The sequence below is a fragment of the Coregonus clupeaformis genome, chromosome 6 (genome assembly GCF_020615455.1).
Source record: "Coregonus clupeaformis isolate EN_2021a chromosome 6, ASM2061545v1, whole genome shotgun sequence".
In the NCBI taxonomy this organism is placed as follows: Eukaryota; Metazoa; Chordata; class Actinopteri; order Salmoniformes; family Salmonidae; genus Coregonus; species Coregonus clupeaformis.
The window spans coordinates 19,498,667-19,570,755 of NC_059197.1; the positions used below are offsets into that span (position 1 = coordinate 19,498,667).

The window sequence follows — 72,089 nt, forward strand, 5'->3', positions numbered from 1 at the left end:
TACAGGGAAGTTTTGTTAAGAGCCCTGACTCTTGGTCTGAACATTAACAAGCATCACGGTTTTGGAAGCATAAGGACCTTATCTTTTATATCAGCATGAAATTATTTTCTAAAAACAAAAGGTTAAATTGATAAACACCTTTATAGGGTTAGTGTTCCCACACTGCCATAGCTCCATGTTACAGCGCGTGTTTACCGAAGACAGATGTGACCACCTGTGCTAATTAGCTATCACGCATGCTCCAGACACATGAGTGTAATGAAAGAAGGCCGGTTAAAACAGTGTACAGTAAGTGTGTATTTTGCATGTAACATTATTTTTATATTATATGAAAGAAAAAGGGCTTTCTGTTTCTAGAATCGTATGCTAATTTCGAATCGATTCACGTTTAGGTGGCTGTTTTGGCTGCCAGAGCCAGTCTACTACCTCTGAAAATAACATACCTTGAACCTTAAGGGGTAACGGTAACAGACTCTTTACAAGCACATCTTGGGCTAGTCCTCATAGCTCGCTACAATGTCACACCGACACAGTGTGGGCATCATGACTATGTATTTACCATTACAACTTCGGCCTGCACAGTTTCCCCATCGGCTGCGGCAGTTCAGGTAATTTATAGCTGGCCATGGTATGACCTTGGAGGGCATTTGTTTTGGTTCTGACGCCGCATCTTGACCAGATGCCACTGGCGGCCTTTGAGAGAAACCCCTTATACCTCAGTGAGAGAAACCGGATAGTTTACGGCTTACCATGATGTTCGACGTCGTTCTTTTGAGCGTTAATGGTGCATTAGTTGCATGATTAGCTCAATTGTTTGATAGTAAGGGATGACAGGCAACATTAACATTAGATAATGTTAGAATATGTGAAATAAGGTCAAAACAATGGCATCCGAGCGCACGTGCTAAAACGAGTGCATCAGCGTGGGTCATGGCTAATAGTCGGACAATATATACGTTTGTATTTAGAGAATAGTAATAGCAAAACTCGTATACAATGGAACAGCTGGCAATTTTGCGCCGCAAAATAGATTTTCCTACCAAAAGCAGACAGCGTCAGTTGTCATTTAATTTAGCTAGCTAATGTTAGCTAGCAAAACAGCTGCTGCAGGCACATCATCATGAATAAGTATAGTCATGAATAAGTCTAGACATATTTGCATTTTATATAGCTTGCTTTAGCTAGCTTCATCTTCCATTCCATGATGGTAACTAACGTTGCCGTGGACTGTAGCTAGCTAGCGATTAGCAATGATACTCACCCTCCAGCAAACAGATGAACGAGGGTATCTCTCTGACTCATTCTGTCTCATATTCCCAGGACCCGTACGCAGGGCACCACTTTGGGTTGGGAGGCAAGGGGGCCTGACGACAAAGAATGGGTAACTTATTGATCACTAGTCCAATGCGCCTTGTTGTGTTGGAGGTCAGTTGCTAGCAAAAACGAGTATATGTAACGCGTTAGTTAGCTAGCTTCCCAGACTAACCGTTGCCTTCCCGGGATTGAAAACTTCGCGGTCTCGACAGTGACTATGCGTCTCTTCCGTGTTAACAGGGATACTATTTTGCCATAGTGGATGACTTTTTCTAGTGAATAAATCAAATTCGTTGTGATATACTTATACCCCGGCACACCTTCTGCCTGACTCTTACATTGCTCGCCTTCACGCCTTGCCTCACTGAATGCTACAGCGACAGGTCAGAATGTTTATCGTCGAATGGAAGCCGCAAAACAAAGGCTGTGATTGGCGGATGTGTAGCAGTACGTTATTAAATCCCGCCCCATCACTACTTTTTCACGTGATCAGGCTTTGAATGGATGCGTGATAGTGCTTGTGCTTTGCTACAGCAAGCTTCAAATCAATCAAATAACATTTGTATTGGTCGCGTGCACATACACTATATCAACAAAAGTATGTGGACACCCCTTCAAATTAGTGGATTCGGCTATTTCAGCCACACCCGTTGCTGACAGGTGTAAAAAATCGAGCTCACAGCCATGCAATTTCCATAGACAAACATAGGCATTAGAATGGCCTAATGGAAAAGCTCAGTGACTTTCAATGTGGCACTGTTCCAACAAGTCAGTTCTTCAAATTTCTGACCTGCTAGAGCTGCCCAAAAGTGCTGTTATTGTGAAGTGGAAACATCTTCGAGCAACAATGTCTATGAGCAACAACAGCTTAGTCGTGAAGTGGTAGGCCACACAAGCTCACAGAACTGGACCGACAAGTGCTGAAATGCGTAGCGCGTAAAAATCGTCTGTCCTCGGATGCAACACTCACTACCAAGTTCCAAACTGCCTCTAGAAGCAACATCAGCACTAGAACTGTTAGTCAGGAGCTTCATGAAATGGGTTTCCATAGCCAAGCAGCCGCACACAAGCCTAAGATCACCATAAGCACTGCCAAGCGTTGGCTGGAGTGGTGTAAAACTCTCTGCCATTGGACTCAGGAGCAGTGGAAACGCGTTCTCTGGAGTGAAAAATCACACTTCACCATCTGGGACACGTACGGACAAATCTGAGTTTGGCGGATGCCAAGAAAACGCTACCTGCCCGAATGCATAGTGCCAACTGTAAAGTTTGGTGGAGGAGGAATAATGGTCTGGGGCTGTTTTTTTATGGTTCAGGTTAGGCCCCTTAGTTCCAGTGAAGGGAACTTAATGCTACAACATACAATGAAATTCTAGACAATTCTGTGCTTCCAACTTTGTGGCAACAGTTTGGGGAAGGCCCTTTCCTGTTTCAGCATGACAATGCCCCCGTGCACAAAGCGAGGTCCATACAGAAATGGTTTGTCAAGATTGGTGTGGAAGAACTTGACTGGCCTGCACAGAGCCCTGACCTCAACCCCATCAAACACCTTTGGGATGAGCTTGGCCTAATCACCCAACATCAGTGCCTGACCTCACTAATGCTCTTGTGGCTGAATGGAAGCAAATCCCCGCAGCAATGTTCCATGTGGAAAGTCTTCCCAGAAGAGTGGACACTGTTCTAACAGCAAAGGGTGGACAAACTCAATATTAATGCCCATGATTTTCGAATGAGATGTTCAACGACCTAGTGACCACATACTTTTGGTCATTTAGTGTATTTTGCAGATGTTATCGCAGGTGCAGCGAAATGCTTATGTTTAGCTCCAACAGTGCAGCATACCTAACAATACCTAACTGTGATGAGTGTGATAGAAGGAGTCAGGCGCAGGAGAGTAATACGCATCCAAAGAGTTTATTCAGTCGATAAACAGTTGCGCAAGCATGCGACAACAAAACTCAGGCACAGGGGAAATATCTACCCTGGCAACAACAAGGTAAGGGTAGCTCAACCGAGCTACACACAGTTCACTACAAACAATCACCCACACAGACAAGGAAGCAGAGGGAACACTTATACAATGACTAATTGGGGATAAGGACCAGGTGTGTGATTAATTAGACAAGTGGAGTGATGATAAATGGATCGGCAGCAGCTAGTAAGCCAGTGACAACGAACGCCGAAACAAGGAGGGGAGGCAGCCTCGGCTGAAGTCGTGACAGTACCCCCCCCCCTTGACGTGCGGCTCCAGCAGCGCGCTGACCCCGGCCTCATGGACGGCCAGGAGGACGCGGAGCAGGGCGAGCCGGATGGCGACGGTGGAAATCCCGTAACATGGAGGGATCGAGGATATCCCTCACCGGGACCCAGCACCGTTCCTCCAGACCGTACCCCTCCCACTCCACGAGGTACTGAAGGCCCCCCACCCAACGCCTCGAATCCAGGATGGAACGGACTGAGTACGCCGGGGCCCCCTCGATGTCCAGGGGAGGTGGAGGGACCTCCCGCACCTCAGACTCCTGGAGCGGACCAGCTACCACCGGCCTGAGGAGAGACACATGAAACGAGGGGTTAATACGGTAATCAGGGGAAAGTAATAACCTATATGTGACCTTGTTGACTCTCCTCAGGACTTTGAACGGCCCCACAAACCGCGGGCTCAGCTTCCGGCAGGGCAGGCGGAGGGGCAGATTCCGGGTCGAGAGCCAGACCCGATCCCCCGATACAAAGACGGGGGCCTCACTGCGGTGGCGGTCAGTGTTGGCCTTCTGACGACGCACAGCGCGTTGGAGGTGAATGTGGGCAGCATCCCACGTCTCCTCTGCGCGCCGAAACCAGTCATCCACCGCAGGAGCCTCGGACTGGCTCTGGTGCCACAACCGGTTGGTAACCTAGAACACACTGGAAAGGCGTTAGGTTAGTGGAGGAGTGGCGGAGAGAGTTCTGGGCATATTCTGCCCATGGCAAGAACACCGACCACTCCCCCACTCCTGGCAGTAGGACCGCAGGAACCTACCCACGTCCTGATTTACCCGTTCCACCTGCCCATTACTCTCGGGGTGGAACACAGAGGTCAGGCTGATCGAGACCCCCAGAAGTTCCATGGACGTGAACTGGGGACCTCGATCAGACACTATATCCTCTGGTACCCCGTAGTGCCGGAAGACGTGAGTAAACAGGGCCTCCGCAGTCTGCAGGGCCGTGGGGAGACCGGGCAGAGGAAGGAGGCGGCAGGACTTTGAGAAGCGGTCCACAACGACCAGGATGGTGGTGTTACCTTGGGAGAGGGGAAGATCAGTCAGAAAATCAATGCTAAGGTGAGACCATGGTCGTTGTGGAACTCTTATCGTTTTTTCACTTACCTGGTGAGGCGGGGAGGCGAGCCCCGAGCTTCTGGCGTCAAGCACCCGGCACGAGCCGGGTGCGACCCGCTCCAGGGACAGTGGCAGGTGGGTGATTCTGTGATGCGTGTGATTGAAGGAGTCAGGCACAGGAGAGTAATATGCATCCAAAGAGTTTATTCCATCGATAAACAGTTGCGCAAGCATGCGACAACAAAACTCAGGCACAGGGGAAATATCTACCCTGGCAACAACAAGGTAAGGGTAGCTCAACCGAGCTACACACAGCTCACTACAAACAATCACCCACACAGACAAGGAAGCAGAGGGAACACTTATACAATGACTAATTGGGGATAAGGACCAGGTGTGTGTGATTAATTAGACAAGACAAGTGGAGTGATGATAAATGGATCGACAGCAGCTAGTAAGCCGGTGACGACGAACGCCGAAACCTGCCCGAACAAGGAGGGGAGGCAGCCTCGGAGGAAGTCGTGACACTAACAATATACACAAATCCCAAAAATTTAAATTAAGAAATATCCAAACAAACAATGTCAGTCTGGAATATAAATAAATATATACAGTGGGGGGAAAAAGTATTTAGTCAGCCACCAATTGTGCAAGTTCTCCCACTTAAAAAGATGAGAGAGGCCTGTAATTTTCATCATAGGTACACGTCAACTATGACAGACAAAAGGAGGAAAAAAAATCCAGAAAATCACATTGTAGGATTTTTAATGAATTTATTTGCAAATTATGGTGGAAAATAAGTATTTGGTCACCTACAAACAAGCAAGATTTCTGGCTCTCACAGACCTGTAACTTCTTCTTTAAGAGGCTCCTCTGTCCTCCACACGTTACCTGTATTAATGGCACCTGTTTGAACTTGTTTTCAGTATAAAAGACACCTGTCCACAACCTCAAACAGTCACACTCCAAACTCCACTATGGCCAAGACCAAAGAGCTGTCAAAGGACACCAGAAACAAAATTGTAGACCTGCACCAGGCTGGGAAGACTGAATCTGCAATAGGTAAGCAGCTTGGTTTGAAGAAATCAACTGTGGGAGCAATTATTAGGAAATGGAAGACATACAAGACCACTGATAATCTCCCTCGATCTGGGGCTCCACGCAAGATCTCACCCCGTGGGGTCAAAATGATCACAAGAACGGTGAGCAAAAATCCTAGAACCACACGGGGGGACCTAGTGAATGACCTGCAGAGAGCTGGGACCAAAGTAACAAAGCCTACCATCAGTAAACACACTACGCCGCCAGGGACTCATATCCTGCAGTGCCAGACGTGTCCCCCTGCTTAAGCCAGTACATGTCCAGGCCCATCTGAAGTTTGCTAGAGTGCATTTGGATGATCCAGAAGAGGATTGGGAGAATGTCATATGGTCAGATGAAACCAAAATATAACTTTTTGGTAAAAACTCAACTCGTCGTGTTTGGAGGACAAAGAATGCTGAGTTGCATCCAAAGAACACCATACCTACTGTGAAGCATGGGGGTGGAAACCTCATGCTTTGTGGCTGTTTTTCTCCAAAGGGACCAGGACGACTTATCCGTGTAAAGGAAAGAATGAATGGGGCCATGTATCGTGAGATTTTGAGTGAAAACCTCCTTCCATCAGCAAGGGCATTGAAGATGAAACGTGGCTGGGTCTTTCAGCATGACAATGATCCCAAACACACCACCCGGGCAACGAAGGAGTGGCTTCGTAAGAAGCATTTCAAGGTCCTGGAGTGGCCTAGCCAGTCTCCAGATCTCAACCCCATAGAAAATCTTTGGAGGGAGTTGAAAGTCCGTGTTGCCCAGCGACAGCCCCAAAACATCACTGCTCTAAAGGAGATCTGCATGGAGGAATGGGCCAAAATACCAGCAACAGTGTGTGAAAACCTTGTGAAGACTTAAAGAAAACGTTTGACCTGTGTCATTGCCAACAAATGGTATATAACAAAGTATTGAGAAACTTTTGTTATTGACCAAATACTTATTTTCAATTCATTAAAAATCCTACAATGTGATTTTCTGGATTTTTTTTTCTCATTTTGTCTGTCATAGTTGACGTGTACCTATGATGAAAATTACAGGCCTCTCTCATCTTTTTAAGTGGGAGAACTTGCACAATTGGTGGCTGACTAAATATTTTTTTCCCCCACTGTATATGATGGTGTGTATAGTGTGTTACTTTTTATTATTTTTTACTTTAGTTTATCTGGTAAATCATTTCTTAACTCTTTCTTGAACTGTATTGTTACTTAAGGGCTTGTAAGGTCTACACCTGTTGTATTCGGCGCATGTTACAAATAAAGTTGAATTTGATTTATAGACAGTAGGCTATGAATAAGAAAGGTGTGTACAGCAGTAGTTATTTAGGATGAGCCTTGACTAGAATGAAGTTTATTTATTTACTTGAAACTTTGAAGAAATCTCTTGAGATGCACCTCATTTTCAAGTGTCCAAATGAAAAAAATGAAATACTTAATAACAATAATGACATGGCAACTACTGTTTAATAATTATAATAACAATGTAATAATAATAAGAAAAGAAACATACATTAGTAGGATAAAAAAGTTGTGTATAACTACTAATAGGCCTACAACTAATAAAACTACTGCTACAACTACTAATACAACTACTAAAGCGAAGTACCTATAATATACACAGAGTATACAAAACATTACCATGACATAGACTGACCAGGTGAATCCAGGTGAAAGCTATGTGTGCCATTCAGAGGGTGACCTTGCAAGACAAAAGATGTACAGTGGGGAAAAAAAGTATTTAGTCAGCCACCAATTGTGCAAGTTCTCCCACTTAAAAAGATGAGAGAGGCCTGTAATTTTCATCATAGGTACACGTCAACTATGACAGACAAATTGAGAAAAAAAATCCAGAAAATCACATTGTAGGATTTTTTATGAATTTATTTGCAAATTATGGTGGAAAATAAGTATTTGGTCAATAACAAAAGTTTCTCAATACTTTGTTATATACCCTTTGTTGGCAATGACACAGGTCAAACGTTTTCTGTAAGTCTTCACAAGGTTTTCACACACTGTTGCTGGTATTTTGGCCCATTCCTCCATGCAGATCTCCTCTAGAGCAGTGATGTTTTGGGGCTGTCGCTGGGCAACATGGACTTTCAACTCCCCTCCAAAGATTTTCTATGGGGTTGAGATCTGGAGACTGGCTAGGCCACTCCAGGACCTTGAAATGCTTCTTACGAAGCCACTCCTTCGTTGCCCAGGCGGTGTGTTTGGGATCATTGTCATGCTGAATGACCCAGCCACGTTTCATCTTCAATGCCCTTGCTGATGGAAGGAGGTTTTCACTCAAAATCTCACGATACATGGCCCCATTCATTCTTTCCTTTACACGGATCAGTCGTCCTGGTCCCTTTGCAGAAAAACAGCCACAAAGCATGATGTTTCCACCCCCATGCTTCACAGTAGGTATGGTGTTCTTTGGATGCAACTCAGCATTCTTTGTCCTCCAAACACGACGAGTTGAGTTTTTACCAAAAAGTTATATTTTGGTTTCATCTGACCATATGACATTCTCCCAATCCTCTTCTGGATCATCCAAATGCACTCTTGCAAACTTCAGACGGGCCTGGACATGTACTGGCTTAAGCAGGGGACACTGCAGGATTTGAGTCCCTGGCGGCGTAGTGTGTTACTGATGGTAGGCTTTGTTACTTTGGTCCCAGCTCTCTGCAGGTCATTCACTAGGTCCCCCCGTGTGGTTCTGGGATTTTTGCTCACCGTTCTTTTGATCATTTTGACCCCACGGGGTGAGATCTTGTGTGGAGCCCCAGATCGAGGGAGATTATCAGTGGTCTTGTATGTCTTCCATTTCCTAATAATTGCTCCCACAGTTGATTTCTTCAAACCAAGCTGCTTACCTATTGCAGATTCAGTCTTCCCAGCCTGGTGCAGGTCTACAATTTTGTTTCTGGTGTCCTTTGACAGCTCTTTGGTCTTGGCCATAGTGGAGTTTGGAGTGTGACTGTTTGAGGTTGTGGACAGGTGTCTTTTATACTGATAACAAGTTCAAACAGGTGCCATTAATACAGGTAACGAGGGGAGGACAGAGGAGCCTCTTAAAGAAGAAGTTACAGGTCTGTGAGAGCCAGAAATCTTGCTTGTTTGTAGGTGACCAAATACTTATTTTCCACCATAATTTGCAAATAAATTCATTAAAAATCCAGCAATGTGATTTTCTGAATTTTTTTTTCTCAATTTGTCTGTCATAGTTGACGTGTACCTATGATGAAAATTACAGGCCTCTCTCATCTTTTTAAGTGGGAGAACTTGCACAATTGGTGGCTGACTAAATACTTTTTTTCCCCACTGTAAGTGCCTTTGAACGGGTCATGGTAGTAGGTGCCAGGCGCACCGGTTTGTGTCAAGAACTGCAACACTGTTGGGTTTTTCATGCTGAACAGTTTCCTGTGTGTATCAAGATTGGTCCACCACCCAAAGGACATCCAGCCAACTTGACACAAATGTGGGAAGCATTGGAGTCAACATGGGCCAACGTCCCTGTGGAACGCTTTCGACACCTTGTAGAGTCCATGCACCGACGACTTGAGGCTATTCTGAGGGCAATACATACATATTTACAAATATCTTTACATGGGGATGTTTCTATTAGTTTAAACAGTTTGATCTTAACATTTGAAAAAGGGCTTTCTTAAATTCACTATGTGTGATTTTAATGCCCTGATTTCAATAGGTAAATTATCCCAGTCAGTTGGGCCTTTGTATGTTAAAGGTCTTACTCCAACCTCATGATGTACCCTTGGAATTTGTAATTTCTGCTGTTGTTGAAAGGAGTAGTGTGAGTCTTGTAAAGGTAGGTGGTCCTTGATCCAGTATATACAGGGACATTTCAGTTGATACATTTACAAATAAATTGGTACCAATGCAGTTGTCTTCTGTTTGGGAGTGACAACCAATTTAGTGATTCATACATTGTGCAATGATGTGTCTTATAATGGTATCCAAAGTATATACATATGAAGTGGGTAAAACAGTATGTTAACATTATTAAAGTGACCAGTGTTCAATGACTATCTACATAGGGCAGCAGTCTCTAAGGTGCAGGGTTGAGTACCGGGTGGTAGCCAGCTAGTAACTGTGACTAAGTTCAGGCTAGGGTACTGGGCAGAGGCCGGCTAGTGGTGACTATTTACCAGTCTGATGGCCTGGAGTCTCTCTGTCCCAGCTTTGATGCACCTGTACTGTCTCCTCCTTCTAGATGGTAGCGGGGTGAACAGGCAGTGGTACGGGTGGCTGAGGTCCTTGATGATCTTCTTGGCCTTTCTGTGAGACCGGGTGCTATAGGTGTCCTGAAGGGCAGGCAGTGTGTCCCCAGTGATGCGTTGGGCTGTCCGCACCACCCTCTGGAGAGCCCTGTGGCTGCGGATAGTGCAATTGTTGTACCAGGCAGTGGTACAGCCCGACAGGATGCTCTCAGTGGTGCATCTGTAGAAATTTGTGAGGGTCTTAGGGGCCAAGCCAAATTTCTTCAGCCTTCTGTGGATGGACCATTTCAAGGAACTTGAATCTTTTCACCCTCTCCACTGGGGCACCGTCGATGTGGATGGGGGCATGCTCTCTATGCTGTTTCCTGAAGTCCACAATCAGCTCCTTTGTTTTGTTGACATTGAGGGAGTGGTTATTTTCCTGGCACCACTCCGCCAGGACCCTTACCTCCTCCATGTAGGCTGTCTCGTCGTTGTTGGTAATTAGGCCTACCACTGTTGTCTCGTCAGCAAACTTGATGATTGAGTTGGAGACGATGTTGGGCCACGCATTCATGGGTGAACAGGGAGTACAGGAGGGTGCTGAGCACGCACCCTTTTGGGGCCTCCGTGTTGAGGATCAGCGTGGAGGAGGTGTTGTTGCCTACCTTCACCACCTGGGGTCGGCCAGTCAGGAAGTCTAGGGCCCAGTTGCACAGGGTGGGGTTCAGAACCCTGAGCTGTAGTCGATGAACAGCATTCTTACATAAGTATTCCTCATGTCCAGATGGGATAGGGAAGTGCGATGGTGATTGTGTCATCCATGGATCTGTTGGAGTGGTATGCAAATTGTAGTCATTTAGTTCAGTTACCTTCACTTTCTTGGGTACAGGAACAATGGTGGACATCTTGAAGCAAGTGGGGACAACAGACTGGGATAGGGAGAGATTGAATATGTCTGTAAACACTCCAGCCAGCTGGTCTGCGCATGCTCTGAGGACGTGGCTTGGGATGCCGTCTGGGCCTGCAGCCTTGCGAGGGTTAAATGTCTTACTCACATTGGCCACAGAGAACAAGAGCACACAGTCCTCGTGAGCGGTGGTGTCCTGCATCGTCAGCTCAGTGTTTTCCTTGAAGCGGGCGAAGAAGGTGTCCACAACATGGCTGGTTTTCCCTTTATAATCCATGATTGTCTGGAGTCCCTGCCACATACGTCTCGTGTCTGAGCCGTTGAATTGCGACTCCACTTTGTCGTTTTGCCTCTGATTGCCTTACAGAAGGCATAGCTTGTCTGTTTATACACGTCCATGTTCCCTGAACTACTGCAACTGCTGTTCTTTGTAAGTGCGTAACTGACACGAACATTGAATTTGAAATGCAGGGTAGTTCTTATTTAGAATGCGTAAGTAACAGGCTTGTGAAGCCTGTGATTTAGAGGGAGGTGAAAGTTAAGATAACTTCTTGAGTAAGGACAAAGATCACTAAAGTGAAATGTTATGCATGTCAGTGTTTTGCAATGCAATATCCTTCTGACCGCATTCTTGAACTGAATGGTTGGAAAGTAAGTCTGACTGTGTGGTCCTATGTAAACATTTCAGTTGGACTACTACCAACCAAAACAACATGGCCGCCTTGAAAAGGTCCTTGTTATAGTGGCCAGTGTGAACAGGCACACCCTTGGCATCCTATACCAAGAGTTGGAGATTTGTTCAGCTCAGAGGGAGTGTCAATCACACATACATACAATAATATTGACCTCCCTCATGGAAAGCTGTTATGTAACCAACTAGGATCTTTTGCACATAAAACAAACCAAACACACAGTGGGGTTTGAAAATAAGGATATGCTGGTAGCTTGCATCTTATGCATGACGTGTGTAGGAGGATTTGGGACATTGGTGACCACAACCTTGGTATAACATGCTACTTATCATTGATTTAGCCCAGCGTTTCCCAAACTCGTTTTGGTTTTTGCCCTAACACTACACAGCTGATTCAAATTATTAACGCTTGATGATTAGTTGATTATTAGAATCAGCTGTGGAGTGCTAGGGCAAAAACCAAAATGTGCGCTGCTTGGGGTCAGAGTTTGGGAAACCCTTATTTAGCCTCTATACATTTGTTTTCATAACAGTGGGGGTACATGGCCTGAATACTTTGGATGAGAGAGGTATACATAGATTGTGTGTGTGTGCAAGTGAACTGCATCTGGGAGGTGACTTGAGCCATCGGAGTTAAGGACAAAATGCAGTTTACTCATTTGAGCTAGAGAATAAAATCCGTACGCCACTTGGTTTTATGATTAAAGCTGCAATTTGACAAGGCCAGATCATGTGCCACATGGTGCTCTACACTAATCACATTACTGACTGACCGCTTTCTGTATGGACGACCGAGAGAGAGAGAGAGTGAGCCATGAGTGGTCACTGACCTGAAGTATTGACCTTTGTCATGCAAGTCCGCAGAAGAAGATCTGACCCATTGTCCATTTACAACCTATAGCCAGGTTCAATTAGCATAACTGTAGTTGCTAGTATTGTTTGGCCCTTACACATTCATTCTATGATGAATTCAGCCATTAGATCAGCTAGTGGATGACATAAATCACATTTAGTGCAACAATTCCTGGTCCTCCTGAAGTTGCTGGTTCTCCAGAAGTTGTATGTCTGTGGTGGTATCCAGAAGACCCTGAATGACTGGTTGTACCCGGCCGGCCCGGTAGCGTGTAGAGGAGTTATGAACAAAATTCACCGGATGTTTCTCACTACAGATGTAGTTTGATCACTCTTTTGTTGCTGAGAATTTTCCTGCACAGCAGGAAATGCAAACTTGTAGTGTTTTCAAGGTTTAAAAAGGCATTTAACGTTTGTAATGCCCTAACGAAGAATGTAATAACCCTTTCAAAAAATGTCCATTAATTATAATCCACATAATAATTCACATTTCCTGTTGCTGCAGGATTATTTTCCTGCTTTAGCAAACTGGCTCAAATTAAGATCCTACATCTGTAGATGCTCTAATAACACTGAGTCCTTATGGAATTACTCTGCAGTGATTTTGACCATGTGGAAGTCCATTACCACTTTTTATGTAATAGTCCTTTCCCTGTCGGCTTAGCGTGATAGGGAAGTATATCCTGACTTTCTTATGCTGTGTGTGAGCATCATACATCCTCTGGACTTGTAATACAGTTACAAAAACTGGCATAGAGCCAGAGGGAGAGCTTGAGAACTTGTTTCCCTTATCAGATAAGATTACAGCTTTGTAGTCTTTTTGCCAAGACTCACTACGATATCCCATGATCTTCCCCAGTATTTTGGGAACACACAGTAGCCAGTGTGTGGATGTGGGTACAGTTTAGTAGTTCTTCTAGGGCTCTTGGACGAAAAAGGAATCTAGGAGTCTCAATTGAAATAACTTTTTAGTCTGGGAAACTGACCAATATAATACACAGGTTCATGTGTGATTGAGTATTACTTTGAGTCAATGTACAATATAGGCTCATTAGGATGCACCACTTGTAGAATCAGGGCAGGTTATCAAACATCAACTACACTGATGAACATTACCTTATTTCTTAGCTGATCTCTGCACTCTTGTATATAAGTAGTTGGCTTTGGTTTGTTTGAAATCAGTATTCTAAATAATAATTGAGAAATAACTAATTACAATTTTGATATTTTGCCCATACCCAGGCCTTCTTTAAGAAACTACAACGATGAGTCTGTAGATACTACAAAGCCAGTGTTGGTGTCATTTGAAACCTTACCGTGTGTTCTGAAATATGAGTAGTGTTTAGATGAACACTTTCGGACTTTGAAACCAAATACTACCTTGTGTTTTTTTTTGGCTGGAAACACATGGATATGTGTTGTGTCAGCAGGTGAATGGTATCATTTGGTTTTCTAGTTATTTTAGAATAGCATATGCAAAACAAATAAAATTGTATTCGTCACATGCGCCGAATACAACAGGTGTAGACATAACCGTGAAATGCTTGCTTATGAGCCCTTACCCAACAATGCAGTTTAAAAAAACAAGACAAATTATAGTAATAACACAAAGAATAGAAATACACAATAATTAAGCTAGATAGAGGGAGTACCAGTACCATATCAATGTGCAGGTAGAGACAGTACATATAGACAGAGTATGGAGAATAATAAGAGGAAAAAAGGAACAGAGCAGCAGCAGCGTATATGATGAGTGTGAAAGTATGTGTGTGTGTCTCTGTGTGTGTGTGTGTCTGTGTGTGTGTGTGTGTGTCTGTGTGTGTGTCTGTGTGTTTATGTGTGGCGTCAGTATGTGTGTGTGTTATGTAGTGTGTGTGTGTGTGTGTATGTAGTATATGTGTGTGTGGGTTTGTGTGAGAGTGTCAGTGTGTGTGTAGATATGTCACGACTTCGGCCGAGGCTGCCTCCTCTCCTTGTTCGGGCAGGCTTCGGTGTTCGTCGTCAGCGGCTTACTAACCACTGCCGCCCCAATCATCATCACATTTGTCTTGTCTTGTCAATCCCCTCATTAGTCTGTGTATAAGTGTTCCCTCTGCCCCCTTGTCCTTGTGGGTGATTGTTAGTTGTGAGAGTAGTATAGCTCGGTGGAGCTACTCGTACATTTTGTTGCCAGGGTAGAGTTTCCCCTGTGCCTATGTATTATTGGATTCTACCGTTACCGTGTATTTGCCAGGAATTAGAGTTTCCCCTGTGCCTGTTTCGTTGATCGCTATTTGAGCACATTTGTGTGTCATCGAAGGAATAAACTCTGTATTCGGTGATTACCCTCCTGCACCTGACTCCTTTCATCACACTCATCACAAGATAGTATTGTGAGTGTGTATACAGTACTGTCAGTGCAAAAATAGGGTCAAGGCTGATAGTCCAGATAGTCCGAGACCCGATGTTCCAGTACTGCTTGCTGGACGGTAGCAGGGAGAACAGCCCATGGCTTGGGTGGCTGAAGTCTTTGGCCATTTTTGGGCCTTCCTCTGACACCGCCTGATATAAAGGTCCTGGATGACAGGGAGCTCAGCCCCAGTGATGTACTGGACTGTCCTCACCACCCTCTGTAGCGCTTTGCAGTCGAGGGCAGTACAGTTGCCATACCAAGCGGTGATGCAGCCAGTCAAGATTATCTCAATAGTGCAGCTGTATAACCTTTTGAGGATCTGAGGGGCCCATTCCAAATCTTTTCAGCCTCCTGAGGGGAAAGAGGCGCTGTCATGCCCTCTTCACAACTGTGTGGGTGTGTGTGGATACCAAGTAACTTAAAGCTCTCGACCCGCTCCACTACAGCCTTGTTGATGTGGATGGGGGCGTGCTCGCCCCCCTTTTTCCTGTAGTCCACGATCAGCTCCTTGGTCTTAGTGACGTTGAGGGACGGGTTGTTAAAAGGAAGCCATTCACTGTTAAATACCATTACAGTACTAGATGGATTAAGTATACGCTTAACTCCTCACTCAATTATAAAACAGATGCATCTGGATGTAAAATAGCAATCTACAGTATTGTCACCAACAGTCAGTCTAATAGCCTTTGTGACATAAAGTCATGTCATGTGTTTGTATTGATCTAGTGTCAGACACAACTTGGCAAGGACAAGCGTTTTTTTTCTTCATGAGAACCCACAGCTCTTCTGTGAACCGGGGTCAATGGTCTACTCTAGAACACGTTACTCATTAATATCTGTTTAAATCGGATCTTCCTCCCTCTGCCCCATTCCTATGCCTCTCTGTCCTCTGTCTCTGTCCTCTGTCTCTCTGTCCTCTGTCTCTGTCCTCTGTCCTCTGTCTATGCCTCTCTGTCCTCTGTCTCTGTCCTCTGTCTCTGTCCTCTGTCTCTGTCCTCTGTCTCTCTCTCGCCCCCCTTTCTTCTAGCACCTTCTGGTGTTTATATTTAATATAGTTAATAATAACGGAATAACAAAGTATAAACATTGCCATCAGAGGATTATATGAGTGTCAAAATATATTATTATTTTGTCAATCTGGACTGGCAGTAGCCTGGGGCTTGAAATGGTAATGTAATTTAGAGTCTAGTGAACAATAACACAAATCACCATCAGACATATAATACAATGTCTTAAACTTAAATAAAACGACAATTGAATGATAAACAATTGACTTGTAAAATGCTCTAAAATTGGATAACAACATAAGTTTGCCAGAAGTTAGTTTCAGTTCACTATGGATGACGTTTCTCCAGCTGACTGAAGAGAAGGGAACATGTCGGTTCCTTTTCCCGCTATATTTGGGAGTGGTGAGTCATGTGTCAGTGTGTCAAACATATCAGGGTGCTCTGCCATGTTAGGGTGCTCCCTTACCAAGATCATTGATTTGGGGAATACCTGGGAATGTGTGTAAAGTAGCTGATGTGTGTTTGTGTCACATCCACCATATTAGGAGACTGTCATGGCATGGAGGGATATCCTTACAGCCAGTGGTGGGATCCTCATATCTTATGAATGTGTCTTTGTTCATGTAAATATGTGGGTATGCTTAGGCCACTAATAACCTGCATTTATGTTGAAAATGTCCGCTAGGCCTACTTCTGAGCTGAGTCATCCTTATACTGTCAATTATATCTTGAACTCCTTACCAGTTCCCAAACGTTGTACCTTAACCTTTCACCCAATTCTCGATGTTACCACCTCAGCTTGCGTACTAGCCTGTACCTTCAAGTACATGCTGATTTGGAAAACTTTCCTGATCACTTAGCTACTCTTTTGAAAATGTGTTTTTCTTGAACCAGAGATGTGTACGCAGAGAATCAATGATCAACTAATGTCTCTAGCCAGTTGGCTCCTGAACCTCTCTTTGTTGATAAAATGAACTGACCTTTATACCGAGCAGCTGCTATTTATACATCTGTGTGTATTTTACTGTGTGTGTGTGTGTGTGTGTGTGTGTGTGTGTGTGGGTGTGTGTGTGTGTGGGTGTGTGTATGCCAGTGGCAACGTTAAACTTAAACCCTTCGCCAGTTGCTGTGTTTTTCCTCATGACACGTATGGTATTGGTTGACCTGGAAGAGAGGGTTCATTTTCCAGCACTCCCTACTGCTCACGTGTATCTGGGCACCCAGATACAGACTGAACCACAGTGACATGAGGGTTCAAAGTTCACACTGTAGTTTGAACAACTTGTGGAGGCCTCCAGATGTAAAAAAAAAAAAAAAATGGGTCATGGCAATTCCATGGTAAAGGAATTGCGCTGAGACTCTGGAATCAATGTTTTTTGTTTGGTATACATTTTAAAGTGAAATATCTAAGTTTAATAAACTTGGGCCATCTGAGAGCCACGGGACTGCAGGGATGATCCTTAGTTAGGGGTCCTACCAGGTTAAACCATACAACTTTATGCACAAGGACTACTTTCCACAGAAAATGTTACCGGAAGAACTGTGCAGATAAAGTTTGTTAACAGAATAAAATTGAGGGAGTTTTTACTGTAATTCTGTTTCCAAACTTTGCATCTGCAGTTTTTCCAGTAACTCTTTTTTTTTTTTTTTACTGTGTAAATTGTTCGAAGTTGTCATTATGCATAGAATTGTATGGTTTGTTAAACTCTAAATTAATGTTTTTTGTTTGGCATACATTTTAAAGTGAAGAATCTGTGTCTCAGCATAACTTTACCTTGGAATTGCCCATCACAAAGTAAACTATGGCTTGAATAAACAATTTCTGTCTAAACTCTGGCGTTCATGCATCTTTAATAAACTTGATACTGCATTATATAATTGTATGTATTGAAGACGACCAGTGACTGGTCAAGTTAATGCATTCTAATGGTAAGAGATATCTAGATAAGATCAACATTTTTTGCAGTGCATAATACAAAAAGTGTGACACCAGTCATAAAACAAATCATCTGTGTCATGATGCAGACATTTTCTCAATTTAAAACATGATTAGATACTGACTAGGCCTATATAAGAAACACACACACACACACACTACTTCCAATCACACCCAGCCCATCCCATGACTCTCATTGCCTGTGGAAGAGGCCTCTCTAAGTGGAGGCACGTTTAGCAGGCAGCCTGGCTCATATTACAGCCATACCTTCAGATATTACTGCAGGAATAGACCCAGGAATGTGAGACAGACAGACCGGACAGCCAGACAGACCGGACAGCCAGACAGCCCAGGACAGCCTGGGAGCCTCCACTGAACCAACGCCTGATTTAATCATCAATAATCAGAGACCTGCTTACTGCACTCTGTACCCTGGCCCCAGGACACAGGAAGGGGCCCACTATGGGCCATCTGAGAGCCACGGGACTGCAGGCATGATCCTTAGTTAGGGGTCCTACCAGGTTAAATGGATGGGCTGTTCACCAAGATCATGTGATAAAAACACAATAAAAAAACAGCAAGAAATAAATAAACAATATGCATACTATCCACTGGCTATAGGGTGAACGCACCAATTTGTGAGTCGCTCTGGATAAGAGCGTCTGCTAAATGACGTAAATGTGCCCTTGAGCAAGGCACTTAACCCTAATTGCTCCTGTAAGTCGCTCTGGATAAGAGCGTCTGCTAAATGACTAAAATGTAATGTAAATACTATAACCAGCAATGCAATCGTCAACATGATATGCATGAAGTGGTTCAGTGAAACAGGCCTAGTGTTATCAGACATTGTTGTTGTCATTTTCAAGAAGCTTCCATGTGAAGCTATGTCATCGCAATATGGTACGATCAATAGACACTCAGTGACCTCAGTACAAGAGATAAGGTATTTAAGTATGAAGTAAATGTTACTGTGATGGATAAAGGTCCCGTTAAGAGCTACTGTACATGTTGTGTGTGTGTGTGTGAGAGAGTGTAGTCTGTGGCCATAGCAACAATTCAACAAGGAGAAGATAATCAGTGCTGTTAAAGTTCAATATGTGTCCACAAGGATGCGCTCTATCAAAGCAGTTCTCATTCAAAGGACTTCAGAAGGAATCTTATCTTAAATCCCTTTGTTTCATTGTCTCCCATCATTCACCTACCCTGACGTGAAAGAACAGAACAAATAAACTAACATTTATTTCACCTGCCCTTTTTTGTCAGATCAGTGCTGTCACAGACTAGCCTCATACGAACCATTCTGATCTCGCGAACAGAATGTAAGCTTGCGAGATCAGGATGGTTCATACGAGGCTAGTCACGGACAATATACCACTTTAGAATATTGATGTGCACTACAGGTAGCCGACATCATCTATCCACTCCTTATCTTTTTTCAGAAAAGTTGATTTGACAATGATGTGCTTCTAACCAACTGCTTAATTCTAATGGTCAGCTCTACTGTTACAATAAAACTATAGTAGAATGTAGTAGAAAACAGTAGAATTCTATATCCAACCTGCTGTTGCCTTGGTTGGACCAGATCTCTCTTGAAAAATTGGTTTTATCTCAATGAGACTAACCTGGATAAATAAATAAAAATATCCGCAAACAGATAGTCTGTGAAAACACACCGAAAGACATATAGGGGGCTGCAGCAGTGGAGGCTGCTGAGGGGAGGATGGAGTCAAACATGTGGTTTCCATATGTTTGATGTGTTTGACACCATTCCATTAGTTCCATTCCAGCCATTACAATGAGCCCATCCTCCTATAGCTCCTCTCACCAGCCTCCTCTGTTATAAAGATACAAAAAATTGCCTACAAATGATAATTCTGTCTGACGGTGATATGTTATGTCTACTGGTATGTGATTAATCATCTATATGGTCAAGGTTGCAGGATAGTAAAATGTCCCTGCATTCCCCAAGGCAAGGTCCAATCAGTATCCACTATGACCCCTATTGGGAGGAACATTGCATTAACGTGTCACACCCATAGAGAATGATAGAGTACTCTTCTTTGTAGCTGTCCCATTATGGAGTCTGTGAGCGTATAGGCAGCGCCATTGAGGCCATCTCCATTTTGAAGTAGTCAATTTTATTATTCTACTACTTCTATGAGTTGTTAAACAAACTGAAAGGGTGCATACTGCCACCTGGAGTGTGTTGTTGGAACAGGTATAAAGCCAAGGTTGCCGATTTACTGCCACCTGCAGTTATGGAATGTTTGCTCATGAGTTTAATTCATTGGCTGATCCCTCCTGATGAGTTGGATGGAATTATGTGATCCTTCCTTAACCAATAGGAAGTCCCTCCCAGTTTTGGAAATGGCGTAAGTCTTCAATGGCGCTGCTCAGTCTAAAACTGTATTTTAGGCACTAGAGTCATCTATCCTTCTCTATGGTCACAGCTTATCTCACTAACATGTTGTTGTCAACTTTGTCCACACAGTGTCAGTATTGTCAGGAGGATATTCCAAATCAAATCATATTTGTCACATGCGGCGAATACAACGGGTGTAGACTTAACAGTGAAACGCTTGCTTATGAGCCCTTCCCAATCATGCAGCGTAAAAAATGACATTGTTTTTTTTGTAACATGAGGATTAAAATACACAAGAATGGATCTATATACAGGGAATACCAATACCAGATCAATGGCTTGGGTATGAGGTATTTGAGGTAGATATGTACATGAAGGCAGGGTAAAGTGACTAGGCATCAGGATAGATAATAATAAGAGTAAAACAAAGAACAGAGCAGCAGCAGCATATAATGAGTGTAAAAGTATGTGTGTGCGCTTGTGTGTGTTTGTGTGGTCGGTATGCGTGTGTGTGTGTGTGTGTGTGTGTGTGCGTATTTAGTGCATGTGAATGTGTGGGGGTTTTGTATGAGAGTGTCAGTGTAGTGAGTGTGTGTGTGTGTAAATACAGTATCTTCGGAAAATATTCAGACCCCTTGACTTTTTCCACATTTTGTTACGTTACAGCCTTATTCTAAAATGGATTAAATTAAAATAAATCCTCAGCAATCTACACACAATACCCCATAATGAAAAAGCGAAAACTGGTTTTTAGAAATGTGTGCAAATGTATTTAAAATAAAAACAGAAATAACTTATTTACATAAGTATTCAGACCCTTTGCTATGAGACTCAAAATTGAGCTCAGGTGCATCCTGTTTCCATTGATCATCCTTGAGATGTTTCTACAACTTGATTGGAGTCCACCTGTGGTAAATTCAATTGATTGGACATGATTTGGAAAGGCACATACTTGTCTATATAAGGTCCCACAGTTGACAGTGCATGTCAGAGCAAGATCCAAGCCATGAGGTCTAAGGAATTGTCCGTAGAGCTCCGAGACAGGATTGTGTCGAGGCACAGATCTGGGGAAGGGTACCAAAAAATGTCTGCAGCATTGAAGGTCCCCAAGAACACAGTGGCCTCCATCATTCTTAAGTGGAATAAGTTTGGAACCACCAAGACTCTTCTTAGAGCTGGCCGCCCAGCCAAACTGAGCAATCGGGGGAGAAGGGTCTTGGTCAGGGAGGTGACCAAGAACCCGATGGTCACTCTGGCAGAACTCTAGAGTTCCTCTGTGGAGATGGGAGAACCTTCCAGAAGGACAACCATCTCTGCAGCACTCCACCAATCAAGCCTTTATGGTAGAGTTGCCAGACGGAAGCCACTCCTCAGTAAAAGGCACATGACAGCCCGCTTGGAGTTTGCCAAAATGCACCTAAAGACTCTCAGACCATGAGAAACAATATTCTCTGGTCTGATGAAACCAAGATTGAACTCTTTGGCCTGAATGCCAACCGTCACGTCTGGAGGAAACCTGGCACCATCCCTACGGTGAAGCATGGTGGTCCTCTGTAGCTCAGCTGGTGGTCCTCTGTAGCTCAGCTGGTAGAGCACGGCGCTTGTAACGCCAAGGTAGTGGGTTCGATCCCCGGGACCACCCATACAAAAAAAAAAAAAAAAAAGTCGCTTTGGATAAAAGCGTCAGCTAAATGGCATATTATTATTATATGGTGGTGGCAGCATCATGCTGTGGGGATGTTCTTTAGCGGCAGGGACTGGGAGACTACTCAGGATCGAGGGAAAGATTAACGGAGCAAAGTATAGAGAGATCCTTGATGAAAACCTGCTCCAGAACGCTCAGGACCTCCGACTGGGGGCGAAGGTTCACCTTCCAACAGGACAACGACCCTAGGCACACAGCCAAGAGAACGCAGGAGTGGCTTCGGGACAAGTCTTTGAATGTCCTTGAGTGGCCCAGCCAGAGCCCGGAATTGAACCCGATCGAACATCTCTGGAGAGACCTGAAAATAGCTGTGCAGCAACGCTCCCCATCCAACCTGACAGAGCTTGAGAGGATCTGCAGAGAAGAATGGGAGAAACTCCCCAAATACAGGTATGCCAAGCTTGTAGCGTCATACCCAAGAAGACTTGATGCTGTAATCACTGCCAAAGATGCTTCAACAAAGTACTGAGTAAAGGGTCTTAATACTTATGAAAATGTAATCTTTCTGTTGTTGTATATTTTAAAATAAATTAGCACACAAAAAACAAACTGTTTTTGCTCTGTCATTATGGGGTATTGTGTGTAGATTGATGAGGGAAAAAAACAATTTAATCAATTTTAGAATAAAGCTGTAATGTAACAAAATGTGATAAAAGTCAAGGGGTCTGAATACTTTCCGAACGGCACTGCAGTGTATATAGTCTTTTGAGTGTGCATAGTCAGTGCAAGATAGGGTCAGTGCAGATAGTTTGATGGCTCTGTGAACAAGCCTCTCTCAATTCAATTCAAAGGGATTTATTGGCATGGGAAGCATATGTTTACAATGCTAAAGCAAGTGAAATCGATAATAAACAAAAGTAAAATAAACATTACACTCACAAACGTTTCAGAGGAATAGAGACATTTCAAATGTCATATTACGGCTATGTACAGTGTTATAACGATGTGACAATAGTTAACGTACAAAAGAGAAAATAAATCAACATAAATATTCTGTTATTCTGTGTGTGTGTGTGCATTTCTAACAACTTCCCACCATTCTCTTATTCTACCCTTGAGGTTCTTGCTGCTTTTCTTCCCCCCTCCTCTCACCTGTCTTCATTTCCCTCCTTTCTTCATCAGCCAGGGGGATCACCTCTTCCACATCATCATCATCATCATCAAAAGTATCGACTGATTATAGGCCTAGCATAAGTAGATTTATGTGGCGGGAAAAAGAACGTTCAAACTGTTTCTCTGCAAAATGATTAATATCTTGATGCAATTGTGTAGGCTAACTTTTTTTAAATCACTGCATCATATTGGTTGATGTCCATAGAATAATGGTGATGACAGGTTGACCTGGTGGTCCTCCACGTCTCACACCAGAATAGTGGACATGCAAGACAAAAGGTGTGCACCAAGAGGGATGCAATCGGATGCATTGCGAATGTTTTCCGGGGGACGGTGGCGCAGCGAGCCATTCAATTTCAGTTGCATCTGAAACGTGGAGTAGGAGGCTAGCACAGCACGGTGGAGCCAGTCGGCAGGACAGCCACCACCAGCGCACATCGCTAGGGAGTCTAGAAGAGTAGAAGCCAGCACCACGCTGGGTGGATCCAAATTCTGATTGAGACTCGCTACCGGGTAAGATCATCCGAGATAAACGACCAGCAAGCAATATGTTAGTTAGTCAGTTTAGCTACTTAGCATTTTCCCACGATTTTGTCTTGAATAGGTACATTGTAAACAAAGGCTTGGCGTTTTGTAATAACGACGAAACCGGAACCATTAGATTCCGCGAAAAAAACCAACAAGTTTATTACCGCATATTTAGCTTTACAAGCTGTAACTTTAGCTGTTATACCGGTAGCATTGATGCAGAACGCAAGACACTACCTTAGTGCATGTGTTAGCTATAACAAGACTATCTAGCTACTGTTAGCCAGGTCGCTAGCTACCGAATAATCCATTCCATTGTAGCTGGTCAGCATAGCATTGTAGCCGAGACTAACAGACAAACTGTCACAATGCGTCAACATTGTTTTAATTAGTGCAATTATCATGAAATAGTATCTCCTCGCTAGTAGGCTACTACAATGCAGCAGTAAGCGCTACAGGAGTTCCACAGAGGAGTTTAACCACATTAAGATACAGTACATACAGGCTGGTTACATATAAAACATTTATACATTGAAACGCAAAAACATTTTGGAGACAGTTTAGTTGACCACGTTTTGAGCTCCATATGTCCAACTATAAACCTTATAATTTGTAAAAATGTGCATGAACATGACTTGAGAGAACATCTGTCATGTAGGCAATTTCTGAGGGGAGGTTATTGAGGATTCTGATTGAGGCACCCTTTTATCCTCGTCTAGCCATGCTCATATTTTTAGTCTGTCTAATAGCAGGGTTGCGTTGTGTATAACCGACATAAATGGTAGGTTTTTTACATGTTCTTTCTGCCTTTCCCTCCCAGATGGTTCATAGATCCCTGCTCTCTCATAGGTCTATTCATAGGAGACAGGATGTATAGTGGAAAATGGCTAGTTTGTGTGTGGTTCATTGTGTGCAGCAATTTTTTAAATATTTATTCTATTGGTTTAGAGGCATGTTATAGGCATGTTTGATTCATAATGTTGCTTGTCTTTGTTGTGTGTATTTAGACAGCAGGAATGGGGCAAAGTGTGGGTGGCTGACTGACAGGGAGACGGACCAATCACATGTCAGGATGCTGGCTCGAAACCGCTTCATCCTCCTGGTGGTAGTGGGGGCGGTGCTGGCCATCGTGAGCCTCAGCCTCCAATTCTGTAAGTTTGTGTAGTGCATTGTAGTGTCTCTACATCTGCCATTATTTGTGGTTGTAATTTGTGTATGAGCGCTTGGTGTGTATATCCAGGTGTGTTTGTGTATGATCACGCGGTGTGTGTGTGTATTATTTCTGACCACCTGTGTTTTCCTCTCCAAGGGACCCATTGACATGAAAACAGGGCCTCTAGAGACATTCTATATATATATAGACTAGTCCACTATGATACCCTGAGATACTCTTAAGTGTTCTTCCTATGACGTGTCTGCTGTGGAATGGCAGGCGCTGCTGGTAGAAAATGACTTCTGCCACCGTTGGGTCATTGTCCACCATCTCCCCTGTGCATAGTCCAGACACAGTGTACTCGATGCTAATGAATACAAGGAAATCAGCCCAGTCGATTAGATGCGTAAGACTCTTACTGTGGGTGGATGGGAGGAAGAGTCCTTTAGCTGTTATATGAAAAGAATATCATTAAAAAGAATGCTATACTGGAGGATGTTATTGAGTTGCAAAAATAAGATCCATATTTGGCTGAAAAATCTTAGTCACAGATTATGTTGATTATTCTGGGTTACTGAAACCCCATGTCTGTGATGAAGTGTTTTTCACTAGGATTAGTTCCAGTCTGGACAAGCATGTACTATCGGCTCAAACAACGACTCGATATCCCTCTATTGAAACCCACCTTTTAACTTATATGTGAAATATGCTGTGTAGTGCATACCTTTCTCTCTCTCCCTCTGTACCCTGCTCTCTTGCCTCAAGTCTTTACTGATGCCAGAAGAGATTGGAACTCTGTGACTGTGAGTGTGTGTCCTAACTCTGCATTGAGAATGTGTGAACTCTGTGACCCTGCTGCCATCACTCTTCTCCCTCGCTCTCTCCCTCAAAGGCAGATGTGTGTGTTTGAGGGGGATTGTAGGCTGAAGTAACTTTAATGCCACTACTTAAAACCATTCTCCGCTCCTGCCCTCTAATCTTCTCCTTTAGCAAAAACAAAAGGCAATAAAATATTACATCCCATTATAATTGTTACCATAGTGTGTGTGTGTGTGTGCACGCCGCACATGCATATGCCTAGACTCGTACGGGTCCCTTACTTTGTCATTGAGAATGTGTCTTGACTCTTCAGAATGTGTCTTGACTCTTCATTTAGTTCTCGGTCACTTGGGGAGAACATGGGATTTACGTAATCAAAGTATGGTCTGTGTTAGCGTCCTCTCCTTCCCTGTCATGTGATCTGTAGGTTGTCTGTGTTGGAGAGAGGCTGTCATAACTTATTCATCAGACTGCAGGTCATTATCCTCTAGTACAGCCAAGGAGCCAGGGGAAGGCCCAGTGGGACAGCAGCACTTCATGTTTCATTGATTGTCATTCCTCTTTCTCCTCCACTTTCTCTCCCTCGCTTATATGTTTTCCGCTCAAGTCATCTCTCTTTTTTTCTATTTTAGTCTCTGACTCTTATCTTTCTGTTTTGGTCTGTTCTTTCTTACGCTACTTCTCTCACTTTTCCTCCTGCCTTCCCTCACTCACTCCCTCCATCTTTCTTTTCTTTTGATTATTTGAAGATTGGGAAAACAAGTCAGTGTATTGAAGCATGGCTTTTAATTTGTTTCCTGAAACTTGATTGATTATGGTGTGGGATCCAGACAGGCGATGACAGATGGTTTGCCGTGACTCTGACACTCTGCCTGCCGCCACGACCTCTCGGAAATCTGGACTGGGGTCGTCATGGCAGCAGAGGCGTGACAACTGTTTGACAAGCAGCCGGGAGTCCCACAGGAAGGAGGTGTGACGCATAGCGGAACAGAGGATGGAGAAGGAGGGGAACGAAAACAGCTGGAGAGAGAGATAGAAGAGAGGAAAGGAGAGACGACAGCAGAGGGAATGGAAGACGAGATAAAGTCATGGAGAGAGGGGGACGCGATAACATCAGCAGAGTGATATAGGAAAGTATAGACTACAGGAATTGAAGGGAAGATAAAAGAGAAAGCTGAGAGCAGAGCAGAATGGAGTAACAGTGATGAGAAATTCACAGAGAGAGAGGGTGATGGAGTAAAATACATGTATATAATGAGAGAAATGGACAGGGAGAGACAATGAGAGAGGAGAGACAATGAGAGAGGAGAGACGGAGAGACAGGGAGAGAGGTGAGACGGAGAGAGGCGAGACAAGAAGAGAGGAGAGACAAGAAGAGAGGAGAGACAGGGAGAGAGGAGATACAGGGAGAGAGGAGAGACTCAGAGAGGAGAGACAGGGAGAGAGGATAGACAAGGAGTGAGGAGAGACGGAGAGAGGAGCGACAGGGAGAGAGGAGAGACACGGAGAGAGGAGAGATGAGGAGAGACACAGAGAGAGGAGAGATGAGAGACCGGGAGAGGAGAGACAGGGAGAGAGTAGAGACAGGGAGAGAGGAGCGACAGGGAGAGAGGAGAGACAAGCAGAGGAGAGAGGAGAGACCGGGAGTGAGGAGAGACCGGGAGAGAGGAGAGACCGGGAGAGAGGAGAGACCGGGAGAGAGGAGAGACAGGGAGAGAGGTGAGACAAGAAGAGAGGAGATACGAGGAGAGACACGGAGGGAGGATAGACAGGGAGAGAGGAGCGACAGGGAGAGAGGAGCGACCGGGAGAGGAGCGACCGGGAGAGGAGAGACCGGGAGAGAAGAGAGACACGGAGAGAGGAGAGATGAGGAGAGACAGGGAGCGAGGAGAGACAAGAAGAGAGGAGAGACGAGACGAGAGGAGTGACAAGGAGAGACGGGGAGAGAGGAGAGACGAGGGGAGATAGGAGAGACAGGAAGATAGGTGAGACGAGAGAGGAGAGACGAGGAGAGATGATAGACAGGGAGAGAGGAGGGACAGGGAGAGAGGAGAGACACGGAGAGAGGAGAGATGAGGAGAGACAGGGAGAGAGGCGAGACAAGGAGAGAGGAGAGACAAGAAGAGAGGAGAGACAAGAAGAGTGATGATAGGGGAGACAGGGAGAGAGGGGAGACGGGGAGAGACGAGGGGAGATAGGAGAGACAGGAAGATAGGTGAGACGGAGAGAGGCGAGACAGGGAGAGAGGCGAGACAGGGAGAGAGGAGCGACAGGGAGAGGAGAGACAGGGATAGAGGTGAGACAAGAAGAGAGGAGAAACGAGGAGAGAGGAGAAACGAGGAGAGAGAGGGAGAGAGGAGAGACAGGGAGAGAGGAGAGACAGGGAGAGACGAGAGACAGGGAGAGAGGAGAGACAGGGAGAGAGGAGAGACAGGGAGAGAGGAGAGACAGGGAGAGGAGAGACAGGGATAGAGGTGAGACGGAGAGAGGCGAGACAAGGGGAGAGAACAAGGAGAGAGGAGAGAAGAGACAAGGAGAGAGGAGAGACTGGGAGAGAGGAGAGACTGGGAGAGAGGAGAGACTGGGAGAGAGGAGAGACTGGGAGAGAGGAGAGACTGGGAGAGAGGAGAGACCAGGAGAGAGGAGAGACAAGGAGAGAGGAGAGACAAGGAGAGGAGAGAGGATAGACAGGGAGAGACCGAGAGACAGGAGAGACCAGGAGACAGGAGAGACCGGGAGAGAGGAGAGACACGGAGAGACACGGAGAGAGGAGAGACAGGGAGAGAGGAGAGACAAGGAGAGAGGAGAGACAAGGAGAGAGGAGAGACAAGAAGAGAGGAGAAACGAGGAGAGACGAGGAGAGGAGAGACAGGGAGAGGAGAGACAGGGAGAAAGACAGGGAGAGAGGGGAGACAAGTAGAGACAGGGAGATAGGAGAGAGAGGAGAGACGGGGAGAGAGGAGAGACAATGAGAGGAGCGACAGGGAGAGAGGAGCGACGGAGAGAGGAGAGACAGGGAGAGAGGTGAGAGAGGCGAGACAAGGGGAGAGAACAAGGAGAGAGGAGAGGAGAGACAGTGAGAGAGGAGAGACGAGGAGAGACTGGGAGAGAGGAGAGACTGGGAGAGAGGAGAGACTGGGAGAGAGGAGAGACTGGGAGAGAGGAGAGACTGGGAGAGAGGAGAGACTGGGAGAGAGGAGAGACTGGGAGAGAGGAGAGACCGGGAGAGAGGAGAGACTGGGATAGAGAGAGCAGAGACCGGGAGAGAGAGAGGAGAGACCGGGAGAGAGGAGAGATGAGGAGAGATGAGGAGAGAAAGGGAGAGAGGAGAGACAGGGAGAGAGGAGAGACAGGAAGATAGGAGAGACAGGAGAGACGAGGAGAGACAGGGTGAGAGGAGAGACAGGGAGAGAGGTGAGACAGGGAGAGAGGAGAGACAGGGAGAGACGAGAAGAGAGGAGAAACGAGGAGAGGAGAGACAAGGAGAGAGACGAGAGGAGAGACGAGGAGAGAGGAGAGACGAGGAGAGACAGGGAGAGAGACAAGGGGAGAGACGAGAGACGAGGAGAGAAAGGGAGATAGGAAGATAGGTGAGACGGAGAGAGGCGAGACAAGGAGAGAGGAGAGACCAGAAGAGAGGAGAGGAGAGACAGGGAGAGACAGGGAGAGAGGAGAGACAGGGAGAGAGGAGAGAGAGTAGAGACAGGGAGAGAGGTGAGACAGGGAGAGAGGAGAGACAGGGAGAGAGAGCAATCAACAGAGCCAGACAGTAAATCCACAGAGATTTTTAAAAAGCATGAATAAAAAAGAGGTGAGATATGACATCGGAGGAAAGAGAGAAAAGGGGAGAGAAAGGAATATGGTGAGAGAGAGACTACAGGAATGGAAGCCAAACTCAGAGCGACGTGTTTTGGAGGATAGCTATGAGTCACTGACATGGAGACAGATAGACCCCAGGTAGTAGAGGCAGACAGACAGATAGACCACAAGAAGTAGAGACAGTCCAAGTCTAGTAGGCTCAGAGGAATTGCCGTTCGTGAACTAACACTTGGACTAACTTTGCTGATAGCTACTTTATTGAGGAAAATGTACTTGCTATGACTGAGATGTGGTGGTGCCACCTAGCTATCATAAGATTATACTGTGTGTACTCCCCCTTACTCTTCTCCTGGATGGATGGCTATGCCTGCCATGCCAAGGCCACGCATTATGTTTATTATAGCAGATACCTTTCTCCCTCTTTCTCTATCTCTCACCATTTGGAAATGGCCCTGTTTTATTTCTCTGGTGGGAGAGAGGGAGGGGAGCAAGAGGAGGAGGAAGGGCATTCACGGTCCATCCTCTGTGTTTAAGGTTTACTGTAGCAGCTGACTCTTTACCACAGTACAGGTGGTGTAAAACACTGAGGTATAAGGCAGGAAGGAAGCTCTCATCAGTGTAATAGGCTCACCTTTTTCAACTCTCAGCCAATGCATACAGTCAGAACTACACGCTAAACACCTAATTACTGGCCCTGCTGTACATTTCTTTATGTACATTTCTTAAGGCTAGCTAGTTGTTGCATAGACCTGGCCTACTGACGTTGTGTGTGTACTGTAGGAGGATGCCTTAGGCTTGCATGTGTGTTGCTTTGGTACCCTGTGTGTGTGTGTGTGTGTGTGTGTGTGTGTGTGTGTGTGTGTGTGTTCATGCTCCAGGCTTGTACATAACTCTGTGTGTTTGCGGGTGTGTGAGTTGGTGTTGATGCGCTGGGCTTGTGTGGCTTGTGTGTTTCTTCAGTGTGTGGGCAGTCTGTTACAAAAGGCCCTTTGTATGGGCGACTGAGGCAGATCAGGGCAGTGAGCAGGCCTGTAATTGGGCCGTGGGTCTACCCAGTGCGCAGGCGTGTGTGTTTGTCGGTGAGTGTGTGTGTACGGGGAGAGGGGGACCTGTTCAGTGAATGGGTTCTAGTGTGTGTCTTCCCCTCTACCCAGTGAGCAGATCTCAGAATGCTCTCCTTCGCTCACACACACCTCCTCATCTTCCTCTTCACTGGTGAGTCTATACTGATGCTAACTGACCAGTGAGTCTATACTGATGCTAACTGACCGGTGAGTCTATACTGATGCTAACTGACCAGTGAGTCTATACTGATGTTAACTGACCGTCTATACTGATGCTAACTGACCAGTGAGTCTATACTGATGTTAACTGACCGTCTATACTGATGCTAACTGACCAGTGAGTCTATACTGATATAACTGACCGTCTATACTGATGCTAACTGACCAGTGATTCTATACTGATGTTAACTGACAGTCTATACTGATGCTAACTGACCGGTGAGTCTATGCTATATAATTCGACACATATATTTTTTGTTGTCATGGTTACGCAGTTTTTATACCTTCAAATGTCTTTCCTGTTTCCACTCCACTCTGAGGGGTTGCTGTACCCGGGAGATGGAATGTACTGTTTGGGGTTAATATGGATACCCTCACTTTAAGATAGTGTGGCTTCTATTTAGGCTAGTTGATTTAAAGGTTGTCATAGGAATGATAGGGCCTCCCTCCTTTTATGATTAGAAAGAGTCTTGCTCTGTCTCTCTTTGTAAAGATATGTAATATTTACCTACTCCGACCTCCCGAGTGGCGCAGTGGTCTAAGGCACTGCATCGCAGTGCTAGCTGTGCCACTAGAGATCCTGGTTCGAATCCAGGCTCTGTCGTAGCCGGCCGCGACCGGGAGACCCATGGGGCGGCGCACAATTGGCCCAGCGTTGTCCAGGGAGGGGAGGGAATGGCTGGCAGGGATGTAGCTCAGTTGGTAGAGCATGGCGTTTGCAACGCCAGGGTTGTGGGTTCGATTCCCATGGGGGGCCAGTATGAAAAATAAATAAATATGTATGCACTCACTAACTGTAAGTTGCTCTGGATAAGAGCGTCTGCTAAATGACTAAAATGTAAAATGATGTAAATGTACTCCACTGCACGGCTTCAGGACAACCAGGGTTTCTGAGGTAAGTGTGTGTGCCTGTGTCTGTGTCTTTGTGTGTGTGCGTGGTATTGGGTATTGCTAGGAGGGCATTGAGTTTCAACTCCTTCCCAGGATCCTGTGTTTATGAATGGGACTGCAGTGGTTCCCACACCACTCTCTCCCATTGGGCCGCCTGGCCTAGGGGTCACAGGTCAATGGTTGTCAAGGCAACCCTGGGGTAGTGGTGAGGGGTTCTGTATAGGGTTCTACTGCTGTTCACATGTAGATGAGCTGGGCTGAAGCTGGGGGAGGCTGGGCTCTCTCTCTCACACTCAATCCCTCATTCTCTGCTATTTCATTCAGTCTCTCTCTCCCTCACAATCTGTCAAACATTGAAGAATTGACCCATTAAACTAATTTGAAAATGGTAATACTCCCCCCCCTTCTCCTCTCTCTCCAGTGCACCTAATCCCCACTACGCCCATGGGTGAGGAGCGGCCCCCCCAGGGTCAAGGCCAGGGCCAAGGCCAGGGGAAGAGCAGGAAGAGAGTGATCCCTGTCCCCCACACAGAGGCTCCTGAACCAAACCCCATCTCCGAGGCTTATGGCTACTGCAACACCCCCAACCGCTCTGAACAGGCCTGGGAGGGTGAGACGCGCACACACACACAGTCTTATCCGAAGTTCAATTGGTAACTGGGAAGAAAGAGCAATGTTTCAGTCCTTTGCAGTCTGCTAGCGTGTTAGCCGTTGGCTCAACCAATCAGTGAAGACAGGTCAAAGCTCAGGGTTTAGAACAGAACCCTAGGTAACAAGGAAGGCTTAGCCATGTGGAGAAATACAGAACATTTAGATGTGTGTACACCAGATGTGTTGGGTTATGTAAAGAGAATTGATAGGCTGGGGTTGGGTCATGGTTAGTTAGAGGGTAGAGATTATAAAGGGTCATGGTTAGAGGATAGAGATTATAACAGGTAGTTAGAGGATAGAGATGATAAAGGGTCATGGTTAGAGGATAGAGAGGATAAAGGGTCATGGTTAGTTAGAGGATAGAGAGGATAAAGGGTAGTTAGAGGATAGAGATGATAAAGGGTCATAGTTAGGTAGAGGATAAAGATGATAACAGGTAGTTAGAGGATAGAGATTATAAAGGGTCATAGTTAGGTAGAGGATAAAGATGATAACAGGTAGTTAGAGGATAGAGATTATAAAGGGTCATAGTTAGGTAGAGGATAAAGATGATAACAGGTAGTTAGAGGATAGAGATTATAAAGGGTCATAGTTAGGTAGAGGATAGAGAGGATAAAGGGTCATAGTTAGTTAGAGGATAGAGATTATAACAGGTAGTTAGAGGATAGAGATGATAAAGGGTCATAGTTAGGTAGAGGATAAAGATGATAACAGGTAGTTAGAGGATAGAGATGATAAAGTGTCATGGTTAGTTAGAGGATAGAGATGATAAAGGGTCATGGTTAGTTAAGAGGATAGAGATGATAAAGAGTCATGGTTAGTTAAGAGGATAGAGATGATAAAGAGTCATAGTTAGAGGATAGAGATAATAAAGGGTCATAGTTAGTTAGAGGATATAGATGATAAATGGTCATAGTTAGAGGATAGAGATGATAAAGGGTCATAGTTAGAGGATAGAGATGATAAAGGGTCATAGTTAGAGGATAGAGATGATAAAGGGTCATAGTTAGAGGATAGAGATGATAAAGGGTCATAGTTAGAGGATAGAGATGATAAAGGGTCATAGTTAGAGGATAGAGATGATAAAGGGTCATAGTTAGAGGATAGAGGTGATAAAGGGTCATAGTTAGCTAGAGGATAGAGGTGATAAAGGGTCATGGTTTGTTAGAGGATAGAGATGATAAAGGGTCATAGTTAGAGGATAGAGATGATAAAGGGTCATAGTTAGAGGATAGAGATGATAAAGGGTCATAGTTAGAGGATAGAGATGATAAAGGGTCATAGTTAGAGGATAGAGATGATAAAGGGTCATAGTTAGAGGATAGAGGTGATAAAAGGTAATGGTTAGTTAGAGGATAGAGATGATAAAGGGTCATAGTTAGAGGATAGAGATGATAAAGGGTCATAGTTAGAGGATAGAGATGATAAAGGGTCATAGTTAGAGGATAGAGATGATAAAGGGTCATAGTTAGAGGATAGAGGTGATAAAGGGTCATGGTTTGTTAGAGGATAGAGGTGATAAAGGGTCATGGTTTGTTAGAGGATAGAGGTGATAAAGGGTCATAGTTAGCTAGAGGATAGAGGTGATAAAGGGTCATGGTTTGTTAGAGGATAGAGATGATAAAGGGTCATAGTTAGAGGATAGAGATGATAAAGGGTCATAGTTAGAGGATAGAGATGATAAAGGGTCATAGTTAGAGGATAGAGATGATAAAGGGTCATAGTTAGAGGATAGAGATGATAAAGGGTCATAGTTAGAGGATAGAGGTGATAAAAGGTAATGGTTAGTTAGAGGATAGAGATGATAAAGGGTCATAGTTAGAGGATAGAGATGATAAAGGGTCATAGTTAGTTAGAGGATAGAGATGATAAAGGGTCATAGTTAGAGGATAGAGATGATAAAGGGTCATAGTTAGTTAGAGGATAGAGATGATAAAGGGTCATAGTTAGTTAGAGGATAGAGAGGATATCGAAACCAAAACGGTGATAATTTTTTAAATAATTGAAGCAAAACCAAAAAAAAAATCACTAATCACTCAGCACTATTAGCTATGCATAGGTCAGAAGTTAAGGCCACTGTGGTATCGAAGAACATCTGACTGCTGGAACGGTTTGTCTCTGTCAGTCAGTGGAGCACTACTATAGTCTTTTTTCAAACCATGCACTCTCTCACAGACTCATGACAGCAACACTTCAGATGTATCAAGAAGGATTGGAGTCACTTGTATCACATATTTCAAGGTTATCTGTAAACCACTTCCTCTGGTGTTGTGTTGGTGTAATACACCAAGAATAAGCCAAGAGTGTTGTTTATTATAAATCGTCACTATCACTACCATAACTGGCCTTACTATGACCGCTACAACCACTACTACTTCTATGATGGTGATGATGGAGATGATTATGATGATGGTAGTGATGGTGATGATGAATATGCGTGGTCCTCTCCCCTCCCAGGACACAGCCCTGTGGACTACAAGCTGCTTTCTGTCCAGGTGATGATTCGCCATGGCGACCGTTACCCCCTTTACGCCATCCCCAAAACCAAGCGGCCTGCCATCGACTGTACCCTGTCCCCAAAGAGGTGAGAGCAACGCCCACTGACTGAACATCCAACCAAACCTAGGGAATGATGATGCAACAAATAGTCTGTAGTCTCCCATTATTCATTATTCATTCATTAAGGACTGTTAAATAAAGATGGCCTCCTGAATTAACTGGAGTCTCTACTGTAAATGTTAGGTATTCCCTCCAGCTCCAGTTTCCATTAGATCATTGTGAATACAGGGCAGAAAAGCATTACACATAGACATTTGAGTCAGACACACTTCTCTCTCTCTCTTTCTCTTTTTCTCTTTCTCTTTCTCTCTCTAAGGAGAACTAGCTGGCAGGAACCATCCATAAAAATTTCAGTTGTCAACAGCTCATTCCCCCAAAGAAATTCAGTTTTGACTGCAGTCAGAAAATGATACCGCTTTGGCTTGTGAAATTAGCCCTCTCCCCTCTCTTACCCCACAGTCTTTACTAGAGTTTCTGGTTAGCACATCGGTGAAAAATGTAAGCAATAATTGCTATGGAGAAGAGGGGTATGTGAGACCTGCAATGGAGAAGAGGAGTATGTGAGAACTGCAATGGAGAAGAGGGGTATGTGAGAACTGCAATGGAGAAGAGGGGTATGTGAGAACTGCAATGGAGAAGAGGGGTATGTGAGAAGGGAAAATGAGCTGTTGTTGCTAGTCGAAGTGATTAGATGTAGTTTTGCAGTGTGTGATTTGGAGCTACTAGATGTTCAGTCTGACTGTGTTAGATGTAGTCTCTGGGGTTAGAGCTGAGATGTCTGCTATGGAATTATCTGGAGTTTCAGGGAGGTGCATGTCCTGCTTGGGACCACAGGTTCACTTTCACTAGCACTCAGTCTCAGACCTAGGAACATCAGAGGGATCAGACAGCTCTAAAGACACTCTCTCCTTATTTCAAAGTGTGACTATTTTGACTGTAAGTCATTCTGTCTCTCCATTTGACTTTTATTTGTCTCATCTTCTCCCACTTGTTTTCCCTCCTTCTCTCTCTATCTCTCTCTCTCTCTGGTAGACTGTGTCATTGCTTATCATTGTTGTGACGGGTGTGTACTCTACATCTGTTCTGCTGCTACTCTCTGGTGCAGATGGATGTGTGCTCACACACACACACACACACACACATACAGACCAACACACAGACCCACAGACACACACACACAAACAAACACATACACAGAGGTTTTGCTGCCTCTGTTATCTCGCTTGATTTGAAAAACATGATTTTCTATGCTGCTGAGAAATGACTTTACACACGTACACACACACACGTTTTGATATTTGATATCCTTTCTCTCTTTCATGTTCTCTCATCTTCCCATATCATTTTCTCTCTCTGTGTATACCTGTCTCTTATTATCTGTTCACCTCCCCCTCTCATTCACCTGTCATCCTGTCTGTCATCCCACTGTTCACCCCCCCTCATCCACCTGTCATCCTCTGTCATCCCACTGTTCACCCCCCCTCTCATTCACCTGTCATCCTGTCTGTCATCCCACTGTTCACCTCCCCCTCTCATCCACCTGTCATCCTGTCTGTCATCCTGCTGTTCACCCCCCCTCTCATTCACCTGTCATCCTGTCTGTCATCCCACTGTTCACCCCCTCATCCACCTGTCGTCCTGTCTGTCATCCCACTGTTCACCCCCCTCTCATCCACCTGTCATCCTGTCTGTCATCCCACTGTTCACCCCCCCTCTCATCCACCTGTCATCCCACTGTTCACCCCCCCCCCCATCCACCTGTCATCCTGTTTGTCATCCCACTACATCCCACTGCTCTGATCTGTCTCTCATCATGCAGATGACAGTTTCTGCTAAGATATTATTTATAGAAAAGGAAAGTCATTGCTGTGGCTCTTTCTGCACATTCTCAAAAGCAAAGATCAGGGCAGGAAGAGCTCTTTCAGACCTGGCTTCCCTCAGTCAGAAGTGTGTGTGAAAAGAGTGTGTGTGTGTGAGAGGGCACTTGGGTTCTGTCTACTTTCATTGGCACAACAGAGTGTTCCCCGGTGACTTGCATGACCTTGGATCTTGGCACGTCATTCTGAACATATGGCCGATAAATTCCTCCCCAATCCTCTTTTTGGGATATCTTGGTCTCTGGCCATTTGCTAAATTCAACATGGGCATTTCATTTTGAGTTGATGAGTCTTGCAGAGGAAGAGTCAGTAATCTGAGTCTGTAAAGTTCTGTATTTATTTTCTTAGTTCACCTTGTGTTCTTGAACGTAGCCCTGTTTCTTTGTGTTCTTGAACGTAGCCCTGTTTCTTTGTGTTCTTGAACGTAGCCCTGTCTTTCATTTTTGTTCATTGATTTCACCTGTGTTAGTTACTCACCTGGTCTCATCAGCTCCTTATTTAGTTCAGTTCATTCTGTTTGTGCCTTGTGAGGTATTGTTCGTTTTGACTCTACTAAGCCTTTTCCTAGCTCGTTTGTGAGAACCAGTTTTAACCTTCAGTCCTAGTTTTGTTTCACCTGCCTGTTTGCCTACCTGTGTATGACCATTGCCTGCCTGTGACCACGATTCCTGCCTTCTGCGAAGGCGTAATAAACACCTGCCGCGCTCTGCGCGTGAATCTACACATTTTTCTCCCTGATAATTCATTACAGAATACCTCACCAAAAACGGAATGGGTTCAGCGGAGCTACAGTGGCAAGAGGAGCATATGGAGGTAATCTGCCATCTTCTCCACCAGCCTATCCCTACTTCTCCGATGCCAGGTATCGTAACCCATAGCCCTCCTTCATTCATATCCATGCCTGGAAAATATGACGGTTCACATGGGAAATGTCAGGGATTTCTGATGCAATGCAGCAAATACATTGAGCACAACCCCACTAACATCGCCACTGACAAGAGCAGGGTGGATTTTGTTGTGTCTCTACTCACAGGCAAAGCCCTGGATTGGGCCATCGCCATATGGACTGCTCAGAACTCGGATCTGAGACCCATTTCCACATCCTCTTCAAAGAGGTATTCGATCACTCTCCTTCCGGTCGTCCTATAGGGGACCTCCTAATAGACCTTCAACAAGGACGCAATTCAGCTGCCGAGTATGCCCTCGAGTTCAGCACCATGGCTGCAGGGAGTGGATGGAGTGAGGCTGCTTTACTTACTGTCTACCAAAGAGGGGAACTTCAGGCGGAGCTGGCCTGTAGAGGTGACCTTCAGGATTTAAATCAATACATTCGTATGTTCATCTCCATCGACCACCTCATCGCCGACTGCCAAATAACTCTGCCACCCAGGGACCTGAAACCTTCTCTTTCCATGATTCCGTCATCCCGTCCGAGTCTTCCAGAGCCCATGCAGTTGGGTCATGCTCCTCTCCCGTGTATCGAACGTCGAAGGCGGATCCAAGAAGGGCTCTGCCTATACTGTGGAGGGAAAGATAATCTACTCAGCCTTTGCCCTGTTCGCCCCCCACGGAGAGATTAGAAGAGTCCCTCCGCTGCCATGCAGGTAGGCGGGTCCGTATTTCTAAATATCTCCCAGAAACAACTAGTACAGCTAGTACAAGAGCTTGACATTGATCTTACACCTGTCACCCCTCCCTTAAGGATTAACACCCTGGACGGGCAGCCATTGGGCACGGGCTTCATTACGCACCTGACACAGAGCGTTACCCTCCAGATTGGAGTCTTCCACATCGAAACTATTCAACTCATGGAACTCTCATCCCCCAAACAGCCAGTCATCTTCGGACACCCCTGGCTTTGTCGTCACGACCCTGCCATCTCGTGGCTACAAGGTGAACTACTGTCCTGGTCTTCTACCTGCTTCACCAGTTGTCTCTGCCTACCCTGCAAAGCCACCACCATGAGGACTCTGCCTCTGCAGTGCCACCCACCATACCATCTGAATACACCCAGTACAGCAATGTCTTCAGCAAAATCAAGGCCTCCACTCTGCCACTACATCGCCCAGGGGACTGTGCTATTGACTTACTCCCTGGAGTGTCCACACCGAAGGGCCGTGTTTACCCTCTATCTACCCGGAAAATGAGGCAATGGAGAACTACATTGATGAAGCACTCAAACGGATTCATTCGTCCTTCTTCTTCTCCGGCTGCGTCCAGCTTCTTCTTCGTTGGAAAAAAGGATGGTGGTCTTCGTCCATGTATTGATTACCGTTCCCTGAATTACGTTACGGTCAAGAACCGTTTCCCTCTTCCTCTGATCCCAGCGACCCTTGAACAAGTGGGCCACGCCAACATCTATACAAAACTCAACCTGCGGAGTGCTTATAACCTTGTCCGTATACGTGAAGGCGACGTATGGAAGACGGCTTTTATCACTGCACAAGGGCACTACGAATACCTGGTCATGCCCTACGGCCTTACTAACGCCCCCCCCATCTTCCAATCCTTTATGAACTAGGTTTTCCAGGATATGATCAACCGCTTTCTCATTGTCTACATTGTCTAGATTTACTCCCACTCTCTGAAGGAACACATACAGCATGTACAAAGGGTTCTTCAACGGCTCCTTGACCATAACCTTTATTTGAAGACTGAAAAGAGCACCTTCCATGTAACCTCAGTAAACTTCCTCGGTTTCGTACTGACACCTGGAGGGGTCAGCATGGATGAGAACAAAGTCACCGCCGTCAGTAACTGGCCCAAACCCACCACCGTTAAGGAACTCCAACGTTTCATTGGGTTCTCCAACTTCTATCGCCGGTTAATTCAGAACTTCAGTTCTACTGCCGCTCCCCTCACTGCCCTTACCAGCCAAAAGACCCGGGCCCTTCAATGGACTGATACCGCACTGACTGCTTTCAACACCTTGAAATGGCTCTTCACCTCAGCTCCTGTCCTTCGCCAACCTGATCCGACCCTTCCTTTCACCCTGGAGGTGGATGCCTCCGAAGTAGGAGTAGGAGCCATACTCGCTCAGCGGGTGGGAACACCTCCAAAATCACATGCTTTTGCCTTCTTCTCCAGGAAGTTATCCCCCACTGAGAGGAATTACGATGTGGGGAACAGAGAACTCCTCGCCATCAAGCTGGCCCTCGACGAGTGGCGCCACTGTTTGGAGGGCACACAACATCCCTTTCTCGTCCTAACAGATCATCGTAATCTGGAATATATCAGAGGGGCCAAGAGGTTAAACTCCAGACAAGCCCGCTGGGCTCTCTTCTTCACACGCTTCCATTTTCATGTTACTTACATCCCTGGAAAGAAGAACGTAAAAGCTGATGGTCTCCCCCGCCAGTTTGACCTTCCGACCAGTAACTCAGACCCTACACCCATTATTCCTTCCTCTTGCATTATGGGACCGGTACAGTGGGAGGTTCACTCTGCCATACAAGAAGCCCTAACCTCAGACCCGGCTCCTCCTGAGACACCAGCTGGGAAGAGTTACGTACCAGCAGCTGTTAGACCCCCAACTGATGCAATGGTGTCACACGTCCTTGGGGTCAGGACATCCGGGCATTACACGAACCACCGAACTTCTAGCCCGTAAATTCTGGTGGTCCTCACTGGCATCCGACGTCAGGGATTACGTACTCTGCTGTCCAATCTGCGCCCAAACCAAAAGCCCTCGTCATCTCCCTTCCGGTAAGCTTCAAGCTTTGACAATCCCTCACAGACCCTGGTCCCACATAGCTGTTGACTTCATCACAGACGTTCCTGAATCCTCTGGTAACACCACCATCCTTGTCATAGTAGACAGTTTTTCAAAAATGTGTCGTCTGGTTCCTCTTCCTCATTTACCTAACGCCATGGAATTGGCTGAGTGTATGTTCCAACAGGTGTTCAAATCAAATAAGATTTGATTTGTCACATACACATGTTTAGCAGATGTTATAGCGGGTGTAGCGAAATGCTTGTGCTTCTAGCTCCGACAGTGCAGTAATATCTAACAAGTAATATCTAACTATTTCACAACATATACCCAATACACACAAAACTAGTAAGGAATGGGATTTAATATATATATGGACAAGCAATGACAGAGCGGCATGGACTAAGATACAGTAGAATATTATAGAATAGAATGCAGTATATACATATGAGATGAGTAGTGCAAGATATGTAAACATTATTAAAGTGACTAGTGTTCTATTTCTTAAAGTGGCCAGGCGGTGATACAGCCCGACAGGATGCTCTCAATTGTGCATCTGTAAAAGTTTGTGAGGGTTTTAAGTGCTAAGCTGAATTTCTTCAGCCTCCTGAGGTTGAAGAGGCTCTGTTGCGCCTTCTTCACCACACTGTCTGCGTGGGTGGACCATTTCAGTTTGTCGTGATATGTACACCAAGGAACTTGAAGCTTTCCACCTTCTCCACTGCGGTCCCGTTGATGTGGATAAGGGGGTGCACCCTTTGCTGTTTCCTGAAGTCCACGATCATCTCCTTTGTTTTGTTGATGTTGAGTGAGAGGTTATTTTCCTGGCACCACACTCCCAGAGCCCTCACCTCCTCCCTGTAGGCGGTCTCGTCATTGTTGGTAATCAAACCTACTACTGTTGTGTCGTCTGCAAACTTGATGATTGAGTTGGAGGCGTGCTTGGCCACGCATTCATGGGTGAACAGGGAGTACAGGAGGGGGCTGAGCATGCACCCTTGTGGGGCCCCAGTGTTGAGAATCAGCGAAGTGGAGATGTTGTTTCCTACCTTCACCACCTGTGGGCGGCCCGTCAGGAAGTCCAGGACCCAGTTGCACAGGGCGGGGTTCAGACCCAGGGCCTCAAGCTTAATGATGAGCTTGGAGGGTACTATGGTGTTGAATGCTGAGCTAAAGTCAATGAACAGCATTCTTACATAGGTATTCCTCTTGTCCAGATGGGATAGGGCAGTGTGATGGCGATTGCATCGTCTGTGGATCTATTGGGGTGGTAAGCAAATTGAAGTGGGTCTAGGGTGACAGGTAAGGTAGAGGTGATATGATCCTTGACTAGTCTCTCAAAGCACTTCATGATGACAGAGGTGAGTGCTACAGGGCGATAGTCATTTAGTTCAGTTACCTTTGCTTTCTTGGGTACAGGAACAATGGTGGCCATCTTGAAGCATGTGGAAACAGCAGACTGGGAAAGGGAGAGATTGAATATGTCCATAAACACACCAGCCAGCTGGTCTGTGCATGCTCTGAGGACGCGGCTTGGGATGCCGTCTGGGCCAGCAGCTTTGCGGGTGTTAACATGCTTAAATGTCTTAATCACGTCGGCCATGGAGAAGGAGAGGCCACAGTCCTTGGTAGTGGGCCTCGTCAGTGGCACTGTGTTATCCTCAAAGCGGGCGAAGAAGGTGTTTAGCTTGTCTGGAAGCGAGACGTCTGTGTTGGCGACGTGGCTGGTTTTCTTTTGTAGTCCGTGATTGTCTGTAGACCCTGCCACATACGTCTCGTGTCTGAGCCGTTGAATTGCGACTCCACTTTGTCTCTATACTGATGTTTTGCCAGTTTAATTGCCTTGCGGAGTGAATAGCTACACTGTTTGTATTCTGCCATATTCCCAGTCACCTTGTCATGGTTGAATGCAGTGGTTCGTGCTTTCAGATTTGCACGAATGCTGCCATCTATCCACGGTTTCTGGTTAGGGTAGGTTTTAATAGTCACAGTGCGCAGAACATCACCTATACACTTCCTGATAATCTCAGTCACCGTTTCAGTGTTTTTGTCTAAATTATTTTCGGAAGCTACCCGGAACATATCCCAGTCCGCGTGATCAAAACAATCTTGAAGCGTGGATTCCGATTGGTCAGACCAGCGTTGAATAGTCCTTAGCACGGGTACTTCCTGTTTGAGTTTCTGCCTATAGGAAGGGAGAAGCAAAATGGAGTCGTGGTCAGATTTGCCGAAAGGAGGGCGGGGGAGGGCCTTATAACCATCCCGGAAGTTCGAATAGCAATGGTCGAGGATTTTGGCAGCGCGAGTACAACAGTCGATATGTTGATAGAACTTCGGCAGTCTAGTCCTCAAATTTGCTTTGTTAAAATCCCCGGCTACAATAAATGCAGCCTCAGGATATGTGGTTTCCAGTTTGCATAAGGTCCAGTGAAGTTCTTTGAGGGCCGTCGTGGTATCGGCTTGAGGGGGGATATACACGGCCGTGACTACAACCGAAGAAAATAATCTTGGGAGATAATACAGTCGGCATTTGATTGTGAGATATTCTAGGTCGGGTGAACAGAATGACTCGAGTTCCTGTATGTTACTACAATTACACCATGAGTCGTTAATCATGAAACACACACCACCGCCCTTCTGCTTCCCGGAGAGATATTTATTCCTGTCTGCGCGATGAACTGAGAATCCACCTGGCTGGACCGATTTCGACAGAATATCCCAAGAGAGCCATGTTTCCGTGAAACAGAGTATGTTACAGGCCTTGATGTCTCTCTGGACAGAAATCCTTGCCCATAGTTCGTCGACTTTGTTAACCAAAGACTGAACATTAGCGAGTAGTATACTTGGAAGCGGTGGGTGTTGTGCACGCCTCCTAAGTCGAACCAGCAGGCCGCTCCGAGTGCCTCTCCTCTGCCGGCGATGTTTTGAGTCAGCCGCTGGAATCAGTTCAGTTGCCCTGGGGAGAGCAAACAAAGGATCTGCTTCGGGAAAGTCGTATTCCTGGTCGTAATGCTGGTGAGTTACCACCGCTCAGATATCCAATATTTTTTCCTGGCTGTATGTAATGATGCAAAACACTCTCTGAGCTAATAATGTAAAAAATAATACATAAAAAAACAAAATACTGCAAAGTTTCCTAAGAGCTAGTCGTGAGGCCGCCATCTTCGTCGGCGCCAGGATATATATAGAAAAGTGTTCCGTCTGTATGGGATTCCGGAGGACATCGTCTCTGACCACGGGCCCCAATTTGTCTCCCGGGTGTGGCGAGCCTTCTGTGACCGACTTGGGGTCGCCCTCAGCCTCTCCTCCGGGTATCATCCCCAGACCAACGGGCAGACGGAACGCCTAAATCAAGAAATAGGGAAGTACCTCCGCCAACAATGTTCTGCTTCTCCACACGACTGGAGTCGGTATATGGCCTGGGCCGAATACGCTCAGAACTCACTCATGCATTCATCCCTCCGCCTTACTCCGTTTCAGTGTGTCCTTGGTTACCAACCCCCCATGTTTCTGGGAGGCGGAGCCTGGTACTGTCCCAGCTGTCGACGACTGGTTTCGGCATAGTGAGCAGGTATGGGAGACCGCTCACCGGCATCTGCAGGAAGCCTCTAATACCCAGAAACGCTTTGCCGACAGACGCCGCCGACCTATGCCACTCTTTCACCCCGGACAACGTGTGTGGCTCTCTACCAGAGACATCCGGCTCCGCCTCCCCTGCAAAAAGTTCTGTCCTCGCTTCATTGGTCCCTTCAAGATAACCCATCGCATCAACCCTGTCACATACCGCCTCCAGTTACCCCATCAGTATAAAATCACCTCGTCCTTTCATGTGTCTCTGTTGAAACCGGTCACCTACAGTCCTCTTCATCCTCCAGTCTCAACCCGCAGTGCGCCCCCACCGTTGGACGTCGGAGGGGAACCTGCCTACGCCATTCAGGCCATCCTTGATTCCAAACGCCTGAGAGATTGCATCCACTATTTGGTGGACTGGGAAGGTTATGGGCCTGAAGACCCAGTGGACATCAGCCTCGACACAGAACGTCAAACCAGCCTGCCGGACCTCGCCCCCGAGGTAGGCGGCCGCCTCTGCGCCCCCGCCTGCCCACTCCACCCTCCGGTGCCGTTGTGTCGTCAGGAGCCTCCCTTTGGGGGGGGTTACTGTAAGGTTCTGTATTTATTTTCTTAGTTCACCTTATGTTCTTGAACGTAGCCCTGTTTCTTCGTGTTCTTGAACGTAGCCCTGTCTTTCATTTTTGTTCATTGATTTCACCTGTGTTAGTTACTCACCTGGTCTCATCAGCTCCTTATTTAGTTCAGTTCATTCTGTTTGTGCCTTGTGAGGTATTGTTCGTTTTGACTCTACTAAGCCTTTTTTCTAGCTTGCTTGTGAGAACCAGTTTTAGCCTTCAGTCCTAGTTTTGTTTCACCTGCCTGTTTGCCTACCTGTGACCACGATTCCTGCCTTCTGTGAAGGCATAATAAACACCTGCCGCGCTCTGCGCGTGAATCTACACCTTTTTCTCCCTGAGTATTCATTACAGAGTCATCTTTGGTCACTGGGCCTGGCCTTCACAGAGCTGAGAGGACTGGTGAATATGTCTGCTATGATGCCAAACCTTGGCTAGTAGATAATTACACATCTCACTAATGTGTGGCATGTCATAAGAAGGCATAACCCAAACCACATGAGCGCTCAGGCATTCTGAGTTTGTGTCTGTACACTCTCTCTCTCGATCTCTCTTTCCCCCACAGTGCACCTCTGCAACTCTCTCTCTCCCTGTGTGTGTGTGTTTGGTGTGACTGGTATTCAATATTCAATGACATCTGGCTCTCCGCACTGACATTCCACTCCAAGTCAGAGCTGGGAGGGAGGGAGGGAGGGAGGGAGGGAGAGAAACAGAGCGATGCAGGGCAAGACAGCCGAGCGGAGAGAGTGGGAAGAGAGAAAGCGAGAGTGTGAGACATGGAGAGAGTGAGGGATGGAGGGAGACTTAGGGAGGTTGAGATATGGACCTCCTGAGAGAGGAGTTCAGTTTTGCTGGAGCTGCAATAGATGCACCAGAAGTGTGTGTTTGAGCAGGCTGTGTTGTCTCAGTACTCCTGAGTGGCGCAGTGGTCTAAGGCACTGCATCGCAGTGCTAACTGTGCCACTAGAGATCCTGGTTCGAATCCAGGCTCTGTCGCAGCCGGCCGCGACCGGGAGACTCATGGGCGGCGCACAATTGGCCCAGCGTCGTCGAGGGTAGGGGAGGGAATGGCCGGCAGGGATGTAGCTCAGTTGATAGAGCATGGCGTTTGCAACGCCAGGGTTGTGGGTTCGATTCCCACGGGGGGCCAGTAAAAAAAAATATATATGTATTCACTAACTGTAAGTCGCTCTGGATAAGAGCGTCTGCTAAATGACTAAAATGTAAATGTATGTAAATGTCTCTGGGGGTGTGTGTGGATTATGTGTGTGTGTGTTTGGGAGAGAGAGAGGGATTAACATTTATAAAGGTTCTATTTATAAAGGTCTACAATCTGGGTCTGTTTTTTATTTTGGCCAGTGTGTAATTATGGGGATCTATTCTGCACTAGCATATGGGTTATAGGCGGGATCCTAGGGGACAGATGGGGTGTGTGTGTGTGTGTGTGTGTGTGTGTGTGTGTGTGTGTGTGTGTGTGTGTGTGAGTGAGAGAGAGAGAGAGAGCTGGCACTAGCATGCCGAGTCGACACTCTGTCTGTCTGCGGTCTCTCCAGCTGGAAACTATTCCCCCTCCTTAGCCTACCTCTCGCTCAATTCAATTTCAATTTAAGGGGCTTTATTGGCATGGGAAGCATATGTTTACATTGCCAAAGCAAGTTAAATAGATAATAAACAGAAGTGAAATAAACAATAAAAAATGAATAGTAAAATTACTCTCTCTCTCTCTCTCTCCCCCCTCCCCCCCCTTTCAGGAAGCCCTCCCACCACCAGCTGAATTCCTTCATTGGTCACATGGCGCAGGGGGGGCGTGGCCGCTGGGAGGGGACTCTCAGCTCGTTGCCCCGCCTCCCTAACCACAGCGCCTGTGAGATGGGTGAGCTCACTCAGACAGGTAACCAAACAATCAATCACATTAAAGATGCGTAATGAACCAACCAGTCACTTTCCAGATGGGCTGGGTTTAGAACCAATCTCTTTCTTCCGCCTCTTCAGGTGTGGTGCAGCACTTACGCAATGGCCAGCTCCTTCGCCAAGCCTACAAGCGCCACAAACTACTCCCGCCCAATTGGTCGACCAAGCAGGTGTGGGTCGAGACTACGGGCAGGAGCCGCACCCTCCAGAGCGGGATGGCTCTTCTGTATGGGTTCCTGCCAGACTTTGACTGGAGCCGTCTGACAGTCCACCACCAGTGGAGCACGTTGTTCTGTGGCTCAGCCTGTGACTGTCCTGCTAGGAACCGCTATCTGGAGGAGGAGCAGCGGAGACAGTACCGCCTTAGAGTGGCAGACACTGAACTGGAGAGGACCTACGCAGACATGGCCCGTACGCTAGGTCTGCCCCCGCGCCAGCTCAGAGCTGCCAACCCTATAGACTCCCTACTGTGCCAACTGTGCCACGGCCTGTCCTTCCCCTGTGTGCCAGCAGGGAGTTCTATCGGCAGTGGGGGCTGTCTGACTCTGACCCAGTTCGCTGTGATCCGCAGGCAGCAGTTAGAGGATGAGGTGGACAGGAGGAGGGTGGGGCTGTATCGCCGCTACGCCCTGCTCGCCACGCACCCCTACCTCAACCGCACCGCCAACAGGATGGAGCGCGTCGCCAAGGCCAACGCTCCAGGCCGAAAACCCCGCGCTGGAGGAGAGGAGGTGTTCACCCTGTCCTCGGCTCACGATGTCACTGTGGCGCCATTGCTAAGCGCCCTGGGCTTGGAGGAGGCACTGTTCCCGAGGTTTGCGGCGAGGGTTGTGTTTGAGTTGTGGAAGAGTCCGCCTGCAACGCAGGGACAACGCAAGGGGCAAGGCCAGGGCCAGGATAAGGCTGCTAGGGTGAAAGGGGAGAGGTCAAAGGGCGGGGGAGACATGTTTGTGAGGGTTCTGTACAACGGAGAGGATGTGACCTTCCATACCACCTTCTGTCGCTCACATGACCGCCACGCCGCACAGCCGCTATGCCCCCTGGGTAACTTCCTGTCGTTCGTCAAGAAAGACATGTTCAGTGTCTTCAACGCCACATCCTACCACAACGCCTGCTACCGACGGACAGGCTGACTGACAGATGGAAGGATGGAGAGAGAAAAGGAGGAGAAGAAGGGAATGAATCAGAGAAAGAGGGAGTTATAATTTAGCTGATTTCGGAATTTGTTAATAGCGCTTTTCCCACTTTGATGGTAGTGCCCTATTGCACTATTTTAGTGTCTTAACTTTGACATTTTTGTAAAGTCACAAACATTCCTAGAAAGCATAAATACTGATCATACATATCACATGCACAAACACACTGCAAAAATACATATTTTCACCAGCAAATTCCTATACACAAACACACACATACTTTATACACACTCTTCATGCCTTCTTGATCAGATGTCTTTGTCGATAAAGTTTGACCTCTAAACAATCACACCCGGATGCTTAACCTGCAATTATACACATTTGAACATTGACCTTTCTACCATTTTTACGTTTTTGAAATGTTTGTAAGGAAAAGACATTCTGAGGTGAAAGTTAAGGACACTCAGCCACTTTAATCACACATTCCTAAAGTCCAACTTGGAATGTTGAGATTCCGGTTTTCCCAAATTCATGCATTGAAGGGGGAACGTTGAAGCTGGAAACACTAATGCTGGATTAGTTCATATAAAATGTAAACATTTATTTATGTCTTGATATTGTTTGACATTTTGATTCAAATGGTGCTGAGACCAATAAAATTAGGGTCAGTTTTGCTGTACAATTAATTCATTTTAGTTTACTGCTATAAAAAGAGCTCAACCACATACTTCAAGCTGAAGTAGATTTAAATGTTAAGAATTAAGTCATTCCAACAATTTACACTCAATGTTTACTCAATAATGAAAATATTCTGCACCTTATTAAAGGCTAGTTGTTATGGTACTTAGATTCCATTGCTGCTATAAGATGGCAATAACAGTTAATAAATATGTAATCAGTAATTATAAATTTTTTCACTACGTGAAGGCAACCATTTTTCAGTGGCCATTTTCCAGTTGGGACAATTTTTTTAAACGATCATCAGTTTGAATAATTATAAATTTTACCATAAAGCACATGCCACAGTGGGCCACGAAGTAATAAAATGTGTTTCCTCACAACTGTCTCTGTATTGTGTGAAAACGTATGCGCTAACATATTACTGTTCTGAATTCCCCAAGTCTCATAGACGTAACATAGTAAACATACTGTTCCTTGCAAAAGTATTCACCCCCCTTGGCGTTTTTCCTATTTTGTTGCATTACAACCTGTAATTTAAATGGAATTTTATTTGGATTTCATGTAATGGACATACACAACATAGTCAAAATTGGTGAAGTGAAATGAAAAAAATAACTTGTTTCAAAAAATTATACAAAATAAATAATGGAAAAGTGGTGCGTGCATATGTATTCACCCCCTTTGCTATGAAGCCCCTAAATGAAGTCCACCTGTGTGCAATCTAAGTGTCACATGATCTGTCACATGATCTCAGTATATATACACCTGTTCTGAAAGGCCCCAGAGTCTGCAACGCCACTAAGCAAGGGGCACCATCAAGCAAGCGGCACCATGAAGACCAAGGAGCTCTCCAAACAGGTCAGGGACAAAGTTGTGGAGAAGTACAGATCAGGGTTGGGTTATACAAAAATATCTGAAACTTTGAACATCCTACGGAGCACCATTTAAATCCATTATTAAAAAAAATTGAAAGAATATGGCACCAAAACAAACCTGCCAAGAGAGGGCTGCCCACCAAAACTCACGGACCAGGCAAGGAGGGCATTAATCAGAGAGGCAACAAAGAGACCAAAGACAACCCTGAAGGAGCTGCAAAGCTCCACAGCGGAGATTGGAGTATCTGTCCATAGGACCACTTTAAGCCGTACACTCCACAGAGCTGGGCTATACGGAAGAGTGGCCAGAAAAAAAGCCATTGCTTAAAGAAAAAAATAAGCAAACACATTTGGTGTTCGCCAAAAGCCATGTGGGAGACTCCCCAAACATATGGAAGAAGGTACTCGTACTCTGGTCAGATGAGACTAAAATTGAGCTTTTTGGCAATCAAGGAAAACGCTGTGTCTGACACAAACACAACACCTCTCATCACCCCGAGAACACCATCCCCACAGTGAAGCATGGTGGTGGCAGCATGCTGTGGGGATGTTTTTCATCGGCAGGGACTGGGAAACTGGTCAGAATTGAAGGAATGATGGATGGCGCTAAATACAGGGAAATTCTTGAGGGAAACCTGTTTCAGTCTTCCAGAGATTTGAGACTGGGACGGAGGTTCACCTTCCAGCAGGACAATGACCCTAAGCATACTGCTAAAGCAACACTTGAGTGGTTTAAGGGGAAACATTTAAATGTCTTGGAATGGCCTAGTCAAAGCCCAGACCTCAATCCAATTGAGAATCTGTGGTATGACTTAAAGATTGCTGTACACCAGCTGAACCCATCCAACTTGAAGGAGCTGGAGCAGTTTTGCCTTGAAGAATGGCCAAAAATCCCAGTGGCTAGATGTGCCAAGCTTTTAGAGACATACCCCAAGAGACTTGCCGCTGTAATTGCTCTACAAAGTATTTACTTTGGGGGGGTGATTAGTTATGCATGCTCAAGTTTTCTGTTTTCTTGTTTGTTTCACCCAAACAAATATTTTGCATCTTCAAAGTGGTAGGCATGTTGTGTAAATCAAATTATACAAACCTCCCAAAAAATCTATTTTAATTCCAGGTTGTAAGGCAACAAAATAGGAAAAATGCCAAGGGGGTGAATACTTTCGCAAGCCGCTGTAAATCCGGGACACTCAAATTAGTATGATATGTTACGTTTGGTATGGTAACATAAGATAGAAGGCTACTTAGGCAAAAATTAAAGTTGGGTGGATGGGTGAGCGTATAATGCGACCCAAAGGTTGCGTGTTCGAATCTCATCATGGGCAACTTTGCAACTACTTACTACTTTTTAGCTACTTTGTAACTACTTAGCATGTTAGCTAACCCCTCTCCTAACCTTAACCCCTAACGTTAGCATTAGCCATCTAGCTAACGTAAACCACAACAAATTGGAATTCATAACATTTTCAAGTATTGTGGTGGCAGCATCATGTTATGGGTATGCTTATCATTGGCAGGGACTGGGGAGTTTGTCAGGATCAAAATAAATATGAAAGGAGCAAAGCCAAGGTAAAAAGTTAAAGGAAAACCCGCCTCAGTCTTCTGAAAACCTAACCCTGGGATAGAGCTGTATTTTTAAGTGGGACAATGACACAAATTGTAATGCCAAAGACACCAGAATGGCTTTCCACAAGGTGTTGAGTGTTCCTTGGTGGTCTAGTCTCAGTCCTGACTTAAATTTGCTTGAAAATCAGAGATAAGGTTTGAACATTGCTGTCCATCAATGATTTCCAAATCTAATGAGCTTGCCTTAAAAGTTGTGCAAAGTTGGTAGAATCTTAATGAAAATGATTCACAGCTGTAATGGCTGCCAAAGGTGCTTCTACCAAGTATTAACTCAGGGGGGTGGAGACTTATCCAATTATGATTTTTCTACAACTTTATTTTACTTTGAAAATGTGTAGGTTCTGTAGATCTGTATGGGCAACAAATCTAATTTCATCCCTTTTTAGATTTAATTTTAAGGCAACAAAATGTGAATAAAGTTCAAGAGGGTGTAGACTTTATATAGCCACTGTACATAGAAATCAACATTGATTTTGAATATTGATATCCCTGGACTCTCAACTGTCAGGTAAGAAGGAAAGTCTGCCCCCTGGTGGTGAGTAGTTATTTCTGGTATAGGCTGCTACAGCCACTGGGACTCAAGATCCTGAGGGCCAGTGTCTACACTGTTTCTACTCGTATTCAGCTCAATTTCAGTCATTGATGTCCAGTCTCCACAAGTCTTGGTCATATAGCAGGCTAAAATGCCATGATGAAACCATTAGTTATCATAGTGCTCGACAACTTGAGTTGAGAAGCTCTTCTGTAGTGCAACAGAGTTGCCTGTACCTCCTAAAATATAGCTCCTGTACCATCAAACAACTATTTCCACACAGAGAACCCCATACTTGGCTATCATTGCATTTTAACATTATTAGGTGGAGATGGAGTATCGTTCCTCTGCACAGCAGTGTCTAGACCCCTCAAACTCAACTCTGGACCTCGAAGCCACTTCCACTGCTTAAAGAAAAAAAAAATCCCCTCTAATCAGGGACTGATTTAGACCTGGGACACCAGGTGTGTGCAATTCATTTTCAGGTAAAACAGAAAACCAGCAAGCTCCAGACCTCGTAGGGTAAGAGTTGAATTCCCCTGGTCTAGACCATAGGCTTAGATAGACAACACTAGTGCCCAAAAGCCTGTTTTAGCATGGGCAGCGCCACTTTGAAGAAGTCAAAGTCCCTGGATGGGACTTCCTAAGGGTTAAGGAAGGATCACATCATTCCCTACAGGTCATCAGTAGGGATCAGACAATTAATTATACTCTGTCTGGAGCAAATATTCCCTAACTGCAGGTGGCAGTAAATCACCAACCTTGGCCTTATACCTTTTCAAACAACACACTCCAGGTGGCAGTATGCACCATTTCAGTTTGTTTACCAACTCATAGAAGTAGTAGAAGAAGACATTTGACTACTTCAAAATGGAGATAGCCTCAATGGCACTGTCTATGCTCTCAGAGACACCATAATTGGAATGATACAAATATGTGTTGTCTATCAAAGCCTATGGCCTAGAACAGGGCTAACCCAACCCTCTTCCTGGAGATCTACCATCCTGTGGGTTTTCAGTTCAACCCTAATTCAACACACCTGATTCTACTTATTAGCTGCTCAACAAGACCTTAACTAGCTGAATCAGATATGCTAAATTAGGGTTGGACTGAAAACCTACAGGACAGTAGATCTCTAGGCCTAGACCCTTCAAACTCAACTGGACCTCGAAGCCAGTTCCACTGAATTTTTTCATTATTCCCCTCTAATCAGGGACTGATTTAGACCTGTGACACCAGGTGTCTGCAATCAATTATCAGATAGAACAGAAAACCAGCAGGCCCGAAACCTCGTAGGGTAAGAGTTGAATTCCCCTGGTCTAGACTCATTTTCACGGTCATGTACATCTCTAGCACTAGATGGCAGTATACCTTCACTGATAGCTGCTGTTATCACTCTGCCTGTACCATGCTCCATCCACCAGTATCACAGGAATAGTTTGTCATGAGTGCCGCAGGGCTTAACGCACAATCAATATATTTTATATATGTATACAAACTAAAGCGCTTACTCCCTAGCCCAGCCCAGTAATGTGTCATCTCGATGAATAACATAATCCGATGATGACAAAACATCAATTCCACAGGCTCATTTTCTAAAGTGCCCTCGTAAACCTGTCCCACTTTCCACTTTCAGAACTCGTAGAAAAAGAACAATATTGACTGCAAAATGCAATAACATGGCAGGGTTGCCATCACTATCAACATTGGGTTTTTCTTGACAAAGCGGGGAGTAGGGAATGTAATGAATGCATTTTGCCCCTTCCTTTCTAAAACAGCCAGATATTGTCTGAAGTAGTATGAATCATGCATGTGTTTGTTCTATTTATGAAATTTATTGACGCGGATACTAACAACATTTCAGTTTTCACATCAATATAAAAGTGTAGGAGTTGGCTATAAAAGCTCATTGTCATCCTTAGTGCCGGGGCAGTAACACTATACACTCACTATCTGTCTTTGTTCTAGCCCATCCATTACATCACACATAAGTCATTGGACAAAGGCGTCATCTGTAGGAGGGAGTTTTTTTAAGACCCGGTCTAAACATTAACAGGCATCACTTGCGGTACAGTTTTGGAAGCATAAGGACCTTATCTTTAGTATCAGCGAGAAATAACACATAAAAAAAGGTTCAATTGATACACAGATTTGTACGGTTAGGGTTCCCACACTGCCGTATTTCCATGTTACAGCGCTTGTTTACTGAAAACAGACCGAAGTGGACTACCTGTGCTAATTAGCTGTCTGCGTCACCGAACACCTGTTTGTAAATCGTAGAAGTACGCCACAAACATGTTGTCACTGAAAAATACTGTTGGCTGCAACTGTGTTAAAACCAGTTTAAAAAGTGTACAGTTATTTTGATGTGATATGAAAGTAGAGGGATTTATGTTTCTAGAACCATACCAAAATTGAGAATCGATTCACATTGGCTTCCAGAGCCAATTCACCTTTAAACAGAACATGCAAGGTCCTTAGAATAAGGACTAACATTAGGCTCCTTTTAGGCCATTATTGGGCTGTATTTTTTCAAGCAGTTTTTCTAATAAATAATTTCTATAGTGTCTTGTTCACCTCTTCTCTTGGTCCTGCACTGACATCACTGTTATTGATTGAAGCCCTCCTCTCCACTCCTGACCAGGCTGTTTTCCTCTCTCCCTGCCCTCCAGCGTCTGTCTGACACATACACTACCAGACACTCTCTGTGATGTCATACTGTACAGCAGGGCGGATCAGCAATTTCCTCCCACAACCCGAGAGCTGGAGCGGGTCTCGCTCAGTCTTTAAGGTGTTGTGCTGCCTGCGGCCCCGACTAGCTCCGTCTCCTCTGTGTGTGTGTGTGTGTGTGTGTGCGTGCGCGCGCGCATGTCTGAACCCATGTTAGCTACTTGGCTTGTTTGTCAGAGCCCAAACCTACTTTACGCTTTAAACCACACCAACACATCCTGAATGTAGATGCCCAAACACAGTTAGTGAGCCTGAGTCAATCAGACACATAGAGAGGATCTCTGTTGACATGGGAACCAGATAGGGGGAGAGTAATGCAGGGTGGAAGGGAGTGATTGACACTGCAGACAGAGGGAGGGAAGGAGAGAGAAACAGGAGTGTTGAAAGAAAGAAAGGAAGGAAGGAGGGAGAGGTTGTGGTTATGGCAAACATGAGGCTGCCTCCTCCCACTCTCCCAACCACAGTTATAGCCACAGGTCTGGGAACAGCAGAGAGAAGGAGGGAGGGAGAGAGAGATTGATTTCATATTGTGGAGAAGTAGAAGGTTTGAAAGAGGAAGAAGTATATTGACAGGATGGAGCTGAGAGAAAGCCCCAATGGAAAAGGTGGAAGTGGAGGTAGTCACTGCTAGAACAGACTAAAGTGTGGAGGTAGTCAAACATCAAATCAAATCAAATTGTATTTGTCACATGCGCCGAATACAACAGGTTTAGACCTTACAGTGAAATGCTTACTGAAAAGCCCTTAACCAACAATGCAGTTTTAAGAAAAATAAGAGTTAAGAAAAATATTTACTAAATAAACTAAAGTAAAAAATAAAAGAGCAACAATAAAATAACAATAACGAGGCTATATACAGGGGATACCGGTACCGAGTCAATGTGCGGGGATACAGGTTAGTCGATGTAATTCAGGTTATTGTCACGGTTTCGGCCGAGGCTGCCTCTCTCCCTTGTTCGGGCAGGCTTCGGTGTTCGTTGTCTCCGGAATACTAGCTGCCACCGTTGTATGTTTCATGTTCGTTTGCTTTTGTCTGAGTGTTGTCACACCTGTTTTCATTTAGTGTCATTAGTGTCCTATTTAGTTCCCGTTGTGTTTGTCAGGTGTTGTGTATTATTGATTGTGTCAGACGTGTTTTCGCTCGGTTGAGCTTCTCTCCACTGCGCTGGAGTTTACGCACCTGTTTGTGCGCTGTTTTGTTTTGTTTTTCGCCTTCGTGCGTATTTCGCCTTCGGGCAAGTGTTGTCCGTTTGCCGTGTTTCGGCTTAATACAAGTCTGTTGGATTATCCGTCTGCGTCCTGCGTTTGATTCCGCCACTGCACCTACAGCACGCCTTGACAGAATAATACACCACAATGGAATCAGCAGGAGCCGCAGCAGCCCAGGCGACTCTGGAGGACAGGGTCCGGCAGCAAGGGGACCAGATCCTGCAGATGGGGACCGCACTGCAGGAGGTGATCACCACCATCCGAGGCTGGGGGACGCCTCCACCGCCACCCTCCGTGCCAGCACCATCGGCCAGTCAGCCTATTCCCGCACCAGAACCCCGAGGAGTCCGACTCTCGCTCCCGAGGGCTTACGATGGGACCGCGGCCGGGTGCCAGGGTTTCCTTCTCCAGGTGGAGCTGTACCTGGCCACCGTGCATCCGGCGCCCTCGGGACATGAGAGCGTGTCCGCCCTGATCTCCTGCCTGTCCGGGAGGGCGTTGAAATGGGCCAACGCGGAGTGGAGGAGGATCGACGCGGACACCATAACGTACAACGAGTTCTCCCGCCGCTTCAAGGCGGTGTTTGACCATCCCCGGAGGGGAAAGCGGCGGGGGGAGCGTCTGGTCTTCCTCCGGCAGGGGAGGAGGAGTGCTCAGGAGTTCGCCCTCGAATTCCGTGACTCTAGCGGCAGATGCAGGGTGGAATGATCGGGCCCTCGTCGATCACTACAGGTGTAGTCTACGAGAGGACGTCCGTCGGGAGCTGGCCTGTAGGGACACCAGCCTCACGTTCGACCAGTTGGTCGACATGTCCATCAGGCTGGATAACCTGCTAGCTACCCGCGGCGTTCCGAGGGGGTCCGTCCATTTCACCCTCCAGCGCTTCCGAGCCGTGCCCCATGGAGCTCGGGGCGCTGGCGCTAGAGAGAGGAGGGGTCGGCTTACTAGGGGGTCCATCCCTTGCACCAACTGTGGTCGGGGAGGACACACCGCGGCTAGGTGCTGGGGATGGCCTCCTAGGGGAGAGGACGACAGGTCCCGCACTGGGGATTCCCTCCAGGTGAGTAGGCGCCCCACTCACCCAGAGCTCTCTGTTGCACATTTTTGTATGCCTGTGCGTTTTCCACAGGTAGCACCTCATTCCCAGCATAAGGCGCTGGTAGATTCAGGCGCGGCTAGGAATTTTATTGATAAAAAGTTTTGTTTAGCGTTAGGGATTCCCCTTCTTCCTGTTGATGTTCCTTTCCCGTTCATGCCCTAGATAGCCGTCCGTTGGGTACGGGCTTGATCAGGGAGGTCACGGCGCCACTTAGGATGTGTGCGCAGGGGGGTCATCAGGAGATGATTCAGCTATTTCTGATTGACTCTCCTGCGTATCCGGTGGTGCTGGGCATGCCCTGGTTGAGTACCCATAACCCATCCATTTCGTGGCAGGAGAGGGCTCTGATGGAGTGGTCTGCTCAGTGTGTGGGTAGATGTTTGGGCGTTTCCGTAGGGGCTACCTCGGTGGAGAGTCCAAACCAGGTGCCCGCATTGCACGTTCCCCCTGAGTATGGGGGATTTGGCTATTGCGTTTAGTAAGGCGAGGGCGACGCAGTTGCCGCCCCATAGGCAGGAGATTGTGCGATAGACCTCCAGGCAGGAGCTGCGCTCCCACGGAGCCATGTGTATCCTCTGTCTCAAGAGGAGAAGAAAGCTATGGAGACTTACATAGAAGAATCTCTGAGACAAGGGATACATACGGCCTTCCACTTCCCCTGCGTCCTCGAGTTTCTTTTTGTGAAGAAAAGGATGGTGGTTTGCGCCCGTGCATCGATTACCGTGGTCTCAATCAGATTACGGTGAAGTACAGTTATCCACTCCCGCTGATTGCGACCATGACTGAGTCGTTGCATGGGGCGCGTTTCTTCACTAAATTAGATCTCAGGAGCGCGTACAACTTGGTGCGCATCAGGGAGGGCGATGAATGGAAGACAGCCTTTAGTACCACCTCGGGCCATTACGAGTATCTGGTCATGCCATACGGGTTGATGAACGCTCCGTCAGTTTTCCAATCATTCGTGGATGAGATCTTCAGGGACATGCAGGGGCAGGGGGTGGTTGTGTACATTGATGACATTCTCGTGTACTCGCCTACCCGTGTCGAGCATGTGGCCCTGGTGCGTAGAGTGTTGCGGAGGCTGGTGGAGCACGACCTGTATGTGAAGGCAGAGAAGTGTCTGTTTTTCCAGGAGTCGGTCTCCTTTTTGGGGGTATCAGTTGTCTGCGTCAGGGCTGAAGATGGAGGTAGACCGGGTGTCGGCCGTGCGTAATTGGCAAACACCAACCACTGTGAAGGAGGTGCAGCAGTTTTTGGGGTTTGCGAATTACTACCGGAGGTTTATCCGGGGTTTTGGACAGGTGGCAGCTCCCATCACGTCTCTTTTGAAGGGGGGTCCGGTGCGTCTGCAGTGGTCGGCCGAGGCGGACAGGGCGTTTGGGAGGCTGAAGGACCTGTTTACCTCGGCCCCGGTGCTGGCGCATCCGGATCCCTCTTTGCCGTTCCAGGTAGAGGTGGACGCGTCAGAGGCCGGTCTAGGAGCCGTGCTTTCACAACGGTCTGGCGCGCCACCTAAACTCCGCCCCTGTGCCTTTTATTCTAAGAAGCTCAGTCCGGCGGAGCGGAACTATGACGTAGGGGACAGGGAGCTGTTAGCCGTGGTACAGGCCCTAAAGGTGTGGAGGCACTGGCTTGAGGGGGCTCAACACCCTTTCCTCATTTTGACGGACCACCGTAACCTGGAGTACATCCGGGCAGCGAGGAGGTTGAACCCTCACCAGGCAAGATGGAATATGTTCTTGACCAGGTTTACTTTTGAGATCACGTACATCCCTGGGTCACAGAATGGTAAGGCAGATGCGCTGTCTCGGCGGTATGACACGGAGGAGAGGTCCGTGGAGCCCACTCCCATACTGCCGGAGTCGTGTCTGGTGGCACCGGTAGTGTGGGAGGTCGATGCTGAACTCGGCGGGCGTTACGCACCGACCCTAGTCCACCACAGTGCCCGGAGGGTCGGAAGTACGTTCCGCTCGAGGTTCGGGATCGATTGATCTATTGGGCTCACACGTCACCCTCCTCTGGACATCCGGGTATCGGCCGGACAGTGCACTGTCTTAGTGCCAAGTACTGGTGGCCCACGTTGGCAAGGGATGTGAGGGTTTATGTTTCCTCCTGCTCGGTGTGCGCCCAGTGTAAGGCGCCTAGACATCTGCCTAGGGGTAAGTTACTACCCCTGCCCGTGCCACAACGACCATGGTCCCACCTCTCGGTGGATTTCCTTACTGACCTTCCTCCTTCACAGGGGAATACCACTATACTGGTCGTTGTGGACCGGTTTTCTAAGGCCTGTCGTTTGCTCCCATGCCCGGCCTTCCTACCGCCCTGCAAACTGCCGAAGCCCTATTCACCCATGTGTTCCGGCACTACGGGTACCCGAGGATATTGTGTCTGATCGGGGTCCCCAATTTACCTCCAGAGTCTGGAGGGCCTTTATGGAGCGGTTGGGGGTCTCGGTGAGCCTCACCTCGGGTTACCACCCGGAGAGTAATGGGCAGGTGGAACGTGTAAACCAGGATGTGGGCAGGTTTCTTAGAACATACTGCCAGGACCGGCCGGAGGAGTGGGAAAGGTACGTTCCCTGGGCCGAAATGGCCCAGAATTCCCTACGCCATTCCTCCACTAACCTAACCCCTTTCCAATGTGTGTTAGGTTACCAGCCGGTTCTGGCACCCTGGCAGCAGAGCCAGATCGAGGCTCCTGCGGTGGATGAGTGGGCGAGGCGCTCGGAGGAGACATGGAACGCTGCACACGTCCACCTGCAGCGGGCCCTCCGACGTCATAAGGCGAGCGCTGATCTCCACCGCAGTGAGGGACCGGTGTACGCACCTGGTGATCGAGTCTGGCTCTCTACCAGGAACCTGCCCCCTCCGCCTGCCCTGTCGGAAACTGGGTCGGCGGTTTGTAGGGCCATTTAAAGTCCTGGGAAGGTTGAACGAGGTGTGTTATAAATTACAGCTACCTGTTGAATATAAAAGTATTAACCCCTCGTTCCATGTGTCCCTTCTCAGGCCGGTGGTAGCTGGCCCACTCCAAGACAGTGAGATCAGGGAGACTCCTCCGCCCCCATTGGACATCGAGGGGGCACCGGCGCACTCCGTGAGGTCCATCTTGGATTCGAGACGTCGGATGGGGGGTCTCCAGTATCTAGTGGAGTGGGAGGGGTACGGTCCGGAGGAGCGGTGCTGGGTGCCGAGGAGAGACATTTTGGACCCGTCTCTCCTGACGGAATTCCATCGTGGGCACCCGACGCGCCCGGCTCCCGCGTCCTCCGGGTCGCTCCCCGAGGCCGAGTCAGCGCACGTCTGGAGCCGCGTCAAGGGGGTACTGTCACGGTTTCGGCCGAGGCTGCCTCTCTCCCTTGTTCGGGCAGGCTTCGGCGTTCGTTGTCTCCGGAATACTAGCTGCCACCATTGTATGTTTCATGTTCGTTTGCTTTTGTCTGAGTGTTGTCACACCTGTTTTCATTTAGTGTCATTAGTGTCCTATTTAGTTCCCGTTGTGTTTGTCAGGTGTTGTGTATTATTGATTGTGTCAGACGTGTTTTCGCTCGGTTGAGCTTCTCTCCACTGCGCTGGAGTTTACGCACCTGTTTGTGCGCTGTTTTGTTTTCTTTTTCGCCTTCGTGCGTATTTCGCCTTCGGGCAAGTGTTGTCCGTTTGCCGTGTTTCGGCTTAATACAAGTCTGTTGGATTATCCGTCTGCGTCCTGCGTTTGATTCCGCCACTGCACCTACAGCACGCCTTGACAGTTATATGTACGTGTAGGTAGGGGTAAAGTGACAAAAAAAATAAGGGGGCGTCAATGCAATTAGTCCGGGTAGCCATTTGATTAGCTGTTCAGCAGTCTTATGGCTTGGGGGAAGAAGCTGTTAAGAAGCCTTTTGGACCTAGACTTGGCGCTTCGGTACCACTTGCCGTGCGGTAGCAGAGAGAACAGTCTATGACTAGGGTGGCTGGAGTCTTTGGCAATTTTTAGGGCCTTCCTCTGACACCGCCTGATATAGAGGTCCTGGATGGCTGGAAGCTTGGCCCCAGTGATGTACTGGGCCGTACGCACTACCCTCTGTAGCGCCTTGTGGTCGGAGGCCGAGCATTTGCCATTCCAGGTGGTGATGCAACCAGTCAGGATTCTCTCGATGGTGCAGCTGTATAACCTTTTGAGGATCTGAGGACCCATGCCATATCTTTTCAGTCTCCTGAGGGGGAATAGGCATTGTCGTGCCCTCTTTACGACTGTCTTGGTGTGTTTGGACCATGATAGATTGTTGGTGATGTGGACACCAAGGAACTTGAAGCTCTCAACCTGCTTCACTACAGCCCCGTCGATGAGAATGGGGGCGTGGGTGAACAGGGAGTACAGGAGGGGACTAAGCACGCACCCTGAGGGGCCCCCGTGTTGAGGATCAGCGTGGCAGATGTGTTGTTGCCTACCCTTACCACCTGGGGGCGGCCCGTCAGGAAGTCCAGGATCCAGTTGCAGAGGGAGGTGTTTTGTCCCAGGGTCCTTAGCTTAGTGATGAGCTTTGAGGGCACTATGGTGTTGAACGCTGAGCTGTAGTCAATTAACAACATTCTCATGTAGGTGTTCCTTTTGTCCAGGTGGGAAAGGGCAGTGTTGAGTGCAATAGAGATTGAGTAATCTGTGGATCTGTTGGGGCGGTATGCAAATTGGAGTGGGTCTAGGGTTTCTGGGATGATGGTGTTGATGTGAGCCATGACCAGCCTTTCAAAGCACTTCATGGTTACAGACATGAGTGCTACGGGTCGGTAGTCATTTAGGCAGGTTACCTTGGTGTTCTTGGGCACAGAGACGATGGTGGTCTGCTTGAAACATGTAGGTATTACAGACTCGGCCAGGGACAGGTTGAAAATGTCAGTGAAGACACTTGCCAGTTGGTCAGCGCATGCTCGGAGTACACATTCTGGTAATCCGTCTGGTGAATGTAGACCTGTTTCAAGGTCTTACTCACATTAGCTATGGAGAGCGTGATCACTCAGTCGTCCGGAACAGTTGGTGATCTCATACATGCTTCAGTGTTGCTTGCCTCGAAGCGCACACAGAAGCCATTTAGCTCGTCTGATAGGTTTGTGACAATGGGCAGCGCGCGGCTGTCACTGCTAGAGCAGACTAAAGTGTGGAGGTAGTCACTGCTAGAAGAGACTAAAATGTGGAGGTAGTCACTGCTAGAACAAACTAAAGTGTGGAGGTAGTCACTGCTAGAACAAACTAAAGTGTGGAGGTAGTCACTGCTAGAACACACTAAAGTATGGAGGTAGTCACTGCTAGAACAGACTAAAGTGTGGCGGTAGTCACTGCTAGAACAGACTAAAGTGTGGAGGTAGTCACTACTAGAACAAACAGTGTGGATGTACTCACTACTAGAACAGACTAAAGTGTGGAGGTAGTCACTGCTAGAACAGTCTAAAGTGTGGAGGTAGTCACTGCTAGAACAGTCTAAAGTGTGGAGGTAGTCACTGCTAGAACAGTCTAAAGTGTGGAGGTAGTCACTACTAGAACAGACTAAAGTGTGGAGGTAGTCACTGCTAGAACAGACTAAAGTGTGGAGGTAGTCACTACTAGAACACACTAAAGTGTGGAGGTAGTCACTGCTAGAGCAGACTAAAGTGTGGAGGTAGTCACTGCTAGAAGAGACTAAAATGTGGAGGTAGTCACTGCTAGAACAAACTAAAGTGTGGAGGTAGTCACTGCTAGAACAAACTAAAGTGTGGAGGTAGTCACTGCTAGAACACACTAAAGTATGGAGGTAGTCACTGCTAGAACAGACTAAAGTGTGGCGGTAGTCACTGCTAGAACAGACTAAAGTGTGGAGGTAGTCACTACTAGAACAGACAGTGTGGAGGTAGTCACTACTAGAACAGACTAAAGTGTGGAGGTAGTCACTACTAGAACAGACAGTGTGGAGGTAGTCATTGCTAGAACACACTAAAGTGTGGAGGTAGTCACTGCTAGAACAGACTAAAGTGTGGAGGTAGTCACTACTAGAACAAACAGTGTGGATGTACTCACTACTAGAACAGACTAAAGTGTGGAGGTATTCACTGCTAGAACACACTAAAGTGTGGAGGTAGTCACTACTAGAACAGTCTAAAGTGTGGAGGTAGTCACTGCTAGAACAGTCTAAAGTGTGGAGGTAGTCACTGCTAGAACAGTCTAAAGTGTGGAGGTAGTCACTGCTAGAACACACTAAAGTGTGGAGGTAGTCACTGCTAGAACAGTCTAAAGTGTGGAGGTAGTCACTACTAGAACAGACTAAAGTGTGGAGGTAGTCACTGCTAGAACAGACTAAAGTGTGGAGGTAGTCACTACTAGAACACACTAAAGTGTGGAGGTAGTCACGGCTAGAACAGACTAAAGTGTGGAGGTACTCACAACTAGAACAGACTAAAGTGTGGAGGTACTCACAACTAGAACAGACTAAAGTGTGGAGGTAGTCACTGCTAGAACACACTAAAGTGTGGAGGTAGTCACTACTAGAACAGACTAAAGTGTGGAGGTAGTCACTACTAGAACAGACTAAAATGTGAAGGTAGTCACTGCTAGAACAGACTAAAGTGTGGAGGTAGTCACTGCTAGAACACAATAAAGTGTGGAGGTAGTCACTACTAGAAAATACTAAAGTGTGGAGGTATTCACTGCTAGAACACACTAAAGTGTGGAGGTAGTCACTACTAGAACAGACTAAAGTGTGAAGGTAGTCACTGCTAGAATAGACTAAAGTGTGGAGGTAGTCACTACTAGAACAGACTAAAGTGTGGATGTAGTCACTACTAGAACAGACTAAAGTGTGGATGTAGTCACTACTAGAACAGACAGTGTGGAGGTAGTCACTGCTAGAACAGACAGTGTGAAGGTAGTCACTACTAGAACAGTCTAAAGTGTGAAGGTACTCACTACTAGAACAGACTAAAGTGTGGAGGTAGTCACTACTAGAAAAAACTAAATTGTGGAGGTAGTCACTACTAGAACAGTCTAAAGTGTGGAGGTAGTCACTACTAGAACAGACAGTGTGGAGGTAGTCACTACTAGAACAGACAGTGTGGAGGTAGTCACTGCTAGAACAGTCTAACGTGTGGAGGTAGTCACTACTAGTACATACAGTGTGGAGGTAGTCACTACTAGAACAGACTAAAGTGTGGAGGTAGTCACTACTAGAACAGACAGTGTGGAGGTAGTCACTACTAGAATAGTCTAAAGTGTGGAGGTAGTCACTGCTAGAACAGTCTAAAGTGTGAAGGTAGTAACTACTAGAACAGACTAAAGTGTGGAGGTAGTCACTACTAGAACACACTAAAGTGTGGAGGTAGTCACTACTAGAACAGACTAAAGTGTGGAGGTAGTCACTGCTAGAATAGACTAAAGTGTGGAGGTAGTCACTACTAGAACAGACTAAAGTGTGAAGGTAGTCACTGCTAGAATAGACTAAAGTGTGGAGGTAGTCACTACTAGAACAGACTAAAGTGTGGATGTAGTCACTACTAGAACAGACTAAAGTGTGGATGTAGTCACTACTAGAACAGACAGTGTGGAGGTAGTCACTGCTAGAACAGACAGTGTGAAGGTATTCACTACTAGAACAGACTAAAGTGTGAAGGTACTCACTACTAGAACAGACTAAAGTGTGGAGGTAGTCACTACTAGAAAAAACTAAATTGTGGAGGTAGTCACTACTAGACCAGTCTAAAGTGTGGAGGTAGTCACTACTAGAACAGACAGTGTGGAGGTAGTCACTACTAGAACAGTCTAAAGTGTGGAGGTAGTCACTGCTAGAACAGTCTAACGTGGTGGAGGTAGTCACTACTAGAACATACAGTGTGGAGGTAGTCACTACTAGAACAGACTAAAGTGTGGAGGTAGTCACTACTAGAACAGACAGTGTGGAGGTAGTCACTACTAGAATAGTCTAAAGTGTGGAGGTAGTCACTGCTAGAACAGTCTAAAGTGTGAAGGTAGTCACTACTAGAACAGACTAAAGTGTGGAGGTAGTCACTACTAGAACACACTAAAGTGTGGAGGTAGTCACTACTAGAACAGACTAAAGTGTGGAGGTAGTCACTACTAGAAAAAACTAAATTGTGAGGTAGTCACTACTAGAACAGTCTAAAGTGTGGAGGTAGTCACTACTAGAACAGACAGTGTGGAGGTAGTCACTACTAGAACAGACTAAAGTGTGGAGGTAGTCACTGCTAGAACAGTCTAACGTGTGGAGGTAGTCACTACTAGAACATACAGTGTGTAGGTAGTCACTACTAGAACAGACTAAAGTGTGGAGGTAGTCACTACTAGAACAGACAGTGTGGAGGTAGTCACTACTAGAATAGTCTAAAGTGTGGAGGGTAGTCACTGCTAGAACAGTCTAAAGTGTGAAGGTAGTCACTACTAGAACAGACTAAAGTGTGGAGGTAGTCACTACTAGAACACACTAAAGTGTGGAGGTAGTCACTACTAGAACAGACTAAAGTGTGGAGGTAGTCACTGCTAGAATAGACTAAAGTGTGGAGGTAGTCACTACTAGAACATACTAAAGTGTGGATGTAGTCACTACTAGAACAGTCTAAAGTGTGGATGTAGTCACTACTAGAACAGATAGTGTGGAGGTAGTCACTGCTAGAACAGACAGTGTGGAGGTAGTCACTAGTAGAACAGACTAGATTGTGGAGGTACTCACTACTAGAACAGACAGTGTGGAGGTAGTCACTGCTAGAACAGTCTAAAGTGTGGAGTTAGTCACTACTTGAACATACAGTGTGGAGGTAGTCACTACTAGAACAGACTCAAGTGTGGAGGTACTCACTACTAGAACAGACTCAAGTGTGGAGGTACTCACTACTAGAACAGACTAAATGTGGAGGTAGTCACTACTAGAACAGATTAAAGTGTGGAGGTACTCACTACTAGAACAGACTCAAGTGTGGTGGTAGTCACTGTAGAACACACTAAAGTGTGAAGGTAGTCACTACTAGAACAGACTAAATGTGGAGGTAGTCACTACTAGAACAGATTAAAGTGTGAAGGGTAGTCACTGCTAGAACACACTAAAGTGTGGAGGTAGTCACTGCTAGAACAGACTAAAGTGTGGAGGTAGTCACTGCTAGAACACACTAAAGTGTAGAGGTAGTCACTACTAGAACAGACAGTGTGGAGGTAGTCACTGCTAGAACAGACTAAAGTGTGGAGGTAGTCACTACTAGAACAGACAGTGTGGAGGTAGTCACTACTAGAACAGACTAAAGTGTGGAGGTAGTCACTACTAGAACAGACAGTGTTGAGGTAGTCACTACTATAACAGACAGTGTGGAGGTAGTCACTGCTAGAACAGACTAAAGTGTGGAGGTTGTCACTGCTAGAACAGACTAAAGTGTGGAGGTAGTCACTACTAGAACAGACAGTGTGGAGGTAGTCACTACTAGAACACACTAAAGTGTGGAGGTAGTCACTACTAGAACAGACTAAAGTGTGGAGGTAGTCACTGCTAGAATAGACTAAAGAGTGGAGGTTGTCACTACTTAGAACATACTAAAGTGTGGATGTAGTCACTACTAGAACAGTCTAAAAAGTGTGGATGTAGTCACTACTAGAACAGATAGTGTGGAGGTAGTCACTGCTAGAACAGACAGTGTGGAGGTAGTCACTACTAGAACAGACTAGATTGTGGAGGTACTCACTACTAGAACAGACAGTGTGGAGGTAGTCACTACTAGAACAGACTAAAGTGTGGAGGTAGTCACTGCTAGAACAGTCTAAAGTGTGGAGTTAGTCACTACTTGAACATACAGTGTGGAGGTAGTCACTACTAGAACAGACTAAAGTGTGGAGGTAGTCACTACTAGAACAGACTCAAGTGTGGATGTAGTCACTACTAGAACAGACAGTGTGGAGGTAGTCACTGCTAGAACAGACAGTGTGAAGGTATTCACTACTAGAACAGACTAAAGTGTGAAGGTACTCACTACTAGAACAGACTAAAGTGTGGAGGTAGTCACTACTAGAAAAAACTAAATTGTGGAGGTAGTCACTACTAGAACAGTCTAAAGTGTGGAGGTAGTCACTACTAGAACAGACAGTGTGGAGGTAGTCACTACTAGAACAGACTAAAGTGTGGAGGTAGTCACTGCTAGAACAGTCTAACGTGTGGAGGTAGTCACTACTAGAACATACAGTGTGGAGGTAGTCACTACTAGAACAGACTAAAGTGTGGAGGTAGTCACTACTAGAACAGACAGTGTGAGGTAGTCACTACTAGAATAGTCTAAAGTGTGGAGGTAGTCACTGCTAGAACAGTCTAAAGTGTGAAGGTAGTCACTACTAGAACAGACTAAAGTGTGGAGGTAGTCACTACTAGAACACAGTAAAGTGTGGAGGTAGTCACTACTAGAACAGACTAAAGTGTGGAGGTAGTCACTACTAGAAAAAACTAAATTGTGGAGGTAGTCACTACTAGAACAGTCTAAAGTGTGGAGGTAGTCACTACTAGAACAGACAGTGTGGAGGTAGTCACTACTAGAACAGACTAAAGTGTGGAGGTAGTCACTGCTAGAACAGTCTAACGTGTGGAGGTAGTCACTACTAGAACATACAGTGTGTAGGTAGTCACTACTAGAACAGACTAAAGTGTGGAGGTAGTCACTACTAGAACAGACAGTGTGGAGGTAGTCACTACTAGAATAGTCTAAAGTGTGGAGGTAGTCACTGCTAGAACAGTCTAAAAGTGTGAAGGTAGTCACTACTAGAACAGACTAAAGTGTGGAGGTAGTCACTACTAGAACACACTAAAGTGTGGAGGTAGTCACTACTAGAACAGACTAAAGTGTGGAGGTAGTCACTGCTAGAATAGACTAAAGTGTGGAGGTAGTCACTACTAGAACATACTAAAGTGTGGATGTAGTCACTACTAGAACAGTCTAAAGTGTGGATGTAGTCACTACTAGAACAGATAGTGTGGAGGTAGTCACTGCTAGAACAGACAGTGTGGAGGTAGTCACTAGTAGAACAGACTAGATTGTGGAGGTACTCACTACTAGAACAGACAGTGTGGAGGTAGTCACTACTAGAACAGACTAAAGTGTGGAGGTAGTCACTGCTAGAACAGTCTAAAGTGTGAGTTAGTCACTACTTGAACATACAGTGTGGAGGTAGTCACTACTAGAACAGACTCAAGTGTGGAGGTACTCACTACTAGAACAGACTCAAGTGTGGAGGTACTCACTACTAGAACAGACTAAATGTGGAGGTAGTCACTACTAGAACAGATTAAAGTGTGGAGGTACTCACTACTAGAACAGACTCAAGTGTGGTGGTAGTCACCTGTAGAACACACTAAAGTGTGAAGGTAGTCACTACTAGAACAGACTAAATGTGGAGGTAGTCACTACTAGAACAGATTAAAGTGTGAAGGTAGTCACTGCTAGAACACACTAAAGTGTGGAGGTAGTCACTGCTAGAACAGACTAAAGTGTGGAGGTAGTCACTGCTAGAACACACTAAAGTGTAGAGGTAGTCACTACTAGAACAGACAGTGTGGAGGTAGTCACTGCTAGAACAGACTAAAGTGTGGAGGTAGTCACTACTAGAACAGACAGTGTGGAGGTAGTCACTACTAGAACAGACTAAAGTGTGGAGGTAGTCACTACTAGAACAGACAGTGTTGAGGTAGTCACTACTATAACAGACAGTGTGGAGGTAGTCACTGCTAGAACAGACTAAAGTGTGGAGGTTGTCACTGCTAGAACAGACTAAAGTGTGGAGGTAGTCACTACTAGAACAGACAGTGTGGAGGTAGTCACTACTAGAACATACTAAATTGTGGAGGTAGTCACTACTAGAATAGTCTAAAGTGTGGAGGTAGTCACTGCTAGAACAGTCTAAAGTGTGAAGGTAGTCACTACTAGAACAGACTAAAGTGTGGAGGTAGTCACTACTAGAACACACTAAAGTGTGGAGGTAGTCACTACTAGAACAGACTAAAGTGTGGAGGTAGTCACTGCTAGAATAGACTAAAGTGTGGAGGTTGTCACTACTAGAACATACTAAAGTGTGGATGTAGTCACTACTAGAACAGTCTAAAGTGTGGATAAAGTCACTATTAGAACAGATAGTGTGGAGGTAGTCACTGCTAGAACAGACAGTGTGGAGGGTAGTCACTACTAGAACAGACTAGATTGTGGAGGTACTCACTACTAGAACAGACAGTGTGGAGGTAGTCACTACTAGAACAGACTAAAGTGTGGAGGTAGTCACTGCTAGAACAGTCTAAAGTGTGGAGTTAGTCACTACTTGAACATACAGTGTGGAGGTAGTCACTACTAGAACAGACTAAAGTGTGGAGGTAGTCACTACTAGAACAGACTCAAGTGTGGAGGTACTCACTACTAGAACAGACTAAATGTGGAGGTAGTCACTACTAGAACAGATTAAAGTGTGGAGGTACTCACTACTAGAACAGACTCAAGTGTGGTGGTAGTCACCTGTAGAACAGACTAAAGTGTTGAGGTACTCACAACTAGAACAGACTAAAGTGTGGAGGTACTCACAACTAGAACAGACTAAAGTGTGGAGGTAGTCACTGCTAGAACACACTAAAGTGTGGAGGTAGTCACTACTAGAACAGACTAAAGTGTGGAGGTAGTCACTACTAGAACAGACTAAAATGTGAAGGTAGTCACTGCTAGAACAGACTAAAGTGTGGAGGTAGTCACTGCTAGAACACAATAAAGTGTGGAGGTAGTCACTACTAGAAAATACTAAAGTGTGGAGGTATTCACTGCTAGAACACACTAAAGTGTGGAGGTAGTCACTACTAGAACAGACTAAAGTGTGAAGGTAGTCACTGCTAGAATAGACTAAAGTGTGGAGGTAGTCACTACTAGAACAGACTAAAGTGTGGATGTAGTCACTACTAGAACAGACTAAAGTGTGGATGTAGTCACTACTAGAACAGACAGTGTGGAGGTAGTCACTGCTAGAACAGACAGTGTGGGTAGTCACTACTAGAACAGTCCAAAGTGTGAAGGTACTCACTACTAGAACAGACTAAAGTGTGGAGGTAGTCACTACTAGAAAAAACTAAATTGTGGAGGTAGTCACTACTAGAACAGTCTAAAGTGTGGAGGTAGTCACTACTAGAACAGACAGTGTGGAGGTAGTCACTACTAGAACAGACAGTGTGGAGGTAGTCACTGCTAGAACAGTCTAACGTGTGGAGGTAGTCACTACTAGTACATACAGTGTGGAGGTAGTCACTACTAGAACAGACTAAAGTGTGGAGGTAGTCACTACTAGAACAGACAGTGTGAAGGTAGTCACTACTAGAACAGACTAAAGTGTGGAGGTAGTCACTACTAGAACACACTAAAGTGTGGAGGTAGTCACTACTAGAACAGACTAAAGTGTGGAGGTAGTCACTGCTAGAATATACTAAAGTGTGGAGGTAGTCACTACTAGAACAGACTAAAGTGTGGATGTAGTCACTACTAGAACAGACTAAAGTGTGGATGTAGTCACTACTAGAACAGACAGTGTGGAGGTAGTCACTGCTAGAACAGACAGTGTGAAGGTAGTCACTACTAGAACAGACTAAAGTGTGAAGGTACTCACTACTAGAACAGACTAAAGTGTGGAGGTAGTCACTACTAGAAAAAACTAAATTGTGGAGGTAGTCACTACTAGAACAGTCTAAAGTGTGGAGGTAGTCACTACTAGAACAGACAGTGTGGAGGTAGTCACTGCTAGAACAGTCTAACGTGTGGAGGTAGTCACTACTAGAACATACAGTGTGGAGGTAGTCACTACTAGAACAGACTAAAGTGTGGAGGTAGTCACTACTAGAACAGACAGTGTGGAGGTAGTCACTACTAGAATAGTCTAAAGTGTGGAGGTAGTCACTGCTAGAACAGTCTAAAGTGTGAAGGTAGTCACTACTAGAACAGACTAAAGTGTAGAGGTAGTCACTACTAGAACACACTAAAGTATGGAGGTAGTCACTACTAGAACAGACTAAAGTGTGGAGGTAGTCACTACTAGAAAAAACTAAATTGTGGAGGTAGTCACTACTAGAACAGTCTAAAGTGTGGAGGTAGTCACTACTAGAACAGACAGTGTGGAGGTAGTCACTACTAGAACAGACTAAAGTGTGGAGGTAGTCACTGCTAGAACAGTCTAACGTGTGGAGGTAGTCACTACTAGAACATACAGTGTGTAGGTAGTCACTACTAGAACAGACTAAAGTGTGGAGGTAGTCACTACTAGAACAGACAGTGTGGAGGTAGTCACTACTAGAATAGTCTAAAGTGTGGAGGTAGTCACTGCTAGAACAGTCTAAAGTGTGAAGGTAGTCACTACTAGAACAGACTAAAGTGTGGAGGTAGTCACTACTAGAACACACTAAAGTGTGGAGGTAGTCACTACTAGAACAGACTAAAGTGTGGAGGTAGTCACTGCTAGAATAGACTAAAGTGTGGAGGTAGTCACTACTAGAACATACTAAAGTGTGGATGTAGTCACTACTAGAACAGTCTAAAGTGTGGATGTAGTCACTACTAGAACAGATAGTGTGGAGGTAGTCACTGCTAGAACAGACAGTGTGGAGGTAGTCACTAGTAGAACAGACTAGATTGTGGAGGTACTCACTACTAGAACAGAGCAGTGTGGAGGTAGTCACTACTAGAACAGACTAAAGTGTGGAGGTAGTCACTGCTAGAACAGTCTAAAGTGTGGAGTTAGTCACTACTTGAACATACAGTGTGGAGGTAGTCACTACTAGAACAGACTAAAGTGTGGAGGTAGTCACTACTAGAACAGACAGTGTTGAGGTAGTCACTACTATAACAGACAGTGTGGAGGTAGTCACTGCTAGAACAGACTAAAGTGTGGAGGTTGTCACTGCTAGAACAGACTAAAGTGTGGAGGTAGTCACTACTAGAACAGACAGTGTGGAGGTAGTCACTACTAGAACATACTAAATTGTGGAGGTAGTCACTACTAGAATAGTCTAAAGTGTGGAGGTAGTCACTGCTAGAACAGTCTAAAGTGTGAAGGTAGTCACTACTAGAACAGACTAAAGTGTGGAGGTAGTCACTACTAGAACACACTAAAGTGTGGAGGTAGTCACTACTAGAACAGACTAAAGTGTGGAGGTAGTCACTGCTAGAATAGACTAAAGTGTGGAGGTTGTCACTACTAGAACATACTAAAGTGTGGATGTAGTCACTACTAGAACAGTCTAAAGTGTGGATAAAGTCACTATTAGAACAGATAGTGTGGAGGTAGTCACTGCTAGAACAGACAGTGTGGAGGTAGTCACTACTAGAACAGACTAGATTGTGGAGGTACTCACTACTAGAACAGACAGTGTGGAGGTAGTCACTACTAGAACAGACTAAAGTGTGGAGGTAGTCACTGCTAGAACAGTCTAAAGTGTGGAGTTAGTCACTACTTGAACATACAGTGTGGAGGTAGTCACTACTAGAACAGACTAAAGTGTGGAGGTAGTCACTACTAGAACAGACTCAAGTGTGGAGGTACTCACTACTAGAACAGACTAAATGTGGAGGTAGTCACTACTAGAACAGATTAAAGTGTGGAGGTACTCACTACTAGAACAGACTCAAGTGTGGTGGTAGTCACCTGTAGAACAGACTAAAGTGTGGAGGTACTCACAACTAGAACAGACTAAAGTGTGGAGGTACTCACAACTAGAACAGACTAAAGTGTGGAGGTAGTCACTGCTAGAACACACTAAAGTGTGGAGGTAGTCACTACTAGAACAGACTAAAGTGTGGAGGTAGTCACTACTAGAACAGACTAAAATGTGAAGGTAGTCACTGCTAGAACAGACTAAAGTGTGGAGGTAGTCACTGCTAGAACACAATAAAGTGTGGAGGTAGTCACTACTAGAAAATACTAAAGTGTG

At 45.9% G+C, this 72,089-nt stretch overlaps 2 protein-coding genes across 4 annotated transcripts in view; one reads left to right on the top strand and one right to left on the bottom strand.

Moving 5' to 3' along the window:
• Positions 1 to 1,709, bottom strand: part of LOC121567700 (solute carrier family 25 member 36-A-like) — a 27,877-nt gene extending 26,168 nt beyond the window's left edge. Inside the window, exon 1 of the mRNA XM_041877923.1 lies at positions 1,262 to 1,709. Coding sequence (XP_041733857.1) covers positions 1,262 to 1,302 — 41 coding nt within the window. The 5' untranslated portion in view covers positions 1,303 to 1,709. The remainder of the gene's footprint in view (positions 1 to 1,261) is intronic.
• Positions 1,710 to 23,239: 21,530 nt separating this feature from the next.
• LOC121567701 (2-phosphoxylose phosphatase 1) lies at positions 23,240 to 48,470 on the top strand. 3 transcript variants are annotated; one of them, XM_041877924.2, is made up of 6 exons: positions 23,240 to 23,399; positions 24,422 to 24,565; positions 31,801 to 31,989; positions 34,488 to 34,614; positions 46,117 to 46,256; positions 46,358 to 48,470. In XM_041877924.2, exons 2-6 carry the CDS (start codon positions 24,487 to 24,489, stop codon positions 47,407 to 47,409), a joined length of 1,587 nt encoding a protein of 528 aa, XP_041733858.1. In that variant the 5' UTR covers positions 23,240 to 23,399; positions 24,422 to 24,486; the 3' UTR covers positions 47,410 to 48,470. The 3 variants fall into 3 exon arrangements, with proteins under 3 accessions (XP_041733858.1, XP_041733860.1, XP_041733859.1); XM_041877926.2 differs by lacking the exon at positions 24,422 to 24,565; XM_041877925.2 differs by lacking the exons at positions 23,240 to 23,399; positions 24,422 to 24,565 and adding an exon at positions 29,106 to 30,420.
• Positions 48,471 to 72,089: the final 23,619 nt, after the last annotated feature.

Bases quoted from the DNA above. Each gene is read 5' to 3' on its own strand.
- LOC121567701 (XM_041877924.2), top strand. From the start codon at position 24,487: ATGCTGGCTCGAAACCGCTTCATCCTCCTGGTGGTAGTGGGGGCGGTG. The intron at 34,615-46,116 runs GTGAGAGCAACG...CCCCCCTTTCAG, and splicing joins TGTACCCTGTCCCCAAAGAG to GAAGCCCTCCCACCACCAGC. The intron at 46,257-46,357 runs GTAACCAAACAA...CCGCCTCTTCAG, and splicing joins GGGTGAGCTCACTCAGACAG to GTGTGGTGCAGCACTTACGC.